This window comes from Lutra lutra, chromosome 4 (assembly GCF_902655055.1).
Source record: "Lutra lutra chromosome 4, mLutLut1.2, whole genome shotgun sequence".
Lineage (NCBI taxonomy): Eukaryota > Metazoa > Chordata > Mammalia > Carnivora > Mustelidae > Lutra > Lutra lutra.
The window spans coordinates 35,109,872-35,181,960 of record NC_062281.1 but is presented as its reverse complement, the minus strand read 5'-3'; the positions used below and the strand labels follow the sequence as shown (position 1 = coordinate 35,181,960).

The 72,089-nt window shown below is 40.3% G+C and overlaps 1 protein-coding gene and 1 long non-coding RNA gene across 2 annotated transcripts; one reads left to right on the top strand and one right to left on the bottom strand.

The window, feature by feature from the left end:
• Window positions 1–28,370: 28,370 nt before the first annotated feature.
• Window positions 28,371–70,568, top strand: ATP6V1C1 (ATPase H+ transporting V1 subunit C1). Its single transcript, XM_047726463.1, has 13 exons — window positions 28,371–28,562; window positions 44,963–45,133; window positions 46,119–46,186; window positions 52,795–52,880; window positions 53,507–53,601; window positions 55,432–55,523; window positions 56,757–56,855; window positions 58,630–58,698; window positions 65,558–65,650; window positions 65,741–65,834; window positions 67,238–67,335; window positions 68,146–68,272; window positions 69,664–70,568. Exons 2-13 carry the CDS (start codon window positions 45,002–45,004, stop codon window positions 69,757–69,759), a joined length of 1,149 nt encoding a protein of 382 aa, XP_047582419.1. The 5' UTR covers window positions 28,371–28,562; window positions 44,963–45,001; the 3' UTR covers window positions 69,760–70,568.
• LOC125098061 (uncharacterized) lies at window positions 49,099–63,313 on the bottom strand. Its single transcript, XR_007126698.1, has 3 exons — window positions 63,189–63,313; window positions 56,727–56,730; window positions 49,099–49,144 (listed from the first exon to the last, which is right to left on the bottom strand). It is a non-coding gene; the product is annotated as an uncharacterized LOC125098061 (long non-coding RNA).
• Window positions 70,569–72,089: the final 1,521 nt, after the last annotated feature.

Sequence of the window (72,089 nt, the reverse complement as noted above, 5' to 3'; positions counted from 1 at the left end):
AGCACTACACCAAAAACTAATGATGTACTACATGTTGTCTAAATAAAAATTTTTAAAAAATCTCCCCATCCTTCTGGCAAGACATATGAAAGAATTAGTGAACAAAATACAGTGCCAAATGAATTACAGTAGAAGAGCTTTTGATTACTCTTCACTTACTGCACTTGCCAAACGAATGAACACTTTCCCTCAGTACCACCCTGCCCACAGCACTCTGAGTACCTCTCCAGAGCAGGACCCTTGGGTCCTGTGTTAGTACCAATGGAAGTGACAGCAAATTACCACAGACCTAATGGCTTAAAACAACATTCTTCTGTTATCTTACAGCTCTGGGGGTCAGAAGTCTGAAATCAGTCTCATTGGGCTCAGAATAAGGTGTTGAACAGGCTGCTTCCCTTGGAAGTTCTGTAGGGCAAATCTGCTCTCTTGCCTTTTTCAGCTTCTAGAAAGCTTCTGTATTCTGGTTCATGGCCCCTTCCTCATGTCACTCCAACCTCTTGCTTTTATAGTTACACAGTATACCACCAACTCTGACCCTCCTGCCTCACTCTTATAAGGACCCTTATAAGAGATTATGTTGGGCTTATCCAGATAATCCAGGATCATCTCCCCATCTCAAAATCCTTCTCTTAATCACATCTGCAAAATCCTATTTGCCATGTTGACAGGGACAGTAAAACAGCCAGTTATAAGCAAAATGGGCTTATTTGAGAATAGCAAAGAACTTGCAATTCAGAACAAGCAAGCTATAGCAAAAGCCATAGGCAAATCCAGAGAACAAAGGAGAGGAATGCTCTTTTACAGAGGAAAGGGGGGAAGTTGGGAAGGCTTTTATAAACAAAAAGTCCATTGGAATAAACTGGGAGTTCAAACTGTACTGGCTTTCCATAGGCTGAGTTGTGACCGTCTATCATTGTCTGGGCTGTTGCCATGCAAAGAGAAAAATCTTCCTTTCTCTTGCTGGAGTAGTAAAGTAGTATCAACTAGCAACATGCCTCTCTTTCTGTTGAGGTCCTTAACCGAGGATTCTTCCTGTTGGGGTCTGTCATTGATACCAAGTGGTAGTGCCTGAGGGCTCCCCCTTCTGGCCTCCGGAGTCCATGTTCAGTGAGGTTTCCCTTTATGAATTTTCATAGCCATATAAGGTAACATTCATAGGTTCCTGGGATTAGGAGAGGGGCAACGTTGGCAGGTCTCTCCCACCCCCAACTTCCTCTCTCACAGATGAATCATACTTTTAGCAACAGTTGGTTGTGGTTGTTTCCAGCCCTGTTTGGGGACTTGTTCTTGTAACTACCTAATTTAACTTAAATATTAGGAAGCCAAGTGAAATCTGGGGGCAAAAAGAACGAATTGCAGTGTCTGTGGAACAAATTAAATAAACGAAGGCAAGTCCTTTTAAAAATGTGGTCAAATTAGATGTGGCCAGAAGTCTGTGCAAATATGAGAAAAAAATATCAGACCCAGAAGAATTAAACCATGTATAACTGGGATGGCTGAGTAAGAAAGCTGAGGCAGAGCACTTCTCAGTGGAGAACGACTTAAACAGCCCTCACGTAATGAAACAAAACAAAACAAAAAATTGGTCAACACTTGTATTGAGATATTTTTATTAAAAGTTTAAAGCAGAGATATTTAAATTATATTCCCACTTTAACTAAGTGTTTAGGTTAACTATCCGATCTTTCTCCAGTCTTATTAAATTTGATTCAAGGCTTCAGAGATGATATTAATTATTTAGGGCTGCACAAATTGGGGAAGAAGCTTTTATCAAGAGTGGGGCTTAAACTACTCCTTGAAAGTTACGTAGGACCCAAGTCGATGATTGGGGGGGTCAAGGAAGGCACATGGGATAAAACAACATATTCACAACTATTGGGTAGAAATAAGTAGGAATGATCTTTTTAAAAATTTTTAAAAGATTTTATTTATTTATTTGACAAACAGAGATTACAAGTAGGCAGAGAGGCAGGCAGAGAGAGAGGAGGAAGCAGGCTCCCTGCTGAGCAGAGAGCCAGATGTGGGGCTCGATCCCAGGACTCTGAGATCATGACCTGAGCCAAAGGCAGAGGCTTTAACCCACTGAGCCACCCAGGCACCCCAGGAATGATCTTTTTTAAAAATAGTAATCTCTACACCCAATGTAGGGCTCAAAGTCATGACCTTGAGATTAAGAGTCACATGCTCTGACATGGTATTGATCAAATATCTGACCTGAAATGAAATGGAAAAAAAAAAAAGGAAAATAAGAGGGGGCAAAAGATTCGCACACTTTTCAGACTGAGCGCCAGCCAGTTGCTCTAGGAATGATTATAACCCCTGAGGCAGAACCTTGATAGTTCCAGGGGATTTCTTCCCCGCAGTATCAGCAACATCAGGAAGCTGGCTAGAAATTTGGACTGTCAGGCTTCACCCCAGACCCACTGACTCAGAATCTACAATTCAACAAAATCCCCAGGTATTTTATTTGCACTTAACCTGTGACAAGGGCTACTTTAGAGAGAGCAGGAATCTTCTTAAACTGAACCCAAGAGTCAATATGGTACACCAAGACAGAATGGCAGCTGAGTTTATTAAGTACCTACTATGAGCCAGGCAAACTACCAAATGCTTTGCAAAGCCTGTCTTACTTAATTCTCAACTGTCTGTCTTGTGAAATAGAGGTTATCTTTATTCTCAATAACAAAACAATCTTCTCTGCTCTCTGCTATCCCTTTGGTTGAACTTGGTAGAGAGATTACTTTAGTGTCTTGGGGCACCTGGGTGGCTCGGTCGATTAAGCATCTGCCTTCAGCTCAGGTCGAGATCCCAGGGTCCTGAGATCAAGTCCCATGTCCAGGTCCCTGCTCAGTGGGGAAACTGCTTCTCGCTCTCCTCCCTGCTCATGCTCTCTCTCACTCTCTCTCTCAAATGAATAAATAAAATCTTTAAAAAAAGAATACATTAGTGTCTCAAAACCCCAAATAACTGCTTTTTAAAATTCAATATGTAAAATATTTTGACATAGTATTTTTTGCTCCCTTTGTTCCTTGGGTTGCAAACTCTTGTGGTTGGGATGATCTCAGATACCTTGATAATTTCAACCTATTAGAAATGAGAAGCAACTCAAACGCATTCTGGTTAGAACAGGGTTTAAAAAAAGAAGTAAGAAATACATACTGTTAAGTGGCCTTTAGGAATGATAAATTAGGTTGAGCCAGATCTTAGAGCCGATAGTAGCCGATTCTGGGTACTCTTGTTCAGACTAGGGAAAGATAAAATTGTTTTTCCTTTTTCTTGCTTCTCCCTGAGCTCAGGGCTCAGTCCCACTGAACAGGATAGAAGAAGTACAGTCAGGGGGTGGCAGACAGAGGATCCCTATGACCACCCCAAGTGCTGAGTGGCAGGCTCACTGCCACTGGGCTTAACCCCGGAACTAAACCTCATTGTGATGGGGGTGTGGAGGCACTGAGTGGCGGGCAGGGTTGGGGAGTAAGGGGCATCCCTCTGCCTCAGATTTCCAGGGAGCATACACTGTATTCCAGAATCAGAAATCTGAGTATGGGAAGAAGAGGCTTAGCCCTGGAGAAGGGGAAATGAGGATCCTGGGTCTGGAAGTTAAAAAGATCAGGCTGTGCTTACTTACAGACCCTAATTCAATGAGCTCTTTCTTTGCCAGCTCCCAATAGAGCCACTCAAGATTTCTGAGTCGAAGAAAAATTCCTGCAAAGCAAGGGATCCTCCTTGCCTTTACACTCTACCACCTGAAGCCTTCCAGGGAGTATACTGTGTATCTAATCAGTCTATTTAAAAATACTTAAAAAGCTTGGGGCACCTGGCTGGCTCAGTCGGAAGAGCATGGGAGTCTTGATCTCGGGGTTGTGAGTTCTAAGCTCCCACACTGGATGTTGAGATTAGTAAAAAATAAATAAATAAACAAACTTAAAAGAACTAGAAATACTTTCGGGGCGCCTGGGTGGCTCAGTGGGTTAAGCCGCTGCCTTCGGCTCAGGTCATGATCCCAGGTCCTGGGTTCGAGCCCCGCATCGGGCTTTCTGCTCAGCAGGGAGCCTGCTTCCTCCTCTCTCTCTCTGCCTGCCTCTCTGCCTACTTGTGATTTCTCTCTGTCGAATAAATAAATAAAATCTTAAAAAAAAAAGAACTAGAAATACTTTAAAAGTTCTATATATGTATTGTTTAGTATTGTTTTTATATTATTTAAAAAATTTACTTAAGTGATATAATACATATATTCTGAAATTTTTCATTCAGTGACTCAATATTCAGAGTTTATATTGAGATTGATGTATTTTATAAATTATGTATTGTATTTCATCTGTTTTAACTAACTATATGGTGTTATAATTTATGAATATATCACATTTTATTTATCTATTTCCCTACTGAGGGGCATTTAGTTTGCTCCCACCTTTCACTATTTTTTTAAAGAATTTTTATTTATTTATGGGACAGAGAGAGAGAGATCACAAGTAGGCAGAGCAGCAGGCAGAGGTGGGGGGGGGCGGAGAAGCAGACTCCCTGAGATCCCAGGACCCTGAGATCATGACCTGAGCCAAAGGCAGAGGCTTAACCCACTGAGCCACACAGGCACCCCACATTTCACTATTTCAATTGTTCAGTTAGATGAATAACCTTGTATTTTCTCCTTAGGCACAAGTGGGGAATTTTCTCTGGGATTTACACCCAGACATTCTGCAGTTTTTCTTAATTTTTTTTTTCTTAAAAGAGAGACTATAAGTATCTGCTTAGTGCGTGGAATGGCTCTTTGGAACGAGTAACCCTGTAAATATAAAAATGCTTTGTATATTGTGACATATCATATAAATAAACAGCATTATCATTCACAACTTAGTATAGTGATCTCTGCAATCTGGCTTACTGGAGATCTTATATTTGGGGGACTGAGAGCTTACTTCCAATGACAAAATCTTCACCATCACAGAATAAACTTTTTAAAAAACATCACATTACTTCTAAAATAAAGTTGAAATATGAAAATTACATTACCCCTCTTCCCGTAGCTGGGCTGCACCTCTGTCCTTCCTTGAAGGGAGGCCCTGGGCTGTGTATTTCCACGTCCTCCATCTCCTTATGCTGCTTGGATCCGTTCTCCATGTGTATTGAGAAAGCAGGTTTTTCAGGATTCCAGTGGCCTCTCTTCTTAAGGTACACTTTTGGAGAAACAAATTTTGTCCCCATCACTACAGTTGGTCTTGGGCCACAATTGATCTGCATCATTTTCTTCCTTCACTATCTATTCTAGATCCCCCTCACCCTTGGTTACCTCCTCTTCTGGCCTTGGAGACTCACCTGGGGGTTTGAACTAGACTGTCATCAGTGAGGGGCCTGAGCCCTGGTCCCCAATTCCTTCTCAGGTCAGGTTCCTGTACCTGTCCATTTACAGTCATGATTGGGCACATAGTTCACCCTGCCCCATTGTTCAATAGTAGCCTTACCCAATCCTCATGATCAGGGTCAGTTATCCCTGCCAAAATGGTGACTTCTCTTCTTGCCTGCTGGTCCCTGGACACAAGAGGTGCAAAGTGTTTGGGCAACAGCTGTAGTTTACGATTCCATGCACTTATTCTGGGTTCCCTGGCAAAACTGAGTCCTCTTTGGGGCCAAGGACCTCGAATCCTGCAAAACCCTGCAATGTGGAGACAGGAAACTCAAAGTCCCTCGAAAGTCGGTCAATGAGAATGATGGTAAATAGGGCCAACTGGGTTTATTTATTCTTCCTGTTGGGGACACAAAGCTACCTGAAGATGTTGGTTTGATGCACATGCTGCACTCTCCAGGATGCGTCCTCACAGAGTAAAGTCTCTAGCTGGGACTTCAGCTCTGTCTTTTGCAGGGTGTTCTAACCCCACCGGGCTGGCAGTGTCTTGGGGGATAGGATCAGTGGATCCCATAGTCATGGCCTGTTTCCACCACTCCTCTCTGGTTAAGTTGGTTCCCTTGTCTGACACAATGTGGGATCTGGTTCTTGTGAGTCAAACACTGTGTAAGTCCTCAGATAGTGGTGCTAGATGAGGCTGTACAGGTAGGAGAGGAAAGCTCATCCCAGAATATGGTCCTGTGGGAACAAAGTGTTGGCCCTTCCAAAATGGAAGGGGCCTAATGTGGCCAACTTGCCATCAAGTGGCCAGTTGGCCTGATTGAGGAATGAGGGCCTCAGTACTGATCTCTGCTGAAGATAAATTGGCCATTGGACAGTAGCCTCGCTAGACCAGTCTTGGCAAGTGTTGGAAGTACAGTGAATCCTTGCTTTGCATGGTTCTAATATGCACAAACTTCAGCTGAATGACACCAGTCCCCCAACAACTGTGGTTCAAATTTCAGTTTTAACAGTATGTTAACTGTGCATAGAGTACAAACCCAACATTAGTTCTTTAGTCCACAAATCACTATGTAAATAGAAGATGCATGTCATGATCGGTACTGATCACGTCACTTCTTTTAAAGTCATTGGGCAATTGTTCACTGTCCTTCTTTGCTCAGTTCACACACAGGCAGCCAAGCATCTAGTTGTGTTGCCTGTTTCCCCTGGAGAAACCCATGGTACAGTTGACAATAATGGATGCTCGAAAGAGGGAATTGGCCAACAAAGATGAAAGCGCAGCAGGAAATTCCAAAAGGGATAATGCTGGAAGTGCAATTCGAGTCAAAGGAACTACAGAAGAAAGAACTGACTGTGGGAGCACGTGCCCAGCTGCCCTGGGGGAGAGAGGGCTCTAGATAGATGTACAGCAGAGGAACTTAGTGAAGGCCAAAGGTAGCAACAGGACTGAGAAAGTGGGAGGAGCTGGGGCGCCTGAGTGGCTCAGTGGGTTAAAGCCTCTTCAGGTTATGATCCCAGGGTCCTGAGATTGAGCCCCACATCAGGAAGCTTGCTTTACCCTCTCTCTCTCTGCCTCCTCTCTGCCTACTTGTGATCTCTGTCTGTCAAACAAACAAACAAATAAATAAATAAAGTGGGAGGAGTGAGAGGATGGAGCTGTCCCAGAGGAAGTGGACCTGGCAAACACTTCATGCTGAAACAACTCTTCGAAATTTTTCATGCAATTCAATTTCAATTTCATTAGAACCGCAAAGTGTTAACTGTGGAAAGCTGATCCAGACCTAGAAAAGAATATAACAGTTCTCCACAGAGGCAGAAAAAGATGCTCTCTCCATGTCGAAAAGTATGCAAGAACATAAACACTGTCCAAACTATTCCTGCTAACTTTACTTACACAGGAATAAACTGCTAACTTCCAGGCTTTCTCATGTTTCAAGTTACAGTTTACTAAATATATATTAGCTGTACTATTGTTTTTCAGTTCCCTATACATTTATAACCAATAGTAACACAGTTTTTAATATTTTGACAAAACCTTATTTTAAAATCTGATTTTTATTCTTTTTTTTATTCATTTTTTTTTTGAGGACAGAAGTTTTAAAAGTTGGAGTACAATCATAATTTTTCCCGTTGATTGTTAACACTGCTTTGTGTGGTTTTGGGGTGCATGGTCTTTTTTTTTTTTTTTAAGATTTACTTATTTATTTGAGAGAGAGAGAGAGATTGCATGCACAGGCTGGGGGCAGGGGCAGAGGGAAAGAGAGTCTCAAGCAGACTTTGAGCTGAGCACAGAGCCTGATGCGGGGCTTGATCTCATGATCGGAGATCACGACCTTAGCCGAATTCAAGAGTTGGACACTTAACCACCTACACCACCTAGATGCCCCTGGGTGCATGGTCATTTTTACCACCCTGCATTACTGTACAAGGCGAAAACCACCTTTATGTGTTCTTGGAAATATTCTACGCCTCCGTCTTTGTCACCATGGCCTCTCTACTCACGAGCCCATCGTGCCAGTCCTACGGCGGCCAATGGCTTAGGAAGACCAGACTCTGAGATGTCAAAATCTTTGGAGACGTCCACCAAAACGTCTCATTCCATCTGTTCAGATTAAAGGATTTTCTAACCTAGGCCCTGATCTTGACACAGACCTGCCTTCATTTTTTTATGAATCCAATCTCTTAGCTGAAGAAGTCCAACACTTCTCTTGTCCCAACTCTGTTGGACTGAAGGAGCATCTTCGAATATCCATGAGCCTTCTGGCTTTCATACCTCGATCTCAAACTTGGTTTTCACTTCAGCGGCTCCTCAACATTGTGTAACTGTCAGTGAGACTTGGCTGTAGCCTCCCAATCCCATTACCCTTGTCTCTACCTTTTCCTTTCAAGTCTCAAATAACTTATCCATTGCACTCACTAGTGTACTTGCTCCTCCTGGTACCCATGCCCAAATCATCTCCCACCCCGCCCACCATGGCAGAAATAACAGCTGAATGGCCACTGGTATTAGCGGCCACCAGTGATGGGTGGGGTCCTCATGGCCAGCCTGGTGGTGTGGGATCCACTTCTGAACCCTCACTTTATTGCCTGCTTTTGGGGACCACCCCCAGCACCAACTGTTACAGCTTAGAGTCTGTGGGGGTTTGGGTAGAAGATGTTTAACAGGGACTAACACCTGTAAAAGGATGTGAGAGGAAGCAGGACAGCTTTGAGGAAGAAGTTAGCTGCCACACCCACCCAACAAAGCCTTTAGCAACGCAACAGAAAAATCTGGAGCATGCATTTATTGTCATCATTTCCCCAGTTAGGCCAAAACTGTTATATTTTAATATCCCCACTTTTCTCAGTCACCAGACTCAGGCTTTCCCGGGCAGGGCATGACCTTGGATGGAGCAGTTTAAGCAGCTGAGGCCCCACCTTGAAGGAGCTGACCCAGCTGGGTAGTGCATCCCTCCTTGAAGGGGGATCTGCCACACCTCTGTGTCTGCCCCTCCGGGGAGAGACCTTCCTCACTCCCAACTCTGCCTCACCTAACAGCATTGACGATGTTCATTCCAGTTGTAAACCTTTCGTAGAATACCACAGAACTGGAGTACAGTCTAAGAGCATAAATCCCATCCCGAGAATGGAAAACAAAAGTCATTTATTCATACATTTTGGAGAAAAAGCCACTTTTGGTTATTTCTTTATCACAACATGGATACTAGCAAAGAAAATAGGCATTTATATTTTCCTCTTTTAAGTCTCCAAGAACAAAAATCTTGAATGATTTTTCCTTGGAAGAGCAGAGTCATCTAGTAAACCCTGTTGCTAATATGCAATCAAACTGTACAAAATTAAACACATCTCATATGACTGTCACGGGGCCCTCTGAAGAGCTGAATCACATACACAAAAGAAAACTCCTCTAGAAGAATAACAGAAACATGGAAACCGAGAGGAAGTCTCCCTGTTAAAGACCCAGCAGGAAGGGAGCTTGGAGGTTAGCCACGACCTAAATTCCTACGGTGCTGAAAGGACACAATTTTAGTCAACCAACCGATGTTTACTTGGCATCTCCATTGTTGCCTCTGAGGTTGTGCGGGGTCCTGAGGGGAAGCTGAGGGCCACCAAGACTGACCGGCTCCTCCAGGGTCCCCCCAGGGTCATGCTGCTGCCCAAACCAGGGCTGAACCCCAGGCCTCCCAACTGCGAGAACAATGCACCTTACCCTCTTCAGGTTGCTTTCGCTTCTTCAGGGAGTGATGAGTTTGGTATCCATGTGGAAATAAAACAGCAAAATCAGAGCTATCTCTTCTTTTCTTTCATAATGCTGCTCCTTTTTTGAGATGCCTTCAACGGATGCCAGCAGAGGGCACTGACTCTGGGTATGCTTTCCACCATCAGCCACACCTTCTCGGCCACAGCCAGCCTTACCTGTGCTCCAGGGAACCGGATTTCCCTGGTGATCCTCTCCGCACCGCCCCTCCCCCCCACCAACCAGGGCAGCCCTTAATCTATGACTGGCAGGTATGGGTTATACCTGTTCCTATCCCTGTCCTCTGATGGGACAACCCTTGAGGTGTGATTTACCCCTCCCCAAGTCACCTCTGTTTCGTGTCACTCCCTTACATGGTCCTCTTTTCTCCCCTGCCCCACTTCCTTATTCTCCTAATGATTTTTCCTGGGAACACTCCCTGATACATCATTTTCCTATGAATTTTCCTGGTCCCAGAATCTGTTTCCAGGGAATACAAGTGAAAAACCACCAACTCTGAAATAATATTATTGTATCAAGACTTATTAATAAGATAATAATATAATACTATTATTATTAGTATTAGTATTAGTATTAGTATTCTCAATTTAGGACATGTTATTGAGCCTCTCATATCTAAATTCCCTCCTGTGTAAATGTGGAAACTTCTCTCTTTCTACCCTCCATCCCCTTCCTCCCTCCCTCCTCACCCCCCATCCCAACTGCCTGTTTTTATGTGGGTGTGAATTGGGGGCTTGGCACTCAATTAGAGAAGCTGGCCAGGTCAGTGCTTTGGTGTGCAGTGAGACTACAGCCAGATAACTTGCTGACGTGTCTGTCACTAATGCCTATGACTAAAGGGTGAAAAAAATGTTTTCCAAATCTGGTGGATCAGTGGGCCAAGAGAAATGATATTTTTTCATACCCCTCATGGGACTAGACAACTGAAGGGTTTTATAAGCACTGGTAGGCAGACTGGAAAACACAGCCAGGTAACTCTCAGAGGGGACAGGAGCTATGCAGGGGACAGGGTGGATAGTAGTAGCTAAAGGGGAGGGAGTGGAAGAGTCAGAGGCTGGAGCATGGAGTTGGACCTGGGGCGAGGACAGGGGCCCTGGTCCAGTGAGGCCCTGGGAGCCTAGAGAGATGGGATGGGATGGGATGGGATGAGAGTGGGATGGGATGGTGGTAGGAAGGCCTGCGGGCATCACTAGAAAAGGTGAAACTGCAAGGGGACACAGGACAAATAAATATCCAGGGAAGAGAAACTTCCAAAACATTTGTGATCCCTTACTAACTGCCAGGCAATATGGTGGGTAACTGTCAGAGACTTACAGCTAAAAAACTCTAACCCATCCTATTTGTGTAAGAAGAGCCTGTACTGGCCAACCATGGTGATTGGAATTTCCACAATTAATCAAGCCATTTGATTAAGGCAATATTTCCCAACCTGAACCCAAGGCACAAGGACCTTGAATTCAGGGGGAGTCCATGATCTTGCACGAAGAAAAAAATTTTATCTTTATATTCATTCTCATCAAACTGAAAGCTTAATTATGAATGTAGTCAACAAACCTTAACACTGCCTGAGACTTTGTCATCAATAGAAATTGTAGATATTTTCAAGTTGCTATTGCTTATACTCCCTATACTTTAAAATTAAGAAAACAACTAAACATGCCTCTAGATTTTGTTTTCTAGTATATTAATAAAGAAGAACACGTGACTCTTGCACCTTTTAGAATATATCTGAGAGCAGTATTTCAATACAATTGGTTTCCTTTTTATTTTATGAATTTAAAACCATTATTCTGAAAAGGAATCCATGGAAGGGAAAAAAAAGTAATGAAGGCATTGAAAGTCACAGATAAAGGCTCACATGAGTAATTGCTACTGGTTTCCTCTTACAGTCATTGGAAGAGCTTCATCCCCTCCCCCACCCCCCAAGCAAAGATACAACAGAAAAGGTGAATATTGATGAAGGGAAAAAGAGGAGAAAGACCTCCTTCAGAGGAAAGAGCTGGATGTTAGCCCCACACCTGGGGAATCTTCAGCACGCTGGGAGAACATGCTTCACAAAACAGAAAGCCTGAAGATCTGTTACCACAACAAACAAACAAACTTCTTTGCAAAGTGATGTGGGTTGAAGGATGGGTCAGCCAAAACGTGGGTGTTTGTTAAAAATATAGATTTTCAGGCCCTGAGTTGAGCATTAGGAATCTGTATTTTTAACAAGCACCCTAGGAGATTTGGGGATAAAACCTAATCCGGGAGTCTTGACTATATAAGAATGTTGGGATAGAAGAGAATGCTGTAGCTTTCCAGGGAACAGCTCAGCTGTCCTTGACCTGCTAATTTATACCTGACTTCCCAAGAGATGGAGATTGCATCCCTGTGTGTTATAATCCAGGCCCCTACAGGGGCAAGTGGATCTTCCCCCTCCAGGATTTTTGAATCCTGTGTCATTCATGAATGTGTGGTGCCAAATTTTTCAAAGCACCAGGTCGATAGGGCTTTCCTTGGACTAAATGAATCTTTTTAAGCAGCTCTAAATTCTAACTATGCTTCCTATCTCAGTTTTATAAAGGGTGAAATATTTACTTATTATCAAATCCTGATTATGTAAATCATAACGTCCTAACCTTGGTGTGACTGAATGCAGTTTGGGATTTTGGGGGAAGTTCTGAGGAGTAAATCCACAGTATGTTTTGGAGTGAGATTTAAATTGCTAATTTCTTCCCTAGAGTTGGAATGTGAGTAAGGATTGTCCCAGACTTAGCATGCAAACCACGTAGTTAACATTCCTATGTAGCAATGGGTCTCTTAAGTTGTGTTTTGGTTTGAGAAACAGCAAGAGTATATACAGTACGAGGGGAAAACTTTGTCGTTTATTTTAAAAGGGATAAAAATTTATGAGGAGCTCTTGCCCACCAGAAAAGAGCTTTCTCTTTAGTCTCCCGCATGATTTTATTCCTCTAATCATCTTGGAAAGAACTTTTTCCCTAATGCTATTTGACTTCTGCATTTTGGTGCCTAGAACAAGGAAGTGAAGAGCTATCTCTCTCTCTCTCTCTTACTCTCTCTCTCTCTCTCTCTCACACACACACACACACATACACGAAACATAAAGAACAAGCATATCACTGCATATATGTGATTTGGAACAATGACACAATTATTTGTCTAAGACTCAGAAAGTTGTGCTGCGGACGCTATAAGAACCAGAACTGGGTCTCTCCTTTCCCAAACCCAGTGGTAATCTTAGGCACTCTCCCCACATTCATTCTGTTTTGAGGAGACAAGACATGGCATTTTGACCGGAAGCAAAACCTCATTGCGACATTTCATGGTGTAATTAGTGACATTTCAGCTGATTTGTATTGGGCACCTTCCGCACATATACCAGGGTCTAGGCCCAGCCTCATATGTACATCTGCTCGTGGACTCCTCATAGGAACTCCATTAAGTAGATTTTACCATCCACATTTTATAAGTGGCTGACACAGAGTAAGCACTCATTGAAGAGTACTTACTGTTTTATTTATTTTTATTTTTTAAAAGATTTTATTTATCCATTTGACAGAGAGAGACACAGCGAGAGAGGGAACACAAGCAGGGGGAACGGGAGAAGGAGAAGCAGGCCTCCTGCTGAGCACGGCGAGGGGGGGGGAGTGCTTGATCCCAGGACCCCCGGGGATTAAGACCTGAGCTGAAGGCAGACGCTTAACAACTGAGCCACCCAGGAGCCCCTGAAGAGTACTTACTGTTTTAAATCATCATTATTACTTTCATGAATAACTTCCATATGAGGTAACCACAACACTTCCAGACTCTTACTTGGGCCTTGGTTAATTTAGGCCCAGTTTTGCTCGCAGGAGACAGGGAGGAGGCAAAGGGGAGTCTAGTGTACACCCAAGGCTGAGGGAAGGAAAATGTACGTACATTTTCCACATACAAGGAATACATGGAAATTGAGGAGCACATTTGCTTGTCTGGATTGAAGAGTTTGGAGAGAGGCATGTTTGGAGCCATGCCTGGAAAGATAACTTGGGTCTCCTTTTGAAACCTTCCTAGGCCTGGGAGTTTGGACATGAATTTAAAGGCAGTGGGAACTCACTGAAGGTTTCTGATTTGGGAAGCTGTTTTGGAGTATGTGGGAAGGACTGGGGGCCAGTCGGGGGGAAGGCGCAGAGAGGAGTACATTTTAGAGATATTGCAGTATTCCAGGTCTGAAGAGATAAAGTCAGAGCCTGAACCAGGGTAGTGGCTGTAAGAACAGAAGAAAGGGGTGTGTGTAAGAGAAATTATGCAAGAGGGCTTGTTAGGACTCGGAGCCAGATGAAGATTGTGGGGAAGATGGAGAGATCAAAGAGGATCATAATCAAGATCTTAATCTTGGAAGAGCTACAGTATCATTTCCAGATAAAGGAGATGGTGTTCAGATATAAATTGGTAGGTCTGACTTCAAACACACTGATTTTGATTAGAGTGTAATATCCAGGAGAAATTGTCTGCCAAGAAGCCACAAACTCTAGTAAGATGGGAGAAATGGAGAATGGAGAATCCATTCTTTATTTTTTTTTAAACATTTTATGTATTTATTTGACAGACAGAGATCACAAGCAGGCAGCGAGGCAGGCAGAGAGAGAGGGAAGCAGGCTCCCTGCTGAGCGGAGAGCCCCATGCGGAGCTGGATCCCAGAACACTGGGATCATGACCTGAATGGAAGGCAGAGGCTTAACCCACTGAGCCACCCAGGCGCCCCGAGTCCATTCTTTAGAAGGACTCATCTTTCTTCTTTTTAAAGATTTTATTTATTTATTTGAGAGAGAGAGCAGTGAACAGGCACCAGCAGTGGGGAGAGGCAGAGGGGGAAGCAGGCTCCCCGCTGGACAGAGACCCTGATGTGGGGCTCAGTCTCACAACCCTGAGATCACGACCTGAGCTGAAGGCAGCTGCCTAACCGACTGAGCCACCCAGGCATCTCTGGAAAGATTCATCTTTCGTGAGTAATGGAGGAAGGAAGCCATTGAAGGAGAGGGAGAACAGTTTGATATGTAAGGAAGAAAAGTGATATAGTCAACAAGTGTCAGGTAAGCCAAGCGAGGAGACAGATTCAGCTGGGGATGGTGGTGGCCAAAGAGAACAGTGGTGGCCACTAGACATTTGTGTGAGCCACTCACCTTCTCCTGACCTTCCTGCATCTGAAAGGCATACATGGAGGTTATAGGGGCTTAGGAGAGAGAGGGTAGCTCTGTGGAGTAAAGACTGTAAGTCTTACATTGATGTTTTTATTACCAGCCCCACAAATAAACATCACTTGTGGTCAGTAGCACCATCTGTGAATATGGCAAGTCTATCGTTTTATTTTTCCCAGTCATTGTCAACAACATCTTGAACCATCCGGATGCAGTGGCTGCAAATACAGAAACACAGACTCAAACTGGTGTTGACAATGAATCAGAAGTGCTGAGGTAGAGTAGACATTGCCTTTGGTTGATTAGAGGCTCAACAAAGTAATTAAGGACCCAAGTATTTCCCCATTTCTCCTCTCTGCTGTCCCCAGTGGAAACTTCTTCCTTAGAGAAGTAGCCAGATGGTTGCTACAGATATCACAGAATCATAACTACTTGGAGGAAGGAGACCACCTTTTCCTGTACCACCCTTGGAGGAGGCAGGAAACTTGCCAAAGCTTCGCAGCAGACTTCCCCTCATGCCTTATTGGCCAGAAATAGGTCATCATGCAAATACCTGACACAATCTTGGTAAGGGTAATGGCATTACCTTCAGAGGAATCAGATCTATTCCTGATAATTTCCTCTGAAATACTTGGCTCTACTGATGGGTCTCTGGACAAAACTAGGATTCTGTTAGAAAGGAAGGAGGAGTGAATGGATCCCAAGTAGGCAACTCTTAACTGGAGGTTACATTATCAGTCTCTAGGATTACAAAGAAATGTTTGCTTAGGGTCCCTCTCTGAAAGGGCCTTTTAATGTAGTTGGTGGTAGACACTCCAAAAAATGACAGCAGATTTTTTAGTACAGTTTTGACACACAGCAGGCACTTATGAATATTTGTTGGGTGCACAAATACTACACTCTAAATGCTACATGAATAATAAAACCATGCACAGAGAATCACATCTGTTATTGAACTGGTTCTAGTGCAAAGATTTAACAATTTAGTGAAGTTCTATTAAAATACACATACACAAAGGGCACCTGGGTGGCTCAGTCAGTGAAGTATCTGACTCTTGGCTTCATCTCAGGTCATGATCTCAGGGTCTCTGTGTCTGGTGTGAAGTCTGCTTGAGATTCTCTCTCTACCTCTGCCTCTACCCCTCCCCATGCTCGTGCTCACTCACTCTCTCAAAATAAATCAATAAAATCTTAAAACATAAAATAAAGTGCAGACAACCAAGCCACAGTCCCCCAGAATTCAAAGTCAGCTTTTTTTTTTAGGCTCCACTAACATGTCTTTTTAGCAAGAAGCTTTAGGGTTTCTAGTACAAGTTCTGTGGGTGATAGGGAGGGTAGATGGATGGGTGCGGTTGGGGTAGGTAGGCATAATTTCTTAAAAAAGCATTTAATGAATCATCAAATTAAACAGCTAGTGATTAACTTTCTGATATTTGTAAAGTGGTTGCAAGGATTTACAAAATAGTATTTTACACTTCTTATCAAAGAACCATAGGTATGAAGGGGACTTATTGTGCGACTCCTCCTTTCTGGGCCCAAACTTATTGGCTGCTGAGGAAAAGGTGAATTAAACAGTGTCTCCAGGGGCGCCTGGGTGACTCAGTGGGTTAAGCCTCTGCCTTCGGCTCAGGTCATGGTCTTAGGGTCCTGGGATCGAGCCCCACATCGGGCTCTCTGCTCAGCAGAGAGCCTGCTTCCCTTCCTCTCTCTCTCTGCCTGCCTCTCTGCCTACTTGTGATCTCTGTCTGTCAAATAACTAAATAAAATCTTTAAAAAAATAAAATAAAAAAAATAAACAGTGTCTCCAAATTCCAAATTTGGAGTATTTGTTTTATTTTAGAATACAATCACATATAATTATCAGGCTGCTTATTAATAATGGATTGAAGGTATTTGCTCATATTTATCCTTTCCCAAAACCAGTCAACCAATCCCAACCCCCCACCCAACGATTTCTTTATAATTTATCAGGCTCCAGAAACTTACAGGTGGAGGGAGAGACTATTCTTTTCATCTGGAATGCAAATTTTACATTTATTGGGAGAAAACCTTAGCTTGTTACAGCTCTTATTTAATGGTCTAAAGTGAAGAAATAGAGCCTATATTCCAACCAGCAGGTTCTCTCCTGCTTGCTTTCCTGTTGCTGATGTCATTTTCACTTATATCTGGTTAGTATTTACCTCCTTTTCTTAATTCACCCTTTTACTTCTGCATTGTACTCATTCCGTTTTCTGATGTGTGTGTGTCTGTGTGTGTGTGTGTGTGTGTGTGTGTGTGTGTGTGTGTTTGTAAAGCCTGGTTGGAGAATGTATATAATAATTCTAAATATAATGCAAATTATATAGCAAGTATGATTTCAAAGCACTCTCACTTCCATTATCTCAAACTTCCAAACTTATGAGGTGCTAATATTCATATCATGTAACAGGTTAGGAATTTAAAATTGATCCAGGATCATACAGCTAGTAAACAATGCAGCCAGGAAAAAAAAAAATTATATGCTATAGTGGATTTGGTAGTGTCATGGATTTAATTTTATAGGATTTAATTTTGTAGGATTATTTTTTAAACCCAAAAGATCATCTTATGTGCTTTTACACAGCAATAGCTATATTTGGATGCTCTTGCAGGGGTTACAAATGAGAAAACTGAGATTCAGACACAATAGCAAGTGGCAGAGCCAGCGCTACCTTTCCTGCTGCATTGAGTCCCTGCCTAACACACTGTCTGAGATCGTGCTTACAGCCCCCCTCCCCCTTATCTAGCCCATGCTTACTCTTGATAAATCACAAAACTTTCATGTTCTCCAATCAGTTACCAAGAATATTTTGTCAGATGTTAATTTGTGTTCAACATACTGTTTTCCTCCTCCACACAGTGCTATTAATTGTACTTTTCTTTTCTAAAGATTTTATTTATTTGTTTGTCAGAGAGAGAGAGATCACAAGTAGGCAGAGAGGCAGGTAGAGAGAGAGGGGGGGAAGCAGGCTCCCTGCTGAGCAGAGAGCCCGATTCGGGGCTTGATCCCAGGACCCTGAGATCATGACCTGAGCTGAAGGCAGAGGCTTAACCCACTGAGCCACCCAGGCACCCCTAATTGTACTTTTCAAAGTCCATCCTCACTGTTTGAGGATCCCTACTTTGGAATCCAGCTCCCACATCATGGGTGCCTTTTGCTGCTATAAAGTTCAGGACTAGAGTCCTGTTGCTGAACTTCAGGGGTGATGTGGGCAGACCCAGGTGGGTGTCTGGACACACAGTGGGTTGCATCACAGAAGAGGACACTGAGTTTAGGACACCCAAATCTTTCATACTGGATGGAATAAAAGCTTACTTAGACAAATGTACCATACTAATATAGAATGATAATAGTGCAAACTGAGTGTTACTGGAAACTCTGCTGTCTTCACAACGTTTCTATAAATCTGAAACTATTCTAAAATAAATATTTGGGTTTTTTAAAAGTTTTTTAATTAATTTATTTGACAGAGAAAGACAGCAGGAAAGGGAATACAAGTCGGGGGAGTGGGAGAGGGAGAAGCAGGCTTCCCACTGAGCGGGGAGCCTAATGCAGGGCTCTGCCCCAGGACCCCAGGATCATGACCTGAGCCAAAAGCAGATGTTTAACAACTGAGTTACCCAGGCACCCCAAATATTTATTTTTAAAGTTGCTTATCAAGGGGCTTCTGGGTGGCTCAGTTGGTTAAGTGCCCAACTCTTGGTTTCAGCTCAGGTCATGATCTCAGGGTCAGGAGATCAAGCCCTGTGGGGCTCTGCTTGAGATTCTCTCTCCCTCTTCCTCTTCCTCCTCCTCTGCCCCTCCCCTTGCTCGCACGTGCTTTTTCTCTCTCAAATTAACAAATAAATAAAATCTTTTAAAGATGCTTTAAATATCTTCCCCCCTTCTATAGTTTGTATTTTGCTTTCTTTTTTTTTTTAAGATTTTATTTATTTATTTGACAGAGAGAGCGACAGATCACAAGTAGGCAGAGAGGCAGGCAGAGAGAGCGGGGGAAGCAGGCTCCCTGCCAAGCAGAGAGCCCAACTCGGGGCTCGATCCCATGATCCTGAGATCATGACCTGAACCGAAGGCAGAGGCTTAACCCACTAAGTTACCCAGGGGCCCCTGTATTTTTTTTTCTTTTTTTTTTTTTAAAGATTTTATTTATTTGTCAGAGAGAGAGGGAGAGAGAGCGAGCACAGGCAGACAGAATGGCAGGCAGAGGCAGAGGGAGAAGCAGGCTCCTGCTGAGCAGGGAGCCCGATGCGGGACTCGATCCCAGGACGCTGGGATCATGACCTGAGCCCAAGGCAGCTGCTTAACCAACTGAGCCACCCAGGCGTCCCTGTACTTTTTTTTCTTGATAGTGTCTTTTGAAAGAGTAAAGGTTTTAATTTTGAAAAAAAAAAAAATGCTTACCAGAACTTTGCTCTAGAGGGAGATGATATCTCTATCTTCCAATACTGTTTGTTACACAAACATCCTTAATAAGAGAGTCCAAGCAGGATGGTTGCCGTGGAGGTCAGAATCTGCTAAAAAGTGTATAACAACTTACCTGCTGAATCAACTGGACCTGAAAATGGAGGGACAAAAAAAAGGAGAGTCCAGAACTAAGGTAGAAATGCAAGAAACCCATGAAGCATTATCTCCCAGTGATATCTACCCCTCCTTTCTACACCGTCTTGATTTCTTGTGAATTTTTTCATAAATATGTCTGCCATTCCCTTGGCCATTCTGATTAACCTAACTGACAGGGGCTGGGGCCAAATATGTTCAATATGTCTCATATAGCATCTTATTAAAGCCACTATGAACAGCAATCCCAACGAGAGGAGACAGCCATCCTACAGCAATGGCCTCAGTTATTATCCCAGGATCTTAGAATCAACCCACCGAAAGATCCCATAAACACCAGGGTCTAACTTAAGAGAAGTCCAGAGACTCTCCCAAGTTTCTCCACTGGTCTTTTCCCTTGGCCCAAGGCATTATTGTAGGTATAATAGGATGTATTAACGACCATATAGACTCTGCCTTGGTCCATGAGGAAGAAGTTTAAAGCAATTCCCCCATCAATAATGTCCCTGGCCAGTTAGTTGAGGCTGAGCTGATTGCTTTCCAGGGCCAAGTTGGTGTCACCGGCCACTTCAGTTAAACTCAGGGACAAATTTCGTACTGCTTTTTCTAATTGAATGCCTTTCATTGTAGCAGTAACCAAACACCAACTGTGCATAAAAAATCAGCCTGTTATCCTTTTGGGAGGCTCTTCCAGGTAATCAAAGTCTTGATTTTGAACTTCATTTTGGGTTCATAGGCATTTGAGGGCTACTACTAGTCATGTTTCCTTAAACCCTTGACTGCCTCATGATCATTCCCAAGGTGCAAATCACCGTGTTTCTGGAAGTAAGTCAAGATAATGCCTGGAAGCCAGGCAAGCAATGCAGTCCTGGGGGTGTACATGGTAGCCCTGGAAAGAAAGTGTTGTTCACAATTGTGAGTGCCCCCCCACCAACTTAAACCTACTTTATTCAGTGGGCATAGCTCAATAGTACTTCTAACATGGCCGCCCACCAGCTGTTGATTCTTAGAGTTCTCAGATCACTTTGAATAATTGAGTTTAGTCCTGTTTAAGAAGGAGCTGCCTGAGGGAAGTCAGACTAAAATTGTCTGTCCATGTCACCAGGCAGGTGGCATTTATCCACCCCATGGAATGCCTGAGCAATGACTATAGGAATGGGGCTGGGGAAGACATCTAGACCTGTTGACAGGAGCTTTGTGTGGAACATGTGGGACCTGGGACCATTCCTTGCTATTTCAGATAAACATGCTGGTAAGATTAAGGGAAATGCTGATCAAACCGCAGTCTGTTTTCAGAGCCATCTTGCAGGAGAAGACAGTGGATTACATTGAAAGTGCTTATAACAGTTTAGGAGAATCACAATAAAATGTTCTCCTGCCTAAAGAAGGCTCCAGGGATGATCTACAGGACAAAGATCCTCAAGGCCCTTCCTCCTCCACACCTGCTAAGGTCTGGGGTATTACCTGCTCAGGAGCTGGGTTTTTCTCCTTCCTGCATCACAAAATCAGTGTGTCCCATTCCAGCAGCTACCCCTTCGACTTTTCCCCAGTCATTCCCTCTCTCACCCAGACCTTCCATCTGCAAGAACCACGCAAGAAGGACAAGACATTTTTATAAACTTATAGTGATTTATTATGCCCCCACTCTAAGGAGACTTCGTGAGTGGTGTACTCAACCTAGCGGTCATTATCCTTATGATCTCTGTAACTGTTCTTTGATTGGTGGTGGTGGGGGTGACCTTCTGCTCACCCAGGACAAGTATGAGGACTAGCCATTATAAAAGTCTAGTCCTTTTATTATAAAAGGACCTGAGGCCGGGTGCCAGAATGGTGAGGAAGGGTCTCTGCCTGGAGAAGAGCTAGCAGCATAGCAACCATAGCCCTATCTGGAGTTTTTGAGACTGCACGACTAGCAACTCCTCCTCAAATCTTCCTCTGTAACAGCCTATAAAACAGACAATCATTTACTGCTCAGCAGACATACAATTTAGTCTACAACTGATTCCTGGGAACCGTACAATTGGGCTTATTATCTATTTTCATGGTCATATTGTAAATTCCATTAATCAGCCCATGAGATCTTTATCCTTCCCCTTCCAGAAAACTGTGTCTCTGATGTATTATTTCCTGTCACAAACCCTATCAAGAACTGGGGAGTGTCCGAGATTTAACCCTACAAGGTAGCCTGGACTGTCAGAGTTTCATGGATGCTAGCTGCAGACACAAGACTCCTGGGTCAGAGACAGAAGACTTTTACTCACAGCATGGTACATGACAGGAGTATCAGCATATTTGCATTATTTCCCCCAATCCCCGCGGCGGGGTCATGGATGGGCCTGGATGGATGTGGGGACACACAGTTGATTTCATTACGGGAGAGTAACCCTTTAATGGGCAGGGAACCCACATCTTTTTTACTGTCCAGTGAGCATGGCTGTCCAGTACTTCAGAGGGAGACATTACCTTTATGTTCCAATGCTGTGTGCTATACAAACATCCTTGCAAAGAAGTATGGGAGAAAGGCATTTAGTGGGGTGCCTGGGTGGCTCAGTGGGTTAAAGCCTCTGCCTTCCGCTCAGGTCATAATCCCAGGGTCCTGGGATCAGGCCCCACATCAGGCTCTCTGCTCAGTGGGGATCCTGCTTCCCTTTCTCTCTCTTTGCCTGCCTCTCTGCCTACTTGTGATCTCTGTCTGTCAAATAAATAAAGACTTTTAAAAAAAAAAGGCATTTAGTGCCTCTACTAACAAGGCATGCAACAATGTGAGAGATTCGTCAAGAATTATTTGCTTACAGGAGTAAATCAATACATTTAATAAAATAGTAAGGGCTGAGATGAAAGTATTGAAAGGGTACTTAAAATGAGTGTTCATTATTTGTTTTTAAACACATTTTCACTTCAGTAAATCAATTGTATTATTGACTGTTTTGAAAGATGTATGTTGGTGAATTGAGGAATTAGATGTAACAAACAATAAGTGGGCAACTAAAGAAAACATGCTTATAATTATTATCAGTTGTATTTTGCATGTTTTTTCCGTCTTTTCTTTGACAGATTGGCTCCTTGTAACTACTGAATGCTAACTTCTTGCGCTATTACTTTTAGATTATTGGTGTAAGTAAGATGAAAATTGAACAGATTTTGTCTGTAGCCAGCCACTTCTTAGTACAGAACAGTAGTTGTTCAAAACTCTCCTTATATGTTATTTAAAGTAAAAATGAGCAAATTAGAAATTTATAATAAAGTGAACAAAATCTTGAAATACAGGTGAAAGGGCAGAACTCCCTTTTAAAAAAAAACATATTTTATCTTTTGACTTCTATGAATATAATTTGCTGCTCCCAAGAAGGTTCCATAACATTTCCAAGGAGATAATGACAAAGATGATAATTTCTATTAGTTCAGGGACCAATAACGCAGGGAACAGAAGAAAGGAACTGACAGATTTAATTACTCAGTGACCTCTTCCCTGCCCCTCTGTTATTAAATGTTTGAAAATCCAACCTTTCCTTTAATTGTAGAATCTATTTAATCATCTATTGGATGCTTACTGTGTACACTGCACATTCAAGACTGAGTAAAAGGTGGTCTTGGTAAAACTGATAAATTGTAATGCAAGTGAAATTAGCTAAATGCCATAAGAATGCCATGAGAATTCAGAGTGTAAAAGAAATACATCTAAGAGACAATGCAAGAGGCTTTATGTTGCAGAGGTTAAGAGCATGGACTCATAAGCCAGACAGCTTGGGTTCAGAACTCAGATCTGCTCCTTACTAATTAGCAAAATTACATTATCACCTCATGCCTCAGTTTCCTCATATGTAAAAATGGGTTAATAATATTTGCATCAAAGGGTTGTTTTGAGGTTTAAATGAATTAATCTATGCAAAGCACACAGAACAGTGCTGGGCACAAAACTAAGCGCTTTAGAAGCCCAGCTTTAATTGCTATTGTTATATGCACGATTATGGGGCTCAGAAAAAACTTTATGCATGAGGAAGTATTACAGGTGATCCTGGTTAACAGCAGGGAAGGAATGGAGACAATGTCAGACATCCTTCAGCTGACAGCGCAGCTGAGGCACCAGGAGAATGGATGTCCTAGACTCTTGCTCTGGGGATGATCAGACACAGACATTCCCCACTTGCTATTCTGAATCTACGCCAAAGGTTGCATATGTGCACACATCTGAATTGAAATATTCTTGAAGGATGTACCAAATTGATTTTCTCTGCTTTGTGGAATGATGGGTGATGTTCATTTTCTTCTTTTTGCTTACCTATACTTTCTAATTATGAAAAATAATTAAGATCTACTAATTATTATAATAGGAATAAACATAAATCTATTTTTAGAAAGCCATTACTCATTAAATAGTTGGCATTTATTGATTAAAAAATACCTTTCTGTTTCTATTCTTCTCAAGCACAAGGCATGGTATATAGAAAATTGTCACTGTGACAAGTCCAGAATTCACTATGAGGCTGGCATATAGGAACCAATTTCTTAGCTGGTGAGTGAGCCTGGTTGATAACCCAAAGTGGCAATGTGACTATAATTTACTACATGATTCCATTTGATTCTTTTTTTTTTTAAGATTTTATTTATTTATTTGACAGACAGAGATCACAAGTATGCAGAGAGGCAGGCAGAGAGAGAGATGGGGAAGCAGGCTCCCCACTGAGCAGAGAGCCCGAGAACCTGAGATCATGACCCAAGCCGAAGGCAGAGGCCTTAACCCACTGAGCCACCCAGGCACCCCAGATTCTTATGACAACAGTAGAGGTAGATATTAAAGTCGCAAAAAACCGAGAATATTATGTATCAAAAAGACAAAAAACCGAGAATATTATGTATCATGTTGGTAATCAAGAATTATTGATTAATTAAGTATTAATCAAGTATTGTGTTTCAAAAAGACAAAAAGACAAAAAACTGAGAGTATTATGTATCATGTTGGTAATCAAGAATTTGGGAATCTCATTGGATGCCTGGCTGGCTTATTCAGTAGAACGTGTGACTCTCAATCTCAGGGTCATGTGTTTGAACCCTCCATTGGGCATAGAGATTACTTAAAAAAATAAAAGTTAAAAAAAACTTTGGGGGGGGTGCTTGGGTGGTGGCATCAGTTAAGCATCCAACACTTGGTTTTGGCTCAGGTTGTGATCTCAGGGTCACGGGATTGAGCATGGTGTGAGCCTCCGCACTCAGCATGGAGTCTGCTAAAATTCCTCTCTCCCTCTCTCTTTGCCCCTCCTCCCATGCCCTCTATCTTTCTCTCTCTAACATCAGTCAATCAATCAATCAATCTTTAAAAAAATAAAAGCCTTTGGAATCTGAGAATATCATGGGTCTAGTACCAGTGTTCTCACTCCTTAGCACTATTGACATTTTGGATCAGATAATTCTTTGCTGTGGGGCTTGTCCTGTGCACTGTACGATGTTTAGCAACATTCCTAGTTTCTACTTACTAAATACCTGTAATATCCCTTTCCTCACAGGTTGTGACAAGCAAAAATGTCTCCAGATATGGCCAAATATCCTCTGATTGAGAACCACTGGTTTAGTGTCTTCTATTCATTAATTAAGAATATTAAACTCCAAACATTCAAGATGTAAACCTCAAACCATGTTCAACACTTCACTGTCATAGGGGACTTAGGTCTTCGACTAAGTCTTTAATTGATGTTGTTGTTGATGAAAATAGACTTTATGATATAATGAACATATTTTGCATAAATATTTTACTATCTTGTGAATTACTTCCAACCTAATGTAGAGCAAATACATGAATATTTTTAAACCTTCACCTTCAAATTAGGTCAAATTACTGACTGTAAAAGTTGTACCAGTTTACGTTTCCGCTAGCAGTATGAGTCTATCTCACCGCATTTTCAGCAGCATTGGCTATTATGTATATACTTCTATCTTTGCTAATAAAGGTTCTCCTTTATATATATTATTTTTGTAGATACTTATACTGTCATATATATATATATATATATATATGACTTATTTATTGAGAGAGAAAGCACACATGCACATGCGCACATAGAAGGGAAGGGCAGGAGGAGAGGGAGAGAGAAACTCTAAGTAGACTCCATGCTGAGCGCAGAGCTCCACGTAGGGCTCAATCTCAGGACATGGAGATCATGACCTGAGCTGAAACCAGGAGTCAGGCGCTCAACCAACTGCACCCAGGCACCCTTGTCTTATATATATTTTTGAACACTAATAAGGGTGAATATTTTCCTGTATGTTTTAGCCAGTGGTTTCTTCTTTTCCTAATTGTTTGTGTCTTTCTTCGTTTGTGTGTTGGGATCTTACTGATTGTTCTTTTTCATTTGTCTGAGCTCTTTATGTAATGTAACTTGATGGCAGAAATTTCGACAAAATAAAAGCTTATATGAAGCATTTGAACTTAGACTTTATCAAAAATTTGGGCAGATGGCAGAAGATTTACATGCCAGCAATCTCAAATGGAGTTCTCAGCAATCCTGCTTTTGGAAGCCCTTTACCATGTTGCTTCCTTTCTCTTCTCTCTTCCCTTCACTTCCCTATGCTTTCCTCCCACCTCTTCACCCCAATTCTGTTTCTTTCCAATCTGGAAACTAGTTTAGTTATGTCTTGGTTTGTCTCCATTTACCCAAGCTCAGTTTATCTTCCATTTTGCTAGTTTATCAAAGTGTTTTCCGAAGCAAGAACATCTCCTTTCCCAGGGGAATACCAGTACCAACTTTCGAGATATTTTTAATATTATAGGAGGGCGAAGTTATTTTGATTTCTGTTGTGCTGTTAGTTTCAAATACTTTCCCCACTTTGTTTAATAAAAACACTTGTCTTTTTCCCTTGAAGAAATTGTGAGGAAAAATAGATGTTCTCTATGCAGTTTTTTGGTGACTTTAAGCTTAAAAAGTACTTCCTGGTGGGGAGTATATAGATAGTTGGAAATGGAGTGAAAAGTATGGCATGTCTGCTATACACACTGACAAACTTAGCATGCTCCTATGTACAGTATAGAAAAGTGAGCTTCTTCTCTTTCTGTAAAACACATTCTCTTACTATTAGAAGCCATTAGAAAGCAATCATACCCTGCTTATATTAAATATGCTTGCTAATTTTGGAATGAGATATGCTAGATCTAGTAATATTTAGAGCTGACTACATTACACTGTCTCTTAAGTATAGCATGGTGTTTAAAACATTGGAAAGTGTCAGGAGGTCAGAAGTGGATGCACTTGAATTTAAAATTTAAAAAACTGAGATGCGAATTCTGCTTCAGGGCCACAAACAAACAAAAAACCCCAAAAGATTTCAAATGCAGACCCTAAAATTGCACTATCCAAAGCAGTTACTACTAACCTTCCGTGTGTAATTAAATTTCATTAAAGTGAAATAAAATTTAAAATTCAGTTTTTTAAAAGATTTTATTTATTTATTTGACAAAGAGAGATCACAAGTAGACCGGCAGGCAGAGAGAGGGAAGCAGGCTCCCTGCTGAGCAGAGAGCTGGATGCGGGACTCGATCCCAGGACCCTGAGATCATGACTCGAGCTGAAAGTAGCGGCTTAACCCACTGAGCCACCCAGGCGCCCCTAAAATTCAGTTTGGGTCACACTAACCACATTTCAAGGGCTCAGTAGCCACCTAAGGATATTACCATATCCATAGCACAGAATAACACTTCTATCATGGACGAAAATTTTATTGGACAGTACAGTACCAACAAAATACTGCCTTTAGGCCCATTTTTGTGATCACAGATAAAGCTTTTGGAATTCCTGACAAGTGTCCAAAGCTGTGTTACAGAACTGGTTGTCAGAATTGCCTGAACTTCATCCAGAATTGGTAAAAAAAAAAAAAAAAGAAAAAAAAGAAAAATTAGGTTGTGGATAGCTTTGTTTGCTGTTACTTTCTGCCCAATTTAATACTGAGGTTTTAAGAAATTTCGGGGTGAATTTCTACAGGGACACACGAGCAGGAAAGGTATGGGATAGCTCAGAAAACCTAGGTCCCATAATGTACAGTAATCCTGGTGATCATTTACTGGGTGTTTTCTGTGTGCCAGCTACTGTGCTAAATGCATACTTCCTTCAATCCTCACAATACCTCTAAAAGGTGTGTATCATTACCACCATTTCACAGGGGAAGAAGCTGAACTTTAGAGGCCTAAGGTCACACAGATAGTAGTAGAACGAGGATTTAAAACGAGGCATGTTTATGCTTTCGTGCTAAACAGCTCTGTGACCTCTGGTTCTTCACTTTCCTCATCTGTAAATCTTAAAGGACTAAATTAGAAAATTCCAAAGTTCTCTACCGTTTCTAAATCTATGTTCTAAATTAGAATAATACCCCCTTATTTTCCCAAGCCAATGAAATATGCAGGGTTCAGAAGAGCGGCTTGCTACCGCTTTCTCCCAAAGAACATGCTTTTTCCCTGTCCATACCTTTGTTCTGAAACCTTTTTTGGTTTCTCATTATGTAATATGGTTTCAACTATTATGATATTCACCACGCGCCACACACAGTCCTGAACTAGATAACGTGCCCTCTCATGGCAAGGAGTGATTCGCTCTGGTAGATAAATCCTAAAAAAATTTAACGGAATGCCTAGTGCACAGTATGTTCCAAGAACATTTACGGAATTAACTGGAATGGACTGGAAGGAAAATGTGAATAAGCTAAAGTAAACTGTGAAGGGTATTACTCAGAAAACAGGACTGCCTGGAGAAAACCCCGAGTGGAGCAGCCTGTGTAGGGGGCTGGAGACAAAGTCTGACCCACAGAAACCCTAAAAAGTGGGATAACGTTAGGGAGGGTGGCGATGACGTTCACAGGAGGCGGACCAGACGGCGTCAGGACACTAGCAGAGGCGGCAAAGCCCACCCAACCCGGAACCACAGCCACCAGCTTTCCCGGGTCTCCCGGGCTCCCGGGAGAACCTCCCGGCCCCGCCCCTCCGGGGAGGTCGCCACTGCGACGGCAGCTGCGGCTGCGCAGTGGCGCGCGCGTAGGCGAAGCGGCGCGCGCCGCGGTCAGCTGACTGCTCCGGCTGGCACGTGACTTGCTCCGTAGGCGCTGGGGTCGAGAAAGCCGTGAGGCCGGAGCTTAGGTTCCGGCAGGGATGGAGCGCTGAGCCGTTAACGTCTGCAAGGCTGACCGCCTCCGTACCTGTTAGTGCAGCCACTTCGTCGTTTGACACCTTCCTGGGTCAGTGAGTGATGGTTACCCCGGATGGCCAGGCCGAACCTTGCGCTGCGGTCGCCGTCTGGGAAGGATGGGGGTGGGTGCAGGGGCCGAGGCTGTGGCGTTGGAGCTGGCGGCATCGTTGTGTCTGGTTTCTCGGCGTTGGTTCGTTGAAACCTTGGGCGTGGGTTCTGTTTCTAAGGAAGAGGAAGAAGGGAAAAAGAAATGGCCCTAGGGGGTACTGAATAGCCGAGACAGGAAGGAGAAACACTGCGGGTCTGGGACATTTCTCCTTGGAAGGGGTGAGGGGAGCGAATCCACGCCCCTTGATTTAGAGGGATGAAATGTGACAGAGTGGCCCAGATGAGGATCTGGGGTGGTGTGTGTGAGGTCACAGAGAGTTCAAGAGTCTTCACTGGGCATACGCGCTTGTGAGTAGGGCGATGGCAGTTTAAAGGGCCTAGCAACCCTTCACTACAGGCTGGGGACTCTCCCAGAGGATGCAGGGCCTTTGTAGGCAGGGGAAAGAACGAGAATCCAGAAAACTCAAACTGTTTTTTATTAGATGGGGGAAAGATAGGCAGGAAACTCCTGGAAAGGAACTTGAGGGGGGAATCACATAAGGCGAATTGAATCACCTGAGAAACGGGTAAAGAGAAGCAGATACTCTTTTCAGAGGAAAATTCTGGTACGATAGGGAAAAATCAAATGTTTCAGCGAGAACTCAGTACTTAGCACTACTCTGGGAGTGCAAGAACGGGGCTGTAAACAGTCCAGCCTTAGGAGTTCGAACCAATGTTGGGGAGATAAGTCACACACACATGACACATTGAAGTACAATGAGGCTGTATATAATTGTCAAAAAAAATGCTAAGTGCTTTGGAATTGTGGAGCAGGGACAGAGGTATGAACTGACACTGTCCCGAAATATCCTGGAGGAAAGGCAACTGGGGTTGGATCTCTGCAAGCCAGTGGGATTTGAACGGGTGGAGAGAAGTGAGAACTTTCTAGGCAGGGAAAGCCATCTAGGCAGGATTTGAACGCCTGAAGATGAAAAGAAAGAGTGGTTCTAGGGGAGTCCAGGTTTGTGGTGATTTTGAATTTCAGAGAAGTGAGAAAGTGGGGTCAGATACTGAAGACTTTGATATTTACTCATTCATTCTACTGATATATATTGAGCTATATACCCAGTGCTATGCTGGTAGGAAGGTTTAGAAGATTTAGAAAACACTCTCATAGAGTTTCCAGTCGAGTGGAGAAGATGGGTCTTAATAATTATGTAAGTGTGAATTGTGTTTGGGAGGAATAACAGTGGTGTGAAAGAGTTTGTAAAGGACATGGCCTTTAGAGGAAGTTCAAAGGAGGCTTTTTGGAGCATCTGACTTTCAAACTGACATCTGAAAAGAGGCTAAAAAGGGTGTGAAAGTGTGAGTAAAAAACGTTCAAAACAGAAGGAACAGCGTATGTCAGTACCCTGAGATGTGAAGAGGAATAAAGCTTTTGAGAAATAGAAGGACTAGCAGGGTCGAATCCGGAGAGAAATGTGTGAGAGAGGCAGGTTGGGGAAGGCTGGGATCGGGCCCAGCAGGGCTTTTTATCCTAAAAGCAAAGGAAAGCCAGTGAGGATGATAGGCAGTAGAGTGAGTTAGACGTGGTTTTTAAAAATAACATTTAGTGAGAATGTGGAGGGTTCAAAACTGAATGAGGGGGAAACCACTTCAGGAGGACATTGTTGTAATTCCAAGAGATGGTAAGGCAATTTAGTAGTTTATCCTCCTGAAGGAAATGGAGAGCCACGGAAGGATTTGAAGGTGGGATACCTTCTCTTTTTACCAAGGAATTAAGGAGAAGGTTTAACCATATTCACTTTTAGAGGAGCTAAGGAGTTGGGGAAGGGAAAGAGTGATTAGATTCTATTTTGATCCTTCACTGAAGGTAGTTATAACTACCCCCTAAGCAGTCCTGAGGACAGGGAAGGCTGGATCATTTGGGGGTTGACTGAAGGTTCCTTTGCAAAAATCTGTTTTGGCCTTCCTGACTTACCCTTTGGTAATGTTACTCCTCCAGAATACCTTTTATTGAATAGTAGTAACAGGGTAGACTCAGTTACCTTTCATGTTTATTTTGTCCTGACAGGTCTTTGAGAGAGAATAGATGAAAATGCATTTCATTTTATAGATAGGAACCTATCCAGACCCTTGAAACTAGAAACAGATTTGTCTCAGTCTGGCAGAACTTTCAACAGGGTGCTGACTGCCGGTGTACTTTTCCTGCTGAGTACCTACATAATACTTAACCACAGCCATATCTAGAGAGGATGAATTTCCTGATTCAGCACGTTAGCACTTTTGGTGAACTTTTTCTCGTAGGACACCTTCAAGGGATTTGGCATTGGTGGTCAGTGCTTTCAAAACTGCTTTTCTGTAAGCTTGGGTCAAGCTAGTCAGTTTACAGTTGCGCTGGAGGAGATAAAGAGCAGCAGAGTGGAGCTCACGGCCTTCAGGTTGTCAATCACAGTTCTTTGGCAACAAGCAAGTCTCGAATGGTGCTGAAGACCGAGCCTTGGGGTTGTGTCTCCGAACTCCGGGATCTTTTTCTCTTTTGGTGTATCTTGCAGGGACTAGATAAAATCTAAAGAAACAGTACTCGGGATCTGACAGAAGCAAATGCCGAGAGGTAGGTAGGTAGTGTAATTCTGCTTTTAGAACTGGGCAGGAGATGCTTGCTTTTAATTTTTGGCATATCAGTTTTAGGGAACCTCATTGACATTGGCTTTTACAACCAAAAAGAAAATTTAGGGCTTCAAAAATACTATTCTGTGATTATTTCCATAACTTGTGAAATAATTCCATTGGCCAAAGAGCAAAACTGGAATGCCAAAATAAACCTTTGCAGAGGGATCTCCTTGTAGTCCACCAGTTCCAAAGCATCTTCCTATTGAACTTGAGTCTGTTTAGGGGTAGGTACAGTTTTGACTTAGTATTTCCTAGTTAAATTTTGTTCTTGTACATATTTTGATCTGTCTGCAGAAGTAAATCTTTTTCACCCTTTGGATGTGGAATTATATGCTATTTCAGATGTAAACTAATTCATGTTAGATTCCCATTTCAACAACACTTTTAAGACGTAGTAGAAATAGAAACTATTAATATAGTGCCCTTGGAAAGATAGCTCGGGTCAGGACCCATGGCATTCTAAAATTTCTTATTGACACGAGTGAGCCTTGGAACAAGAAATTTCAAACTATGTTCTTGATAATGAAGCACAATTATTTTCTAGTGGTAATCTACTTCTAATGTTATATCACAGTGTAAATCTGTTGTACATTTATTGAGTTCCAAAAGGAGCCAGGTGAGCCATGGAAGAGAAGTGCTTTGGCTATATCGGTGGGTAAAAGAGCATTAGCTCTTTGTCTAAAATGGGGTGTGTGTATATTTGAAAATAAAATGCCAGGTAAGTGCAAAAAACAGTGTTTTATAAAAAGAAGCTGGTGTAGTTTTAAAGATACTGGAAGCAAGCTATCAGTGAATAGGAAGTTATTTGTAAATTAAGCTGATAAACAGGTGGATTAACTTTACCATGAAGGTTTTCTTTATGAACCAGGCTATAGCTTAATGTTTCTGTACGGGTGTTACTGGCATTTTGGACAGGACAGTCTGTTGTTTGGTCCCCATCCACTAAATGCAGTTAGTAGCCTCCACGTTGGGACCACCTAAAATGTTCCCATACATTTCTCCTGGAAGAGAGACGTCCCATTTGGTCACGAAACACTTGCCTGTGGTGCTACCATTTATTTGTTGACAGACATTTGAGTGCTTGTTAAGTGACAGATATTCTGTTAGATGTTGAGGGTATAGAAGTTAAGAGTAGTAGTTTAATAAACTAGCTGTAAAATATGTATAGTCTCTAGTCATGTGATCTTGGACAGATGATTTCATTAACTGTTCTTCCATCTACAGCTGGGGGTGAAATAACATCTTTGAAGAAGTTAAATGCAAAATTGCATAGCATATTGACGTGCTTATCACATAGTGCATATTCAGTAAGTGGTTGTCGCTATCAAACAGAATCTCAAGCTTACTGGAGTGATGAATTGGGAAAAACTAACTTGAAAATCTGTAACTTGGTGAGTTTCAGGCTACATTGTGTTAGAGATAAAAGCACCTTCTGGTGGAATGTGGTATTGTGGTCCAATCAGTGTTACAAAATACCAGCCCAAAATGAAAGGGAAGTAACACTTTGGGAGCCATGAGTGTAGATTCAGGGATTCCCCTCGCATGGAAGGAATTGTTCGTTCCTTGGGTCATTGCTGAGTTGCCTGTGGCAGAGAGGAAGTCTCTGGGAGCTCAGAAGGTCCTGATGATTACTTTCAGTAATAGGTATACAGTGTCCTCCTGCCATGTCTACCAATTCACCTAGCTTTACCAGAAATTGCAAGAAATTTGCCCTAACATGCCCGAACACAATCCACCATCCCACCCCCCAACCTTTCAGTTTTTATAAGTGATATTTATGAAAAGTTAAGGCTTGGCTTTTACAAATTTATTTTTAGCCAACTGTGAAATAAGAACATGGTAGTTTAGGGGCACCTGGGTGGTTCAGTCAGTTAAGCTTCCAACTCTTTTATTTATTTATTTATTTATTTGACAGAGAGAAATCACAAGTAGGCAGAGAGGCAGGCAGAGACAGAGAGGAGGAAGTAGGCTCCCCGCCAAGCAGAGAGTCCGATGCGGGACTCGATCCCAGGACCCTGAGACCATGACCTGAGCCAAAGGCAGAGGCTTAACCCACTGAGCCACCAGGTGTCCTAAGCTTCCAACTCTTGATTTCAGCTCAGGTGGTGATCTGGTGGGTCTTGGGATTGAGTCCTGCTTTGGGTTCTGCTTTCAGCTGGGAGTCTGCTTGAAATTCTCTCCCTCTGCCTGCTCGCCCCCACCCCAACCCCAGGGCTCCCCTGCTCATGCACTCCCCTGCTCATGCTTGTGGTATTTGCTTATATCAAAAAAGATGGTAGTTTATAAAATATGTCTGTTAAAGATAAAATTGTCTTCCATCTTTAAATGTATATTTTTTTAAGATTTTATTTATTTATTTGACAGCGAGAGAGATCACAAGTAGGCAGAGAGGCAGGCAGAGAGAGCGGGGAGGAAGCAGGCTCCCTGCGGAGCAGAGAGCCTGATGTGGGGCTCGATCCCAGGACCCTGGGACCATGACCTGAGCCGAAGGCGGCAGAGGCTTTAACCCACTCAGCCACCCAGGCGCCCCTTTAAATGTATTTTTGGCATGAAATTCAGGTAATCTGTAATGGGATTATAGAGCAATTTAAAATATTGCAGTTGAAAACAAAAAGTCAGAGATTAAGATTTATTTGAAGAAGGTATATGTTCTGACAATTTCTAAGTTTTGTTCTGTATGAATCATGAAACTACTCCTTGAAAAGTAAAATTCTCCTTTTAGCTATTGGAAACTTTTAAACAAGTTTTATTACCAGTAAGCCCTTCCCACAATCTCAGTTAAGATGCTTCTGTTTTGAAGGGTAGAATTTCAACATTCAAAGAGGAAACAGTTGTTCTTACTTTTTATTTTTATGGTGTTAACAGTTTCTGGGGTAGGATGTGGCACCTTTTTTTAAATGAATGGATGGTGGTAAATCTTTTGCACTGATGAATTCTCTTAAAGGTTGATGTGTCACAGTTGGAAGGCTGTGTGATATTTTGCTGACATCTGAGGTGTTTCTTCTTGCACTTGTCGTAAACAATAGGCCACTTAGTAAACTTGGTATTTTCAAGGACTGAAAAGGAGGTTGTTTTGCATGTAAACCACCTTCAGTCTTAAGTTGTTGAGAAATTTTATTTACTGTGGAAAGTGGTTGCATTTCAGAGACTATTGGTTTGTTGAAAGCATTGAAATCAGTTAAGTATTGGAACACTTACTGGGGTGCTGTACTGTTTTCTGTGGTTTCCCCTGTGTTGGGTCAGGGTCACACCTTCAAAAAGACATGACAGCAGGTCTCTCTTTGACCTTATTATCTTAATCTTTTATGTTGTTGTGATAGTTTCTGCTTTACTGTTTTTTTATATTGAGATCAGTTATGGTAGGAAAATAATCTACAGCCTTCAAATTCCCAGTAGTGGGTTGACACAGTAAATAAACGATCTCAGAGCTTTGTACCCAGGCTTTCCTTTTTCTTTTGTGTTTCTCCTTTTCTCCAATGTATTTTTCTTTTTTTAAGATTTTATTTATTATTAGAGAGAAAGTGCAGGTGTACACAAGCAGCGGGGCGGGGTAGGGGGAGAGGGAGCGAATCGCAATCAGGCTTTGCCCTGAGCGTGGAGCCTGCCTCGGAGCCTGACTTGGGGCTTGATCTACGTGCCCTGAGATCATGACCTGAGCTGAAATCGAGAGTTAGATACTTAACAGACTGAGCCACTCAGGCAACCTTCCAACGTATCCTGCCTTGATTTTTCTTTTTTGTCTTGTCACTTGCGTTAAGTTTTCCTTCTACCTCTAATGGCACACACAGACCTATCTGCTCATATAGACCTGTGTGCACATGATTGTAAGTTCCTTCAAGAGAGGGAGTGCATTTCATTTGTTTTGCTTCTTAGATCCTATCACAATTCTGAAAACTTAAGCACTCACAACATTTTGTGACATGAATGATATGGCCCTGAAAACAGTTAAACTCAACAAGAGATATGAGACAAAACACCAAAAGGTGTCTGCTTTATTTAATGTGGTTAATTACATGGGTTTAAATGGGTTGGGGGGAACATACTGAGGGGAACATACTGGTTTGGGATTATAATAGTGGATTTAGTGCACGGTTAGGCTTAGTTGGGAAAGTCTTTTTGTTAAGGGAAGTTTGAGTTGGTTTAGACAAGAAGAGAAGTTTTGTGCAAAATGGACTGTCTGAGGAAGAGAACTAAAGGCAGGCAGGCCTGAGGTCAAGGTTGATAGAGGTCAGGAAGATTGTGAAGGTAAGGCAGAAAAACTAAGAGAAATACACTAGTGGTGATGACAGTGAGGACAGGCAGATTTGAGTCTTACTTCTAAGAAAGAAGCAAACTAGGAGTGTACATTTATGTGAGTTGTTAAGCCTTCTATTACCAATATTTTTAGAGCTGCAAATTTTCAAGGGGATGTTTTGGGAATGAATCAGAACTCTATACACTGTGGTCACAAAGCCACCTGCTATGTTTATGTTGGGTATTTAAAATCCTCTGTATTCTGTCCTTCAAAAAATAAGAATTTGCATTTCTTGAGCACAGCAAGAGTTCACTCATTTTGTTTTGTTCTGTACCTGATTTCATATTTCATACTGCTTTTCACATTTTAAGTTTATAACCTGCCATAAAAAGCATGTGAAAAAGTGGGTTGATACATGTTTCTCAGTGCCACGGAACAAAAATCATTTGTGTATTATAGAACTAGCATTAATAATGGCAAATTATGTCTTTTTAATGCTTTAAAATGAATTTGTATTTTATCCGTCATGTAACCATGCCATATATTTCTAAATTAATGACACATGTGTGAATGTGTGGGGCATTTATTCAGGCTCTATCTGTTCTTTTTTTTTTTTTTTTTTTTAAATAAAAGTGAACAGTTGTCCCCTTATTACCAAAGAAATACATTTTCGTTGTTGTGCTCACAGTATTACTACAGTCAAGCCCAGCTTTGAAGCCTACTTTAAAAGAAAAAATGGAACTTAAAAAGCTGAAAAATACATCTAAAGTGAAAAATTCACTTTGTGGGACGAATAGCAGAATACTGTAAAGAAGAATTCAGCAGTCTGGAAGAGGGAGCCAGAAGTACCCAAACTGAAGCCTTGAAAAGCAACTGAAAAAATGGATAGAAGCTTTTTGACCTGTGCGACAGTATTGGGTAGTTTTACATGTGAATTTTGTCTCAAAAAAAGGGAAAGGGAAGCTGAAAAACAACCTAAAAATGATAATGGATGAAATTTTTTCAAATTTGATGAAAACTAATCATAGATTCAAGAAACTCAGTGTGGTTCAAGCTGTAGAGTAGGCAAATTTTTCTTAGACCACAGCAAATATTATAAAAGAAGAAATTGGTAAATTCGCAGAATTGAGCTTCCCAGCAGTAAGTGTTGGTAAGCCCGTATAACAGCTGGAACTTGCATACTTTGTTAACGTATCTACTTTGGAAAACAGTTAGGCAGCTTCTTATGAAGTTAAATATATGCTAATCAACTCAGGAATTCCATTTCTTGATGTTTATCAAGAGAAGTGAAAATCCATTTTCACAGGAAGCTTTGTAGTGCAATGTTCATAGCACCTCTATTGTCAAACGCCCCAAACCAGAAAGTCTAAGTGTCCATCACCAGACAAATAAATAAGCAAACTGTAGTACATTCATGTAATGAAGCATAAGCAATGAAACGGTGTACTTCTACTCATCATATAACATGGCTTAACGTCAAAGATTTGTGAGCAAAAGGAGTCAGATGCAAAGAATATATAATATAGTTTCTATTTACAATGATTTCTAGACAGTCAAAACTATAGTGTGACAGCAGATCACCATCTGTCCAGGCTGGCAGTGCAATAGGAATTGACTGGGACTGGGTGCAAGGAAAGGCTTTGGGATCACAGAAATGTTTTTTTGTTTTTTTGTTTTTTTATTTTTTCAGCATAACAGTATTCATTATTTTTGCACCACACCCAGTGCTCCATGCAATCCGTGCCCTCTACAATACCCACCACCTGGTGCCCCCAACCTCCCACCCCCCACCCCTTCAAAATTCTCAGATCGTTTTTCAGAGTCCATAGTCTCTCATGGTTCACCTCCCCTTCCAATTTCCCTCAACTCCCTTCTCCTCTCCATCTCCCCTTGTCCTCCATGCTATTTGTTATGCTCCACAAATAAGCGAAACCATATGATAATTGACTCTCTCTGCTTGACTTATTTCACTCAGCACACAGAAATGTTTTTAATCTTGGTTGTGGTGGTGGCTACACAAGCGTGTACGTTTGTCAGCTCATTAAACAGTACCTTTATAATGAGTGCATTTTATTGTATATGAAGTATATTTCAATAAAGTTGATTTAAAGTGAAGGGAGTTAACCAGTGATAAACCAGATACTTTAAAGTACCTGATAAACCAGGTACTTTAACTGTATTATTTAATCCGCATAGTGATTTATTCATTCAAGAATATTCAGGAGCTCCTACGTGGCCCAGTCGTTTAAGCATCTGACTTTGGCTCAGGTCATGGTCTCAGGGCTCGAGATCAAGCCCTGTGTGGGGCTCCCTGCTTTTCGGGGTGTCTGCTTGTCCCTCTCTCTCTGCCCCTCCCCCCACTCATGAGTGCATGTGTGCGCACTTTCTCTCTCAGAGAAATAAAATCTTTAAAAAAAGAGAATATTTGCCAGATACTTTTTGAGGTTCTACATACTGACCTCTGTGCTAGGTACGGAGGATACTGAGTTGTGAGCAAAAACTACCACCTACCCGAAGGGGCAGTTTATTTGGAAGAAAGACATTAATAAAAAGTTTTCCTCAGGGAAATACTGAAAAGAAGGTGCTATGAAAACATAAAATACATTTCATTCTTAGCATTTAATGATATGATACCATCTTAGCAAATCATGATACATATTATATGATTTATCTCCTAATGTATGAGGCACTTTCTGTGCCTTTGTTTCTTCATTTTTAACTACTACCTATGTGATAAGTTTGTTTGAAATGAGTTCGTATGTATGGAGGGTTTCGACTAGTGCTAGTAAATGGGAAGTGGCCAATAGGTATTGGCTGTTACCTTGATGACATTGATAATTCTAATTGTCTAATGTTGCAGGGGTACACCTGACTGACTCAGGGAACACTGGAGTAGGACATGGTTTTGGGGAAGAGATTATGAGTTTTGACTAGAAATGTTGGGTTTTTGGTGCTTTTGAGACATCCAAGTGGAGACATCTTGTACTTAGTTGAGGAGGCTTGTTGGGTATAGCTCTCAAGGCAATGGAGGGCCTGGGCTGGAGATAAAAATTTGGGAGAATGTTTAGCATCTAGCCTGGAATTCCCATGAGTATAGATAACATCTTCAAGAGCAAAACTATACACACATTTAAAAAGCATTTTTTTTTAAATATTAGAAAACATTATTTTCGAGAGAGAACATGCAAGCAGAATTTGGGGCAGAGAAAGAAAAGTGGACTCCCAGCTGAGCGTGGAGCCCATTGCAGGGCTTGATCCCACGACACTGAGATCATGACCTGAGCTGAAATCAAGAGTCAAACGCTTAAGTGACTGAGCCACCCAGGCACCCTGTATACACACATTTATACCCACATAGAGCAGAAGGACTTAGACCCAGATCTTATTTTTGAGGAGCTCAACATTTGATTGGAGTGCCTTTTAATTTTCTCTTTTGTTTAACATACAATTTGTATATATGCCTGACTTCCAGTATATTCAGTGACATAAAGGGAAATTATTAGGAATAAAAACAGAAGTCATCTGAAGCATACAGAGGAGGTGGAAGTGTCTGTGTTGTGATGAGAAGATAACCAGTGGACACCCAGTTTTGACTGTTTCCATGCAGCTGAGATAAAAGGGAAAAGGTGTTTAGCAATATGGATTTCATTTGCTGATCTAAAAAGCATGTACGAATATTTGTCTGCAAAGATAAATTTTATTTGGAACTGAGCCTAAAGTTTCTTAAATTTCAAGTTTTTGTTTGTTTGTTTGTTTGTTTTTAAATTAAGTAAACTCTACACTCAGCATGGGACTTGAACTCAGTGACCGCAAGATGTAGTGTCACATCTCTACCAAGTGAACCAGCCAGGTGCCCCTCAAGTAGAAATTTTTTAAAAGATTTTATTTATTTATTTGATATAGAGAGAGAGATCACAAGTAAGCAGAGAGGCAGGCAGAGAGAGAGGGAGAAGCAGGCTCCCTGCTGAGCAGAGAGCCTGATGCAGGGCTCCATCCCAGGACCGTAAGATCGTGACCTGAGCTGAAGGCAGAGGCTTAACCCACTAAACCATCCAGGCACCCAAGGAGAATTTTTTTTATGTGACTTGTGTCCACAGGATAACAGTGGACATTGTTCAGAAACAGAGAAAAGAGGATTTTGCAAGAGACTTACTGATGCTGTTTTCATGAGCATTTCTTACATTCATCATTTTGTTGACTCCTTCCAGCAGCTCTGTGAAGAGATTTGTAGTATTGCACAGATGAGGAAACTAATGAGAATGGATAAAGTTAAGATTGTAACTATTATGGACTTCAGAGTTTGTGACTTTTTCTTTCTGAAATCCAGGTCTCTTTTTAAATTTAATTTAAATTCTATCTCTAGGTCTTTTGAATATTTTCTTTTATTTTATTTTACTTTACTTTTCTGTTTGGAGATACCATGTTTCTTCCAGCAGCTAGGATAGTTTGGGATGCTGGGTGTTGCTGTTTTTGAAATTGTGATGATCCTGCTGAAACGAAAAGGGAAAGGAAGCTCAAATCAGGTCCCTTTATCTAGCAGAATTCCTTGGGCCTACAGGTTGCTGGGAGCCTGGAAGGAAACAGGACGAAGGGGTTTAAGGTTACAAGTGGATCTCTCCAAATAGGAGAGCTCAGGTGGGTCTGAGTGCAGAACATTTTCTTCTAGCATGACCCAATAGAAAGAACATAGCCTTTACAGTCCAACACAGTGAGATTTGAACCCCATTTGCCACTTGTGTAACCTTGGTAAATTAGTAACCTTTCCAAGTATTATTGCCTAGCTCATAGGGCTGTCTTGAGAATTAAATGAGATAGTATAGGAGATGTGTATAACAGAGTACCAAACAGAGGACACCTCTTCCTCCCCATCGCCAAAACGATCCTGGAGAGGTCTCTAGTTGAAAAATGGAATTAGAGGGCGCCTGGGTGGCTCAGTGGGTTAAGCCTCTGCCTTTGGCTCAGGTCATGATCTCAGGGTCCTGGGATCGAGGCCCACATCCGACTCTCTGCTCAGCAGGGAGTCTGCTTCTCCCTCTCTCTCTCTCTGCCTGCCTCTCTGCCTACTTGTGATCTCTCTCTCTCTGTGTCAAATAAATAAATAAAATTTAAAAAAAAAGAATGGAATGGAATTAGAATACTTTCTGTAAGTTCCCTAGACATTTTTTTAATGTGGTTTTTTTTTCTTTTTTTCTTTAGTAATCTCAGGTGGGGCTCAAACTCAGGTACCCCTTTCCTAGACAATACTGGACTCTACTTTGGCTTAGAATTATCATGACATTATTTCATTTGATCCTGATAAAAGCTCAGTGAAATAGGGCAGGACAGGTATTTATAAATAAGAAATGGGGCTCTTTTTTTTTTTTAATTTCTTGAAATACTTTGGAAACCTATTGGGTGAAAGATTTTCTAGAACTCTAAATGGTATGATAGTGACATCTACTGTAATAGCTCATATTATTACAGTCTTTGAAGAAGCTGCAGTTTGGATAATTTTAAAAATCTCAGGAAGAATTTAATCACCTGCTATTTCGAGGGGAGAAGACGTATAAAATGTCATCAGATATAATTTAACTGAATCATTTGTATAAATAATTACAATAAAACCTCAAATTTCCAAAAGCCACTGTTAATAATCTGAATTATTAAAAGAGGTTGAAAGATGTTATTGGATTTTCTAATAAACCAAGAATTTTAAAATTCAAGGTAGTCCTGTAATTGGTGTTTGGGCTAAAAAAGCTAGATTTGATAAATATAAGAATATTAAATGGAGGAGATAGGGAAAAGCCAATGCTGAAGTGGCCAAAGACAAGTGAAAAGATAGCAAGGTTTGGAGCAGCTTAGGTGAGGTGACCCAGGATTTTAGGCAGTGGAGGACAGGATTAGGCAATGACAGGAAAGCAGGAGATTGACCCATAACATTTCATCAGGAATTTAATTTAAAAAGCAACTTAACTGAAATGGATCCTGTAGTTAATATAGGTGTAGCCCAAGCTCTTACCTTACAACCTTATGTGATTAGAGTTGCTGAATATGTCGACCCTAAAATATTTTTTTTAAAAGATTTCATTTATTTATTTATTTGACAGACAGAGATCACAAGTAAGCAGAGAGGCAGGCAGAGAGAGAGAGGAGGAAGCAGGCTCCCCGCCAAGCAAAGAGCCCGATGTGGGGCTCAATCCGGACCCTGGGATCATGACCTGAGCCGAAGGCTGAGGCTTTAACCCACTGAGCTACCCAGGTGCCCCGACCCTAAAATATTTTTTAAAAATTCCAGAACATCATAAAGGTTTCTGCTCAGTATATTATTATGCTTGGTCATAACATAAACAGGTTAGAAAGCGTCTACTAGTATTAAGACAAAATTGTGGTCAGAGGATTAACATAGTAATAAGACTACTTTATTCTTCTGGATATTCCATTTGAAAGTTTAATAAAATTTAATTTTTATAAATTTGCTAGGTATTGTTTTATTTTATCATAAGGTAATTATGTTCTTATAACAGTTAAAATGCTTAATTTTGAAATATTTCAATTATTTAGAAAAGCTCAACTATTTCACATCAGCAGACATCCATGTACCCACTACTCAGATTTTTAACAGGTATTAACATTTTGCCATATTTGCCCCAGATATTTTTTTAAAGAAATCTTAGATACATAGCTGATGTACCTTTCTCCTATACATGTTTCTTTATTTTCCTGTAAATATCTATTTATGAACAATGTATACAGTTGTGTGGGAACTTCATTTGGTAACTGCTTCGGAGAACGGTTTGACAGTACCCAGCAAAGTTGATGATGGTTTGTCCATTATCTCCTGATATGTAACAAACCACCCCAAACTTCAGTGGCTTAAAACAGTGATTTCTTATTTCCCCTGATTCTTTGGGTTTTCTCAGTGCTTTTTCTGATTGTTCCATTTGGGCTTGATAGGGCTGCATTCAGCTGGAACATTCACTGCTGGAAGTTTCAAGAAACTCAGCTGTTTCACAGCGTATGCTGGTTGTCAGCCCTAGTGTTGCTGGTTCTCTGCCTTGTGGCCTCTTATTTTCCCGTAGACTAGACTACATGCTTCCTTCCATGGTGATCTGGGGACCTTCCAAGAAACAGAAGTGGAAGTTGCAAGGCCTCTTGAGGCCTGGGCCCTAAACTCACATAGTGTGGCTTCCTTGAGTTTTGTTGGTCAGAGCAAGTCACAAGACCAGCCCAGATTGTAGGTGAGAAGAAATAGAATCCACCTTTTGATGGGAGGAGTGGCAGTCACATTGTATTGAAGCATGGAAAGACTTGTCACCTCCATATTTGGAGATGGTCTACCATATTATCATACTCAATTCAGCTGTTTTACTTCTCTCTGTTCTGGAGAAACTCTTTCACAAAAACAGACATGCACAAGGTTGTTCACTGCAAATTGTTTATAATAGCCAAAAAAGTAAAATGTAACTATCCTTCCAGAAGAAAATGTATAATAAATATTATATTATTCATAAAATACCTTATAGCACTTAAAATGAATGAACTACAATATATGGATCACCACGAATAATCCCAGAAAACAGGTTGAATGAAAAAATTAAGTTGGAAAAGAATATGGGTAGAATGGTATTTATATAATAGCTTTAAAATTTAACATTTGAAGTTTCTCAGGTATTCTAGAAATGGTTTTGTTTTCAAGTCAAAGCTTACCTCTGAATGGCTTCTTTAGAAGTTGGTGCTCTGAGTGGCTTCCTTCCATGGATGGCCAGTTAATCTGTACTGTTTTCTGACCAGACCAAATGCTTTGTCAGGGCTTGCCATCACGAACAAGTCTTGTGTTTATTTTGTTGATCATTTGATAGAGTGTAGCTTTTAAATGCATCTTTATCATTAATGTTGGAAAAATCATTTTAGAGTAAAATTTCTGAGGTAGTAACGTAATACCACCATCTATATTTATACCAGTTTAACCTGTCTGAATTTCTTATCTATAAGTGGGGAGGATGATATGTATCTCAGAGGTGTTGGGAAGATCGAGATAATAATGTATAAAACATTTACAATAGTACCTAGTATATAATAGATACAGAAGTTGGAAAAAGATAAATATATAGAATGCACTTTCAGTTGTATAATAATTGCATGGGATTACTTCAGTTATAAATCTAAAAATAGGTTGAGTGAAATTATGAAATTGATAAAAGTCCATTATGATTAGCTGTAATACTTTGCATTTTAAAGGAAATTTAAATTTATAGAGTCTTTCCACATTTTTGTTATCAGGACAATGTTGTAAGGTAGTTATTTTCTATTCAGGAGAGCCTCAACAATCACTGGTAGTCGGAAAATTTATGGTGGTTCTAATGAAGATATATTAAAATGGAAATAATGACATGGTAACATTTTCATTTTTAGGAGTTTGGTACTTTACCTACTTAGATTCTGAATAGATTTGACTCTAGACTTTTATTTTTCTGTGTGAGGGAGTGAGGAAGGGAGGGAAGTTGTAGAAGAGGGTGGTTGTGTCTTTATTTTTTTAAGATTTAATTAATTTATTTATTTGACAGAGAGCACAAGCAGGGGGAGCAGCAGGTTGAGGGAGAGGCCACTTCTTTGCTGAGCAGGAAGCCCAGTGTGGGACTTGATCCAAGGACCCTGAGATCATGACGTGAGCCGAAGGCAAAAGCTTAACTGACTAAGCCACCCAGGCACCCGAGGGTTCATTGTGTCTTAATGGAATTTTTGGAAGGGGATCCACAGCCTCTCACTCAGATCCAGTGGTGGTGTGTCACCCCACCCCACCCCCATCGTATTTTTTATGTGTGAGGCAATTGGCAAGATTTTTTTTGCAAATTTATAAATGTTTGATGGCTACTAAAGTATATGCCAGGGATTTGAAGAGGTTCCTTTAGGTTGAATATGGATTAAATTTAACAACCAATTTGGTAACTTTGTAGGAGTTGCTAAGCCAGATGTGACAAATTTATTTAGTGGGTACTGTTCAAATGAAGTGATTCAGTTCCTTCTCAGAGGAGTTACCTACCTTGAGTTACCTTCTCAAAGGTAAAAGTTACACATGTTTTTAAATTTCCTATTTTGGTTTTACATCTTAAAAGTTTTTAAAATAAACCTATAAATTTGTGACTCTTCTACTTCTTTAGTGTGATGAAACTGTTGGTAGCTGGTATTTTCAGTTTCACTTCTTTGAGTAATTCCCATTTTAGATGTTCTGTAATTAAAAAAAAATAGATATTTCATGTGTAAAGTCTGTCATTTTTTTTTTTCTAGTATCGTAAATAAATCCCCTTCTACCATATATATGGATTTACTTCCAGGTAAGTAAATTTGACTTTGCTTGGGATCATCTGCCAGTGTTGGATTAATTTTGAAACAGGTTAATATTTATCTTATCCTGTGACTCTGAAATACTTTAGAAACAAATGGTATTGAAGGTATTTTTTGTTTTGTTTACCTTTCAGAGTCACTCTTGGTTTTGGAAAAAATACTTAGTAACAAATATGACTGAGTTCTGGCTTATATCTGCTCCTGGAGAGAAAACATGTCAGCAAACTTGGGAGAAACTGCACGCGGCAACTACAAAGAACAACAATCTTGCTCTTGCTTCAAAGTTTAACATTCCTGACTTAAAGGTAAAATTGCGTGGTGCAGAATAGCATATGAGTTCATCACAAAGAGGCCTCTGCTTACCTTTGAAAAGAAATGAGATATCGGGGTTCCTTCAAAAAAAAAGCTCATTTCTAGCTGTTGGCATAATTGAAAACTTGTCACTTTGATCTTCAGTTTTAAATAATGAGGAAATTGAGATTTTAGAAGTAAACTATCAAAATGAGAGGACATTTTTTAAGACTTTTGTGCTTTTCTAAATTGTAATTGTGATGTGAAATCTTATGAAAATATTTGATACATTACATTTACAAATATGATCTTCAGAAGTGAAAAGTCTTAGTAATATATATTAAATTTCACAGTGAACCCAATGTTTTGTTAATTGAATTCATATAATATTCAGTAATGTGTTTTAACACTGTACCTCTTTAATCATACTTGGCAAATCTCACCTAGTAATTTAATGTAGTTAATTTATTTAACATTTCTTGAAGGTCTATAACTTAACAGCCTCAAAGGGAAGCAGGCTCTCAGTAATTTTACAGAATGGAAAAAATCATATTTTTATTTTGCTGGTTAACTTAGCAGGCAATTTATACATCATATTCATTTAAGAAATACTTAAAACTGCTGGTTCTTAATATTTGGAGAGATATAAGTTCCTTTGGGACACTGATAGTCATGGACCCCTATTTAAGTGCTGCTGTTGTAACCATGACCTCAGGTGAGGCACTTGTCACTGGGCAGTACAGGCAGAGGCATAGGCCTCCCATTATGGAATCCGCACATCTTAAATAGTGGTTGTACCCATGAATTAGAGGATTATCTTATACATATAAATAGCTTTGAAACATCTGACAAACATTTTTTAACCACACTTGCACATGATGAAATTAAGATATGGAAAACTTAAGATTTGTGGTCTCTAAATCAAGATGTTGTATCTCCTTGTAAAACAAAAGTGGGGGGATGAAATCTGGGTAGTAAAATGGTATATTTCCCTTCTAGGTTGGCACACTGGATGTCTTGGTTGGTTTGTCGGATGAACTGGCTAAACTGGACGCCTTTGTAGAAGGGTAATGTACTTGTATGCGTAGACTGGAGCCACATGAGGGTCACTGTTATCAGGCTACCTGGACATTGGGTTTATTATCACATGTAATACTTCGCTTATTGGAATGGTTTTGGAAAATAAGGACTTATTTTCTTTGTAAATCTTCTTTATGAAGGTATAGTTGTTTTTTTTTAATGGAGATTCTTTTTAGATTTTTAAAAATTTTTTACTTTTCAAGATCTTATTTATTTGAGAGAAAGAGAGAGAGCATGCACACAGTAGCAGGGGCAGAGGAAGAGGGAGAAGCAGGCTCCCTTGCTGAGCAAGGAGCCCAATGTTGGTCTTGATCCCAGGACATGGGATCATGAGCTGAGCTGAAGGCAGATGCTTAACTGACTGAGCCACCCAGGCACCCCATGAAGGTACAATTTATGTACAATAAAATACAGCTGTTTGAAGTATGAAAATGGTGACTGTCTTTTTAATATTGATACTGAGATATAACTTATGTGCCATGCAATTCACATGTACAGTGTATAGTGATTTGTTTTTTTAAGATTTTATTTATTTGACAGACAGAGATCACAAGTAGGCAGAGAGGCAGACAGGCTCCCCGCTGTGAAGAGATGTGGGGCTTGATCCCAGGACCCTGAGATCATGACCTGAGCTGAAGGCAGAGGCTTTAACCCACTGAGCCACCCAGGCGCTCCTGTACAGTGATTTTTAGTTAAAGTCAAAGAGTTGTGCAGCCATTGCCACAGTCAGTACAGTACATTTTCATCACTCTCCCACTGCCACCATCACAAACCTCTTGTTTCTTGTCCCCCTTATTCCCTGTCTGCTATTTTATTTTCTGACATATGTATAAGATTTGCTTATTCTGGACATTTCATATAAATGGAATCATACAATATGTGGCCTCTTAATGACTGGCTTCTTTTCCTTGGCATAGTGTTTCAAGGTTTATCCATGTTGTAGCATGTGTCGATAATTCTTTTTACTACCAAAGGATATTCCATTGCACAGACATACTGTATTTTTTTAATCCATTTATCAGTTGGTGGACATTTAGGTTGTTTATTTCCATTTTTTGGCTAATAAGATTAATGCTGGTATGAATATTTGTGTACAGATTTTTTTTTAAAGATTTTATTTATTTATTCGACAGAGATCACAAGTAGGCAGAGAGGCAGGTGGGGCGGGGGGAAGCAGGCTCCCCGCTGAGCAGAGAGCCCGATGTGGAGCTTGATCCCAGGACCCTGGGATCATGACCTGAGCCGAAGGCAGAGGTTTTAATCCACTGAGCCACCCAGGTGCCCCTTGTGTACAAATTTTTGTGTAATTCCTATGTTTTCATTTCTCTTGGGTATGTGCCTAGGCGTGGGGTTACTGGGTCATATGGTAGCTCTATTTTTAACATTTTGAGGAACTGCCAAATTTTTCCTAAGTGGCTGCACCATTTTATAGTCCCACTAACAGTGTATAGAGGTTCTAATTGCTCCACATTATTGACAGACTTTTTACCAGTCATCTTTTTTATTATAGCCATTCTAGTGGATATGATGTAGTATTATTTCATTGCATTTCCTGTTTGCATTTCCCCAATGATTAGTGATGTGTGGAGCATCTTTTCATGCATTTGCACTGGCCATTTGTGTTTCTTCTTTTGAGAAATGTCTATTGGACCCTTTGCCCATTTTTTAATTGTCTTATTATCATTGAATTGTAAGAATTCTTTATATATTCTAGAGACAAATCACTTATCAGATGTGAATTGCACATATTTTCTTCCATTTTGTGGGTTGTCTTCACTGTCTTGATAGTGTTTTTCAAGGCACAATTTTTTTATTTTTTAAAATTTATTTACTTATTTTAAAGGGAGAGAGAGAGTGCACGCATGAGAACAGGGGAAGGAGCAAAGGGAGAGGGATAGAATCTCAAGGACACTCCCTGCTGACCACAGAGCCTGATATGGGGCTCCATAGACCCTGAGATCATGGCCTGAGCTAAAATCAAGAGTTGGATGCTTACCCTATTGAGCCACCCAGGTGCCTCCCCAAATTTTTTTAAAAGATTTTATTTTTAAGTAATCTCTATACCCAGTGTAGGGCTCAAACTCAAAATCCCAAGATCAAGACTCGATGCTCCACTGACTGAGCCAGCAACTTGCCCCTGAATCATAAAATTTTTAATTTTTATGTGCAATGTATCTGGTTTTTGTGGCTTGTGTTTTTGATGCCATGTCTGAGAAACCATTGCCTAATTCAAAGTGACACAGTTTTATAGCTTTATTTTCTTCCATGAGTTTTATAGTTTCAGCTTTTACATTAGGTCTTACATCCCCCCCCTTTTTTTCTTTAAGATTTTATTTATTTAGAGAGAGAGTGTGTGTGTGCGAGCAGGGGAAGTAGCAGGGGGAGAGAGAGAATCTCAAGCAGACAGCACTGAGCATGGAGCCCGCTGGAGGGCTCCATCCCACAAACCTGAGATCATGACCTAAGCCAAAATCAGCAGTTGGACACTTAACTGACTGAACCACCCAGGTGCCACAGGTCTTATTACATCCTTTTAAATTTTGGTGTATGATGTGAGGTGGGAGTCCCAAATTTGTTGTTTTGTTTTGTTTTTTTATGTGGGTATCTAGTTGTCCTAGCACCATTTGTTGAAAAGACTTTTTTCTCCATTGAATTGTCCTGGCCCCCTTCTGAAAACCAACTAAACATAAATGTTTAGTGATGGTCTCTCAGTTTTATTTTACATTTCTTTCTAATCCTTATTTCTGTCTTTTTTTTTTTTTAAAGATTTTATTTATTTATTTGACAGACTGAGATCACAAGTAGACAGAGAGGCAGGCAGAGAGACAGGAGGAAGCAGGCTCCCTGCTGAGCAGAGAGCCCGATGTGGGACTCGATCCCAGGACCCTGAGATCATGACCTGAGCTGAAGGCAGCGGCTTAACCCACTGAGCCACCCAGGCGCCCCTTATTTCTGTCTTTATGCCAGCACCACATTGTCTTTATTATTGCAGTTTTGTAGTAAGTTTTGAAATCAGGAAGTGTGAATTCTCTGTTTTTCTTAAACTGTTATTAACTCCTGTTAAGAACTGTTCTTAAAGGTGGTTCTTTTTTTTTTTTTTTTTTTTAAAGATTTTATTTATTTGTCAGAGAGGAGAGCGAGCGAGCACAGGCAGACAGAATGGCAGGCAGAGGCAGAGGGAGAAGCAGGCTCCCCGCCAAGCAAGGAGCCCGATGTGGGACTCGATCCCAGGACGCTGGGATCATGACCTGAGCCGAAGGCAGCTGCTTAACCAACTGAGCCACCCAGGCGTCCCTTAAAGGCGGTTCTTAAACTCCTTTCATTTTCGTATGAATTTTAGGATCATGTCAAATTATTGGGAGGAAGTCAGATGGAATTTTGATGGAGATTGTGTTGAATCTGTAGGTCAGTTTGGGGAGTATTGGCATCCTAACAATTTTAAGTCTTTGACCCAATAAAATGTTATGCCATTTATTTTAAAGACAAGAGAGATACTCTTGTCTTTAAAATTCAGTTATAGTAAAAGAGTTTTTCTAAACTACCGTTTTAGTCACTCCTGATACCTTCTTGCTCTTTATTTCAGCTGAAGATGGAAATGGGATCCTTGATCACTTTTTGCATTTTGATTGATGGGCCTTTGTCTGCAATCCCTTTGACTCTTGGGATAGGGAGCATTTAAATACTTAGGGATTGAGTAAAAAAGTACAGTTTTGTAAGATATGGAATTTTGGAGAGTCTTAGAAATGTATATTTGATTGGCGCTCTAAGGGAACTTATTCTTGAGTCTGCTTGGAAGGGTTTCCTATGTTTGCTATTAGGCTTTTCTGATAGAACCACCATAATGTGACATCTCTGGGTAATAGAGGCTGATGTGGCAAAGAGACCTTTGAACATAGCAGTGTGTAGTAAGTAGACCTAAAGATGTACTGATGGTCTTTAATATCAGAGGCAAAAAAGCTAGTTAGGAGACAGGTGTACAGTGGATTAAGCAGGAGATATTATAATATATATTATTATAAAAGCCTTAAATAAGACAAGGGACTTGGCAAGAAGAATGAGTGAAAGGATGAAAGAAAAAGTAACTTTGCAGTTGGTGAGTCCATGCATTCATTGTAGGGCAAATCTGGAAATAATTGATGGTGTGAACATTCTTGGTTTCTTGATGAAACATTTTTAGTTGAGGAAACCCTTTGTAGTTGTCATCTCTGAGCTGATGAGCTTCCCTACAGTCCCATCCCCTCATCACAGTGAGGAAGGGAGGTCCCTGAGAACATAATTATTTGGAACCTTATTAATCACCTCAGTGGCGCTCTAGGTCTTTAAGTCACCATTGCAGTATCCTGAATAGAGTGTAAGGTTTGCTCACATTTTTAAGGGAAGGAATCTGGAAAGTTTTTAGGTTAAATGTAGCTCATTTGGTTGTGGAATTAAAAGTTACCTATGCAGTTTGTCCACTTTTCTTTTCTGCACTGTTATGCAATCTTGTCTTTGTCAGTTTTTCTGAAACGTATGAGGAATTTAAAAATCCTGTAGTTGTTAGACCTTGGTAAAATTGACAGATGGTAGCTAAATGACTTAAATGTTCCAGTTTTTAAAATCTGAACACTGTGATATGTGGAGTAAATTCCAGTTTTTACTTATCAAGTAATCTAACCATCAGAGTAGTTTTCGAGGCAACCATGTGTACTTTGACATAGATACTCTTGTAGAGATGCACAGGGAAATTGGGACGTTCTGAATTACACACTCAGTTTATAAATTTGACACAAGGCAATTCTACACTCTGAACTATTTCTGTGGTAAACATATGACCATTTTTGCATGTTCATAGCAAATGGTTCTGTTTAAAAGACGCTTGTGAAGTTACATGGGAATAATGGTTTGTCTCCTCTAAAGGGATAAATGAATTTTGGAGACACAGCCAAGTGTATGTACAAATCCCAAGTTAAATGTGTTGAAGACTTAGCAGCTTACATAATTTTTTCTGTAGTTGTACTTGATTAGGTTTGAGTTCATTTAGCATAGGATTTTTTCTGGCCCTTATTGGTTCATGTTACAGGAGTTTCTTTTTCTTTTCTCTTTTTTTCCCCTAAAGATTTATTTATTTATTTGAGAGGGAGTGAGGGCGCATGTGTGCGAGTTCGGGGAGGGGCAGAGGGAGAGAATCTCAAGCAGACTCCCCACTGAGCACAGAGCCAGACACGGGACTCGTCCCCAGGACCCATGAGACCATGACCTCAACCGAAACCAAGAGTCGGATGCTCAACTGACTGAGCCACGAGGCGCCCTTTCCCTTGCAGGAGTTTAATTTGTCTACCCTCCCTGCCATTGAACTTGTGGTCCTCAGATTAAAGCCCTGTTTTGACCATGTTACACTTCTCTCTGAAGTCTGACATCAGAGGCTAACTATCTGCAGTCCTGCTCCAGGCGTCCTTGCCAGCCTAACTTCCCTTCTCAACACAGCACTCTGGGCAGTTCTGGATCCCTTGTCATCCTCTGAATGCCTTTTCTTTTCTTTTCCTCCTGATCTTGACTCAGAGGATGCCCTGCAGCAAAAATATACTTTCTTCCCATCTGATCACCTTTTCAAAACCATTCCTGTCCTTTATTGCCCTGCTCATGAGTCATTATGCTTTTCTTGATTACAGTAGTTGGAAGTGGTCCCTTTTTCCTTTATGCTTCTCTCTCTGTAATCTGGTATTCTCAGCTGGCACTTAACCATAGATTGCTTTGTATTTAGTCATTTGTGTCTTTGGTATCTCTCCATTTTGATTTAAGCAGTAATTAACTGGTGGGGGGTTTTGTGTGTGTGTTTGTGTGGTTTTTTTGTTTGTTTGTTTTTTGTCTTGTTTACTTTTGTATCCCAACCAGGGCTAGAGGCAGACATGGAACTGGAGAAAGAACACCAAAGTCCAGACAGCATGTTTCTACTCCCAGCTCTGCCATTAGCTGGTTTTGTGACTTTGTGATTTTTTTGTGATTAAGTCATTTGTACTCTTTATATCTTGGCATCTTTACTTACATAAAATGAAGGGATTGACAAGGTGTTATCTAGGTGCCTCAGTAGTCAGGGCATTAACATTGTTCCTTGTACATAGTAGATGCTCAATAAATATTTAAAGAATAAATAATACAGCAACTCATCATTACTGTTGCTTGTATTCTGTTGCCTGTCAGATCTCTTTTGTCCTAAGTGAAAACACGTTAAGTGGTGAATGCTAGCTCCCACCACCGTCCTTTGTTGTTGGTCCTTGCAGTCAGATTCATTGACCCATTTTTGTCATATAATGTATTTTTCTCACTAGTTTGTCATTACTTTCTTTCTAGACTTAATAAACATACCGCATGTAGTCTCTTTAAAATTCTACAGTTACTCAGTTGATCTTCACATATATAACAAAATCTTTGTCACTTTTATCCTTAAAACCTTTTTATAGAAGTAATGACTCATTTGTTCTGTATTATACAGATAGGTATAATGGGAACATACATAGTCAGATTCATGTGTATATGAGATATGTTCATTGTATAGCATGGAATTTAGGTCTTTTTCCTGAAAATGGTTGTTGATTTTTTTTTCCTTTCTCCTCCCAAGGGTGGTTAAAAAAGTGGCTCAGTACATGGCTGATGTATTGGAGGATAGTAAAGATAAAGTTCAAGAGAATCTGTTGGCCAATGGAGGTAAGCTAATATTTCAGGATTTGATACTGACTTACATAAGGTGAATGAATGACTTAGCTACAAAAACAGGGAATAGTTGTTGAGTGTCTCTTTGACTCTGCATTTTTTATTTTTTTCATTTGAATGTGGAAGGGTTTGTGTTTTGAAGATTATTGAAGTTTGGACTCCTAGAAACAATTATCACCTGGTTTTAAAAGATTTAGTTTCATTTGGAGTAAGTTGGCAAAGAAAGAACATACTTTTGTCAAATTCTACTTGTTGAGGAGATAGTTTGCAGTAGTTTCTTTGTGTCTCTTTCTCCTACATATGAGACATATCATGGGTATATGCATTTTCTGTTTTTTAAGCCCTCAGATTAGAAGGAGCACTAATATGCACATACACGTATATATATAAAAATACAGAATTTTGAGTAAGAAGAGATTCAGTCAGATTACAAGATAAAAATGTTGATTAATCCATGTTACTTAATACAGTTCCACGTTTTTAAAATCAGGACTCTCCAGCGATGATGACATCTTTACTGATTTTCTCAAAGCATATTTCAGCATTAGAAAGTTACTGCTGTGTTGGAAACTATAAACAGTCTCTTGCTTCTTGGTAATTAATTTATTTCCTTATTTCAGTTGACTTGGTTACTTATATAACAAGGTTTCAGTGGGACATGGCTAAGTATCCAATCAAGCAGTCCCTGAAAAATATTTCTGAAATAATTGCCAAGGTAAGATTAAAAAATGACACGGGGGGACGCCTGGGTGGCTCAGTTGGTTGGATGACTGCCTTTGGCTCAGGTCATGATCCTGGAGTTCCAGGATCAAGTCCCGTATCAGGCTCCCAGCTCCAAGGGGAGTCTGCTTCTCCCTCTGACCTTCTCCTTGCTCATGCTCTCTCTCACTGTCTCTCTCTCAAATAAATAAATAAAATCTTTAAAAAAAAAATGACACGGGTAGGACACATTGATTTATAATGGCTTTATTTATTTTGTAAGTATTTAGCTGGAAAATACTCTTTAGGCTTTGACAAAGCAGCTAAATGATACATGATTGATGCAAATGGGAGCTACCCTTAGTACAGCTTTACCAAAAAAGGAAGATGTTAAAATATAACACTTTTGCTGTGTACATTATCCAAGTTGTGGTTACTTTCAGTTAACCACTTACTTAAGTGGTTAACTTAAATATTGTATTCAACGGTGTTTAAGTAAGAAAGTAAAATTCTGTGTTTATTGTTTATACAAATTTAAGGGTAATTGAGATTGTGTAGAACAGGAAATTGGAATCGAAGATTTAGTAGTCATTCAGGTAGATGACAATGATTACTTTAGCAGGGTTATGTATAGTCTGAATTAGACATTAAACTTTATGGGTTCTCTGACCCCTTTTGACATTCACTATATCAGTCCTCTACCCGCCCCCCCCAAAATGCATGTATTCGCATACACATGATTTTATGTACAGTTTCAGGGCGTGCGCAGATCTGTAAAGCTCATCCATGAACTCACCAAGTTAAGAGTTCCTTTTATATTCTAGTCCTTGAACTTGAGAGAAAACGTAAAAGTCTTACCTGAAGCTATAAACAGGGCAAATAGTGCCCTTTTAATTGTCAACATTGTTATAATCTGGGTGAAAACTATGGTTTAAATCACTTGGACAGATTTGTTTCCTGGCTCCCAATGACTATTTGAACAGTATGCTCTAGAGTTAAACATATAAATGAGTAGATTATTAAATTTTAAAACTGAAGTCATCATTTTAATTTAATGAAAATGAGTAGTTTGATTATATAATATGGTGCTCTTAGTATGACTGAGCCTTATTTTCTTTTGATCCTTATCAAGGATCTAATCATTATCTGATACTAGTATATATGAGGAAAGTAGCTCGTACAGGTGAATTGACTTACCCCAGTGCCACCCAGCTAATAACAGTAGAGCTGAGTTGAAACTAGTTCTTCACATGTTAAATCTGCGATTTGTACTTTCTTCCTAAATTGTTAGTAGCTTTAGAAATGGCCTCTTTTTGAAAAATCAGCTTCTGTAACATTTATAAATATATTCATCCACAATTGTAATTTAATTGCAAATATAGTTTGTGTAAGAATACTGGTGTTGTGAACAACAAAACTGTGTGGTTTATTACTTTTGGGAAATTCATCCTTCAGCCTTGTGAAGTTAAAGCCTTTTAATCAATAATTTCTGTACCCAATGGCCTAGATTCCATTTACGTGTTTTAAGAGGTAATGTCATAACAGTAATTAAAATATATGTGGACTAAAACTTTATCTTTGGTAGAAAAGATTCATATGGAAATTATCAGGGTTATTAAAAATGAAGTAGATTATTTTTTAAATGGAAAAAATTTCATCTTTTAAAAATGAAGTAGGTTATATTTTAAAATGACCTTTTAAAGTTGTGCTTTTAAAATAATAGTTCTTACATCAGCAACCAGTGATGGTGTTTTTTAAAGTAAATATTGAGGTACGGCTACTTTATTTGTGTTAGTATAGGCAGATTTAGGAAAATTTTGCCTATTTTTCTTTTTCATTTTTAAAGGGAGTGACTCAAATTGACAATGACCTGAAATCTAGAGCATCCGCATATAATAACTTGAAAGGAAATCTTCAGAATTTGGAACGGAAGAATGCGTAAGCATATCAAGTATATGTTAATATTAAGAATTGGGGAAGCACTCTAGCATGCACTGAACGAGCTGTTGTTGGGGTTTAGTGAATTCCAGTTTATGCTGTTTCTGTAATCAGAATGGTGTTTGTTTACTTCTGGAGAAAAGTTTATTAACTCAGGCTAGTCAAAACAGATGTGAGGCTGATTTATTGTACTTGATTAGTTTATCCCTTTATGCATTTGAGTTTTTACCGAAAAACTGTCTGAAATTGTTTTAAATTAAATCATAGTTTAATTGCATAACAATTACCTGCTGCTTAAAAGAATTCTACCAAAGAATCCTTTTACAGTGTAATTTATGTGCTTTTCTGTTTTGCAGATTCAGCTTTTTTACATGTTAGGTTTTTAAAAACTAGAACATGTTTTCATGATCTCATTGTACTATGACTACTGCAAATGTAGCTTTAAGCATTTAACTGTTCAAGTTACATGTTCATATTCCAGAGGGAAAATTGGTTGGATACCATCAGTGGTACAAACAGGGCAAGTCATTTTCATTATGAAATGTACTGGGAGACCAAATGAAGACTGATTTAAAAGAGTTGATTATTGGGGCACCTGGGTGGCTCAGTGGGTTAAGGCCTCTGCCTTCAGCTCAGGTCATGATCCCAGGGTCCTGGGATCAAGCCCCACATCGGGCTGTCTGCTCAGCAGGGAGCCTGCTTCCTCCTCTCTCTCTGCCTGCCTCTCTGCCTACTTGTGATCTCTGTCTGTCAAATAAATAAATAAAATCTTTAAAAAAAAAAAAAAAGAAAGAAAGAGTTGATTATTGGGTTAACTCACCAAAATTGCCTAGTATCAGATGATACCCAGGGAGAGGGAGGAAAATCAGAGGTTGTCCTTAGATGATATAATTTTGTAATTATCGTGAAATAGACTTTAATTGACATATAATGAATAACACTGCCCAGTCGAGGTATTATATATGTAATCAAGAGAAGAGCTGAGTTATAATAATTAAAGCAAACACAAAGGGAGATACTAGAGGCAAATTTTGATAAATGTTGACATTTCTTTAATAGTGGGGGTGGGAAATAGTTAAATTTTGACTTCTTACAAAGTAAAGACATAAATAAGATTAATCCATTTCATAAGATGTATATATAATATATATATGTGAATGTAATTAGCCTGCTCTTTCTTTACTTGTGTTATGGAGGCATTACCAACCTGATTATTTTTTTCTTATTCCTCAGAGGAAGTTTGCTAACTAGAAGTTTAGCGGAAATTGTGAAGAAGGACGACTTTGTTCTTGATTCAGAGTATCTCGTCACGTTACTGGTTGTAGTTCCCAAGTATGTCCTTTAATTACAAAAGTTTTTACTTGTTAAAATATAAGAAAAATGTTAGTATCTAATACTGGAATTTGAAGTGTCCACTAGAACCCAGTGGTAAAGGGACTGTTACATTGTCCTTCATTCTGTGAACCAACATGTATTCCTATGGCAAATGTAGTAGAATTGAGTTCATAATCTGGTAATGGAGACATCAGTTACAAATTGTGATTCTAATCCAAGTTAGCAGATTAGTAGAGTGGGCTTATTTAAAAATTAAATAATGCTAAATTATTGGATTTTTTTAAAAAAAATACAGATTTTAGATTTTTCAAAGTAAGAAGCTCTTTGTATTTGTTTTTCTGAAAAATCTTCATGATTGGTTAGGATGAATTAAACCCTTTAAGAAGCAAAGGATGCATTAGGCCAGGGGTTAGCAAATTTATTTTTTAAAGGGCCATATAGTCAATATTTTACATTTTGCAAGCCAAAGGGTCTCAATAGCTGTTCAACCCTGCCATGTCAACTCTCTGGTTGTAGCTGAAAGCAGCCGTACACAGGACCTACAGAATGGATGTGGCTCTGTTTCCGGAAAACTGTCTTTACGAAAACAGGCATAGTCTCTGGGCATGGTTTGCCAGGTTAGAGAACCCTTTGAAATCTTCAGATTAGGTCTTCTGTGTTAGTCTTTGATCATAGTTAATCTTGGTAAAATGAGACCTTTGGACACTCGTAGGAAGGATTAGAACTCTGTGCACATTGCACGTGTGTGTATGAGAGAGAAACACTATTAATGGTTTCATTTCTGACTTGGACTAAAGTCTCACTGTCAGGAAATCTTTGGAGGATCCGAACTGAGGTGAGAGATTTGGGGGTTCTTCATAGTTTCATTGCACAAATTCATCCTTTGCTTTGCTCTGCATTTTTTATCTGGTTAGGAAACTGGGAATATTGGGAAAAAGCACCTGCATTGAATTTACCGTGTCTGCAATATTATCTGACATCAGCTTTTCTCCCTTTACTGCAGAATACTAGAGCACTGATTATTTATAATAAACTTCTGTATATCTGTGTCTTTATACTGTGTAGGAAAATAACGTTCCTTGGGTGAAAGATTTGCTGCAATCTTTATTGAAAGTTTGTGTTTAAGATCAGAAATTTTTAGTTTTCTGTACATTGTAATTGACACATAGGACCTAGGATACCTTACGTGTTGAATTATTCCCTCTGTGACCTACAAATACTGAAGTTCATTAAATTGCAAACATAACTGTCTTTCTGCACACACCCAAAACCATTGGTCTCTATGGAGGATTGTTGCACAATGTTCTGCACAGCATGGTTTGCTGTCACCTAATTTACTCAATCCTTCCTGGTACGCTGTGCTTTTAGTAAATACAGTTTGATCCAGCGAGTGAGTAGACATGATAGAGATTTCAATAGGGCCTTTAAATTAATTTATTTTTAATAAGGTAATGCATATTAACTCTGAAGTTTGAAAGTCATTTAAAATCTGTACTTTGCTTACTTCCTTTCCAAACTTAGTTCTAGGATGTGCCTCTTTTGCAATAGTTACTGGATGTAAGAGTGGTGAACTATAGTTCCTGCTTCACCACTCACTGTGTTTGAAATTCATTCTCAGTATAAAACTCAAAAAAATGGTTTTTTTGTTTTTGGTTACATAGATTTGAGGTATACTTAGTTGAATTTCCTGTTTGTCCCATATTTTTTTCTCTTTCTGGATGTGGCAGGGATTGTTTCTTCTTTTCCGCTACTTACTGTATTTTTTCTGCAGGTTAAACCACAATGACTGGATTAAGCAGTACGAAACACTAGCTGAAATGGTAGTTCCAAGGTCTAGCAAGTAAGTAGTAGTCTTTGTAAAACCCGTTTCTTTCCTAGAATTCCTTTTTATAATTGGAATGTTGGGTTAGGAAATAGCTTTATCTTTTCTTGGTAAATTTGTGGTTTCAGGATCATCTTTTTCACCTTATAAAGTTAACTTTAGTTATCACAGTTACCTCTGGAAGGGACCTTGTACAGTCTGATCTGTACTGTCTCATGTTTATAGATGGAGAAGTTTGAGGCCACAGCAGTGAAGGGGTTTGCCCAGAGTCACACATCTCATTAATGGCAGGGCTAGAATTAGAACCCAGGTCACTGGTGTGGTACTTTTTCTGCCATGCTGTGCCACCTTCTGAAAATTCTTTGTTTGATATTTATTGTATATCTACTCCGTGTCTATAATTCTTCATTTCTCTTGCAAAGGAAGTGTATCAAAATGGCTGCTAGAGTATCATGTTGCTCTCACTTTCCAGTGAGTGTGGATTCTACCTAATTTATTTTGCATTAAAAAAAAACTTGTACTAAGTGTTTAAATTTATGGCTTGATATACATTGTCTAATTTGATATTTACAATTCTGTGAAGAGTTGGGTCAGTTATTCTTGTGGATAAAGAAGTAAAAATACAGAAGAATTCAATAGTTGGCCCAAGGCATTTGACTGCATTGGCTGTGCCAATGTCCAATGACAAATTAGGACTGAAAGTCAGGTTTTTTAATGTTGGGTCTTGTACTGTGAGATGTTCTTTGAGAAAGTATTAAATACAGTGTATATGCAGCCCCCCATGGTTCTTCTGTATGGCTGTGCCTCAAGAGGTGGCAACTTGTGGGGAGAAAAAGGTATAGCACATAGTAAAGAGGTGGTATTAGTAAGGTTAGGCCCATGCAATATTTTCTTTTCCAGTTTCATTGTGTCATATGGGAGGTAGCTTAGTATAATGGAAAGAGTGCTGGATCCAGGGATTTGAGTTCTGTTGCGGGTTCTGCTACCAACTTGCTGTGTGACTTGGGGTAAGTCTTTTACCTTCTCTGGGCCTCATTTTTCTTTGTCTGTAAAATGCACATAGCACCTTCCCAGTACACACGATGAGACTATTTTAAGGCTTGATAAGTTATACAAAATATAAGGTAATATGATTGTTGTAGTTTCACAAATGTTGATTTTTGTTTGAGAACTAAACCACAAACCTCTGCCCATCGCAATCCCCGCCCCCCCAGTTTGGGGAATACCTTCAGTTCACACCAGCTGAAGACCCAAGGGAAAGCCTTAATCTTCATATTAGTTTCCCACTGAAGCTGTTTATCTTGACAGATGACAACTTCTTATACCTTTGTACTCTGTAGAACATTAAAGCCATAGAGGTTGACTTTATGTCTGAGAGGCAGTGAGGGAGGAGACCCAAGGACCCAGTGTTTACAGAATGTCCTCACAGGTTGTATATATGCCAGACCCAAAGTCCAGGGGAGTGGTGTGTAGATAAGTTTCAGATTTACTCTGAAAGAAGGACTTTAAATATATTACTTCAGAGATTTGCATCTCTTGAACATTACTCTAGTAGCTTAAAGGAAAGAAATCCCAACCAGTAAGAGTTCAGTATAGACAGCACCTATCTTCTAAATGACGAGTAAGTGCTCCCTGACCACTGGTCCATGAGAACCTCTGTTTTGCTTGCGTCTCCATTCAGAAGACACTTGGAACCACTGACATGGAAGTTCAGCTGTTTAAATTTAGTCCACAAGAACAGCAGCAGCTCCCCTAGCCCTGTGACAGGCTGGTTCACTCATGTGGGGCAGACAGGCTGGGGTGGCTTAATTTGGAATTTTGTCCACTGTTCAGGAAGCATCTCTAAGATTTGATGCTGGATTTTTAGCTTATCATAATAACTAACAATTTTGAGTTGCTTCTATATGCTAGTAATTGTTCAAAGTGCTTTATTTTTAAGTCACTTGTAAGTAGTAGTACTTTCAAGTAAGTAGTACTTTTACTTGTTGCTTTTTGGCACTTGAGTCCTTACTCTTGGGAGCAGTGAAGATGAAAGTGAAATTGCGAGATAGAAGAATGAATTGAAAAATACGGTCTTCAAATCTGAAGGAGATAATTTCACTTAAAAAATGCTTAGAATCCAGCTATTTGTAAAATATTCTACTTAAGTCTTAAAATCATTGGACACTTTTGAACTCCCAGCATTGTTGTATGGAGAAGCGCGGAGCCGTGTGTCAGTGCTGTGCACAGTTATGGCCAAGGAAGTGGAGGCTGGGCTGCTTTTCTGCTTCTTGTTGGAAAAACTGTTCAGAGACAGTTGTTTTTCACTTGTACTCAGGATTGCCACTTTTCTTTTTGTCTGCTTTTCCTTGTGAAGGTATTCTGACCAGGTCTGATCACTAGTTAACTTTGGCCTTTTCTGTGTTATTGGAAACAGTACCACAGACGCATTGGTGTCCCCCAGAGGTTTTTGGTGAGGGAACTAGAGGAACCTACAAAAGCCTAGGAAAACCTGTACTTGCCATTGTGCAGAGAAAAGTTTTCCCTGTGTTTTCAGAGCAGGGATTGCAAAGATAACTTTTATGAAGAAAGGCAGGAGAGATGCCTTGGCAGTGACATAGAAAGATTAATTAAGGGACAGAGAAGATGACAGTTCTGAGTTTTAGGACCAAGCTAAGAAGTCCGAAGCAGCAGGCAGAGCGCTGAGCTCCAGAAGCATGGCTACCCACATGGGTGATTGAAAATGCCGTGAAATGTCTAGAAGACATGGCCGTTTCCTTCAGGTCTGGTTATACCTGTGTGAGGTTGGTGCTCCTACTGTAAAACAGCAGAACTAAAGGAAGCAGTGCGTTTGGATAATTTATTTGAACCTAGTAGGACTGGTGCAGCCTGGGTTAAGCTCAACTAAGCTCCCTTCCAGGCATAGTCCAAGATGCAAAGATGGCACTCTCTTAACTCTTTCCTCTCCTTCTGGCTTTCATTTTGTTTCTGTGCCTTGATTTCATAATGTCACTTAAGGTCATGCTGGTTTTGGCTTGATTTGAAATGCCTCCAGCTTCTGGCTTCTCATCTCCCCGATCCCTGCAGCTCACAAATCATCACCTCCACTTGAGTTTTGTGTTGTCATTGTTTATTTATTTGTTATTTTTAAAAAAGATTGATTTATTTATTTGTCAGAGAGAGCACACAAGCAGGGGAAATAGCAGGCAGAGGGAGAAGCAGGTTTCCCGCTGAGCAAGGAGCCTGACGTGTGGGACTCAGTCCCAGGACCCAGGGATCATGACCTGAGACCTCTTTCCATCTTTTCTACTGTTCTAGAACCTGTTCTTTGACCTTGTCCACATCTCTAGTCCCTATCCCTTTGCTCTGACATTGTTGATTTCCTCCAGCCATGTTTCCTCTCCCGCTGAGCCTGGACTCTCGAGTGATCACTTTAGCTATTGCCTTGCCTGCACCATCATCTCTACCCCTGTGACCTCCTGCACATTCCCTCCCTGAATTAATCTGTAATGCAACCTGCGGGCTTTTACGCCTGAATTGCATGAGTGAGCTCAAGAGAATCTGGTAGCCCTGAGTATTGGCAAGTCTAGACGTGGACTCTTCTGTGTTAGTGGGACAGCCTCTTCTTCTGTCAGCACCTTTTCAGCCACACCCAGGGCTCTGACCGTTGCCTGCAGCTTTGGGACTCTGAAGTCTCTATTCGTAGCCTGGCTAACCCCATAGTTTCAGACTCTCACACCTGGGTTCCTCCTGGGCACTATACGTGTCTGCGCCACAGGTAACTATGAATAGGACATTATCCCCCCGAATCTCAGCCTCACTCGCCCCCTCCCTTGTAGTGTGTGGCAGCAGCATGTGCCTAGTTACCAAACCAGACCCTGGTAGTCAGTCATTTTGGACTCGTACCTCTCCCTCCCCACCTGCCCTCCCACGACCCGGTCTAACAGCCTTGTTATTTCTACCTTCAGTAGCATTTGGTTGACTCATACAAAATTGCTGTTTTGTAGGTTAAAAATGGTCAGATACCAACAACCTCTTATGGTTCAACTGACTTTAACTCCCCCCACCCGTCCCCAGCTACAGCTGCTGCTTCTCCATCTCTTGCCTGGACTGTTGGAATTGCCGTTAGCTGGTCTCCTTTATCTCCGCTCTTCTCTTCCCTCTCATCAGTCTCCTGCGTTGCTGCCATTTTCACTTTTGTGGTGTACCAGTCTATTACTGGCACACAAGCGTGCGCACACACCCATCCCTGTACTCTGTTTAGCTGTGGCTATTTCTGGCAGAGCCCCAAATGCATGGTTTGTTTTTTATAATGTTTTAAGGAATATCTTTTCTGGGGGTAGAAGGAAAAGCAAATGGTTTCATTTATTTTTTCTTAATAAGGTAGCACAGCAGGATTTAGTCCCAAGACTGAATTTTTAATCTTGGCTTCTTCACCATAAGGATTTTGAATAAGCCAAACAACTTTGCTGTGACCCAGGCCTCTACATGATAGACATGCTGCTCATTGTCACAGAGCTGTGTCAGACATCAGATGCTTTTCAAATGGTCTTTAAAACGGCAAAGTACTTTGTGAATTTAGAAGGTAACTATGATAGTGGAGGAATATTGTTAGGGGTCTGCACTCACCTGTCAGATTGGATTTGGATTTTTTGGATCACAGTGTGCATTTTACAGAGGTAAGCCTGGGAGACCTGAAGATCATGAAAGATTTGTTACTGAGTTTTGTCAGCTGGGTAGCTGCCTTGCCTTGGATTTGATAGGCACCGGGAGCAAGAACTAAGGGTAACAGTTTTGAGAGAGCACCTTTTATTTATTGATTGATTTATTTATTTAATTTAGTTTAATTTTTTTTTTTAAAGATTTTATTTGAGGGGCGCCTGGGTGGCTCAGTGGGTTAAAGCCTCTGCCTTCGGCTCAAGTCATGATCCCAGGGTCCTGGGATCGAGCCCCACATCGGGCTCCACATCGGGCTCTCTGCTCAGCAGGGAGCCTGCTTCCTCCTCTCTCTCTCTGCCTGCCTCTCTGCCTACTTGTGATCTTTGTCTGTCAAATAAAGAAATAAAAAATCTTAAAAAAAAAAAGATTTTATTTGAGTGAGTGAGTGAGAGAGAGCACTAGCAGGGGAAGCAGCAGGCAGAGACAGGGGGAGAAACAGACTTCCTGTTGAGCAGGGAGCCTGACACTTGACTCGATTCCAGGATCCCAGGGTCACGACGTGAGCTGAAGGCAGACGCATAACTAACTGAGCCACGCAGGCACCCTAATTCTTAAGTTTTTAAAATAATTTATTTTTAAATACTCTCCACACCCAGTGTGCGGCTTGAACTCACAAGATCCAGAGTCACACACTCTAGCTTTACTGACAGAGCCAGCCAGAGAGGACACCTTTTTTTTTTTTTTTTAAATAAGAGAGGGATGGGGGGAGTGGCAGAGGAAGAGAGAGAAGGGACCCAGACACTCCTAAGCAGGCTCCACTCGCAGCTCAGAGCCCAGTAGGGGGCTTGTTCTTGGCAATCCTGAGATTGTGACCTGAGCCGAAATCAGGAGTTGGATGCTTAACTGACTGAGCCACACGGGTGCCCCAAGAAGGCACCTCTTTGAAAAGGAAGTTTTAATGTTCCGGATCCAGAGTAGCTGAGTTTCTCTCTGTCGGCGATGCCAGCGATCAGTCCTCCCTGAGGCATGTGCCGGTCCTGCCGCTGGAGAGGTAGACCCAGAGCCGGGTCGCCTCCGTTCTTACAGCCGTTCTGCTGTCAAGTATTGTCACCGCCTCCTGAATTTACCCGAATTGACTGCTAACCAGGCAGTTCTTAGACTTCTTGGAAAAACTAAACTTGCTTTTTTTTTTTTCTCCCTCATATTTAGTAAAGTATCTTTGAATTCCACAAGCACTCAGGTTTGTAAAATATTATTTTTGGGGATTTCAGAAGTACCACAATTGTAAATAAAAACTAAACAAACAAAAAAACCTAATACTTGGAAAGTAGAAGGGAAAAGAGACCCCTCCATACAAAATTAAGTGATGATCCTGCCCCAGCCTCATCACTGTTGAGCAAAGCAGTGTATGGCTTTGTAGACCCCGCCTGTGGGATTCTCTACATGAGTAGCTGTAGGTAACTTGAGAGCCAAGCGAGAGTCCTCGTATGCACGAACAGTACGGTTTGCCTTTCCAAGCGGCTTTTCCCCATAGGAATTTATATGACAGTTAAAATTTCCCTACAGTTATGCCTGGGAAAGTATTTCCAATGATGTCCGCGAGACCCATGACTGGATAGAAGTTCTCACCTCGCTGGGATTCTTCTAGAGCCTAGGAGGAAGCCCTGAGATGTAGAAAAGTGTTTTGTCAAAGAATATTTAGACCATTGCCTTTGTCTGTTTTTGAGTTAGGATGTTTGGGGCAGCGGGGAAAGAAGGGTCCGAGGTAGGAGGTATTGGCAGTGCAGAGAGGGTGAGCCAGGCCTTCGTGGGCTGGGCAGGGCTGGGCTGGAGAGAGGTAGAGAGAATTTGGTTTCCAGAAGAGAAGAAGGTGCTTATTAGCGAGGAAGCAGGGAGCCTCTGGAATAAAGTAGTTACTGATTTTGCCTCAGCGGACCTGGCACTGATAGATGGGAAAGCATGGTTCTTAGAGTTTGAACATTTTACTTGATTAAATGTTGGATTTCATTGGGTTAGGAAGAGGGCATAGGGCTGTTAAGGCATTGTAAAGTAACACATCATAAACATGGAGCGCCCACAGTGTCTGAGGCAGTACAGGTGGTTCGCCTGGAGGTGGTGTGGGAAGGGCTGCCACACCCAACTGTTCCTCCTCCTCCTGTTTGTGAATTCTGCCCTCAGTGTGAAAGAGAGCAATCAATATAAAGCTTTAAATGGACGTTTTTGGGTTTTTTCCCCATAGTGTTCTCTCCGAGGACCAAGACAGTTATCTTTGTAATGTCACCTTGTTCAGGAAGGCAGTTGATGACTTCAGACATAAAGCCAGGGAGAACAAGTAAGATTATTATTTTTTGTCTTTTAATTTGTTGGACCTCCTATATACACAGTGTAGACAATTTTGTTTCTCCCCCACTCCCAAATTCAGATTCATCGTTCGTGACTTCCAGTATAATGAAGAGGAGATGAAAGCAGATAAAGAAGAAATGAACAGGCTTTCTACCGACAAGAAAAAGCAGTTTGTATGTGTTCTTAATATTTAGTATTATCAGTGTTAAGCAGAAGAAAAGACAGTATTGCTTTTTCCTTTTTATTTAAAAGAAAAAACTGATAATTACTTTAAGACATTTGATTTTAGTTTTTCTGTTAACCAAAATGAATTTTCTCTAAGCAGACTTAGATCTTGAAAATCCATGCCTTAAAGTTAATTACTCCATCCAAATCTGTATCAGGAATTAATTTTAAATGCAATGTAGTGAGGTATTATTTTAACTGAGTAATAGTTCTTTCAGGAAGAATTTTCATTTCCCTGTGGCAAATTTTTTTAATGCTTCAATATTATACTGAAGCAATTTCTTTTTAAACCACTGGAGAGTTCGTATGTTTGAGGCAAAATTGGGAAAGGGGGTGGAAAAGTGACAAGGGAAGATGGTGTCAACTTCCTTGTCATCTTTGAGTGCTGGATTACTGTGAAGACTAGAAGCTTGCATGAAAGGGGTGATGAGTGAAAATTTATTTCTCTTGTAATGCAAGAGAAAATAAAAGCAAATCCCATTTAAAATTATTCCTAAGTACTTATAAACCATATCATCTCCATTGGGAGAAAACTAATCCTAACCAAGTAATGCCCAGTAGAACCAACTTATTAAGAAGGTCCGGAGCCTTTTTAAAGAACAGATACTTTAACCAAAGATTTTCACATTGTCTTGTCCTTTTTGCTTAAATTAATTTGTTGGTACATCAAATGAACCTAGTGATGTTCACTAAATAATTCAGCTGAACTGATCACGTATGTCTTTTATGTACTGAAAGGCAGTATTAAGTTATTTTAAAATCTGTTTAAAGGAGTGTTTTTATTTAGTACTGGAAATTATACCAAATATTTTAAGTTCAAAGAGAAGTTATCCTACATAATAGAATCATTAAAAATTCCGAATGTGAAGAGGTTTAAGGGATCTAGATCAACATGCTTGATATTTTATGAAAATTAAGACCTAGAGATATGTATTAAATAACTTAATACGTAACTGTTTATCCTGTTCCTGAGAAGTTGTTTATAAGTTGAATTCTATTTTAAATGTCTGATATGGATTGCATACTAAGTTTTTTATATTTTGGTTTTCAAATCTAGGGCATATCTATATTGTATATCAGTTTAAACTGCTTTCATTATTACGCCTTTTTCTGTGTAGTGAAATAGGTTCCATGAATTTTGGTGTCTACTGAGGTTATAGTGTAGTGGCTAACCTTTTAATCTTACTTAAGATGAAGTGTATGAAATGTTTTTAAAGTGAATTATTATGTGATTTAATTCTCCTGTAAATTCTTACTGGATAGTCACTCCTTTAAAAATATTTGATTTATTTATTTCTAATTGCCATTTTCAAGACCAAATTTGTGGTGATTTTCTTTTTCCTTTTTATAGGGACCACTTGTACGGTGGCTGAAAGTGAATTTCAGTGAGGCGTTTATTGCGTGGATTCATGTGAAAGCATTGAGGGTTTTTGTTGAGTCCGTTCTAAGGTAAAGAAAGTTGATCAAGAAACGTGGAAATGAAGGGTTTATGGATCCCTTTACATTAGACCTCTTTGTTACAACAGCCATAATAGGAAATTGATGCGAAGAAACCAAAAGGACAACCATGAGAGAGAGATTGTCAGTATCCTGCCTTCATATTAGTCTTGCCCTTGATGCCAGGTTTGGAAAAAGCGATCCATACTGCTGTACTCCCTGGTTTGTTGCTGGTGTAAGGTTAAGAGTAGATTATAAAGTAGTTAGCTAATATTTGTTTAAAAGAAGATCTTTCACATACTTTACTTGTAGTTTGGTACATGGTATACTGATGGTTTATTTGAAATCGCTGTTTCGCATTAACCTAAAGTAATTTATCATTTTGAGATACTTAAAAATCTCAATCATCTTGTGATCCTCTGTATATTTTGCTCATATTAAAAGTAGTTCAAGATACTTACCTGTAGCTGTGTTTGCCATTTGTAAATTTCATTGACTTTTCAAGATGTATTATTTCCTTATCATGAAGGTGACTCCTAAGCGTACATATTATTGCTGAGGGTATTCATAGATTCAAAATTGAAGAGTAATTAAAAGTAAATCCTAATAGGCAGTGGGCTCTCATTTTAAGGTAAGATTTCTAGTGGACAGTGAGGACCAGAGAAGATCAGAGTTTCTCTGTATATGAGTTGAACTTGTCCTTAAAATGAGGTACCCTCTCTATTAACTGATTAAAGAAGACTACGAGAATATTTGCTTTGAAAAGAAAATCTCTTTATATGTTTACTTGTGTTACATACTGAACATTTGCTTCCTGAAAAGGTATGGCTTGCCGGTGAACTTCCAAGCAATGCTCCTTCAGCCCAATAAGAAAACAGTGAAGAAACTAAGAGAAGTATTACACGAACTGTACAAACACCTAGACAGCAGCGCGGCGGCCATTATTGATGTAAGCACTTATTTAGGTGCCTTGGAGGAGCAGGAACTGGAATGAATTTCAGAAAAAAATTATTGGAAGGAGATAAATGGAAAAGGGATAGTAAATATTGTTTATTTAATCTATTTTTTTTTATTACTTTGAGGTCCTCAGTTAATTTGTTAGATAAACACAGCAGGTAATTGACATTGTTTACCATGTTTTATACTAGTTAGAGCAGTGCTTTTGCTTCTACGCCAGTCATTGTCTTGCTATAGATCAGATGTTTATAGCTGTAGAAGTAAAGAAGCAAGCAGCCATACTATCCTACTTGTTTACCGAAGTTACTAAATTTCAGAGAAGAAGATTGTAAGTAGTTAATTCAGTTGTATTTGGGACAAGTAGTGAAGTCAGTATAGGAGTATTTTAAAGGGTATTTTAAAGTATTTTCTAAACTGGTATGTTTCTTATTTCAGACAGTGGGTGTAAGCAAAGTGTGTTTTCACAGTGTAAGCAAGCTCTTGCTGGTGTTTAAAACTATAGTGGGTTTTTATTTCAAATAATCTTGATTTTTTTCCTTTTTAGGATGGTAGTACCTTACATTTACATTAATTAGAACCCATGACACACCAGTTTTTCTTGATAGAAGAAAATGCAGGAAATTACTTTCTACATTTTCATGTAATTGTCAAGAAAATACATAAGGTTCAACTATCTGATACGTAATTTCCTACCAGTATATTCTTTTTTCATTTAAGATTTTATTTATTTGAGAGAGGGGGAGAGAGCATGAGTGGAGGAAAGAGGTACAGGAAAGGGAGAAGCAGACTTCCCACTGATCAGGGAGCCAACTTGGGGCTCGATCCCAGGACCCCGAGATCGCAACCCAAGCCAAAGGCAGACGCCCAGCCAACCAAGTCACCCAGGCACCCCTCCCACCAGTATATATATATATTTTTTTAAAGATTTTATTTATTTATTTGACAGAGAGAGATCACAAGTAGACAGAGACCACCAGTATATTCTTAAAACATTCATAAATAGTAAGTGATATCATTAAAATCGTACTTGGTTTTCTTCTTTTCAACATTTTAAGAAGCCACATGCCCCGTAAACTGAAGACCCCAAGCCTGAGATTTAAAAAGTAATTTTACACATTAAGCATAAAAAAGGATCATAGGGTCATGGTTAAACACATACAGGGTTTGGAGTCTGTGAGGGCTTCAATCTGGCTTTACTACCCACTGTGTTTCCTCATTGGCAAAATAGGAGTAATAATGCCCAAGTCGGATTCAGTTAGCATAAACATCTACACCTAGCGCCAGTGTAGGTGTTCAATCAGAAGGTAAATGGTAATACTTAATTTTTTCTTCCCTTTGATTTCTGTCAGTACTCATTTGGATAACTTTCCTGTTTTTCTCTAGGCTCCTATGGATATTCCTGGCTTAAACTTGAGTCAACAGGAATACTACCCCTATGTGTACTACAAGATTGATTGCAACTTGCTGGAATTCAAGTAAAAATGAGCTCCTTCCCAGACAATCCTGTCCTTGTGTTGGTGTAATCTAACAGAACTAGGCTGCAGTATGACAGTACTTTTAACTCCCTGTTGTCCTTTGCTTGCTTCTGACCGCTTTTCCTAGTGAGTTCTTCATACTGGTCCATCTCTCAATACTTTCTTCTTAAATGTCTTATTTCTTTTTATTGATCAGGTCTGTAAATGTGTACTAAAAAAAAAAAATCAGAGTTTATTTATAAACAGAATAGTTTATTTAAAGAGAAGGTCTTTCTCCATTGATATTGTGGTATGCATTAATTCCATTTGTTACTGTTGTGCACAAAAGCCTTGTTTACAAGGGAATGGTAAACGTTTGTACCATTTTGTTCACTGTATTTAGTAGACATAACTGTTCAGTAGTTACTGAATCATGAAGTAACGAAATGTGATGATATTCAGGTATGTGCTTTCTGAATGTTTGAAATTCCAACCTGTGAGCACTGTTGACACCCACAGGAGAGAATAAAATTACCTGTGCAAAGGTGTATTGTGGTGTGTGTAACTTCACAAGATAACGGTCCGGGTTGAGAGGTTATAAAAGAGAGCAGAGCGTACTTACTGGGCCACTTCCAGACTTCTGCTCCGTACCGGGGGCCGACCATTCGTGTCTGCCTCGCGTAGGATGTCAGTTTGCCATTTCTGGGTCACAGCACAAATGTAAAGATTATTTTTCAATACATGATGGATATTTACGTCTGGACACTAGATTCTGAGTTCCCTTGAATAATTAGGAAGTAGGGCCGACTTTGAATAAAGTGTAGTGAAACCTTGCGGCTTCAGTCATTTGTTCTGTGTAAGTTCTGATTTTACATGTTTCCTTCCTAGGATTTTTTAACTAGACAAGCCTTTGTTTGGACCTGTATGTCATTTATGACATCGTCTGAAAGGAGGCATTGTTTGCTGTAAAGATCTTTGAACTGGACGACTGAAGGAGATTTTCCAGGAGGTTCTGTGACCGTGCTCCCTTTCCTGTGCACTCCCAGGCCTGCGGATGGGAGAAGGGAGTTTCTGTGTTAAGGGCATTTCTGAGCTATTCTATTCCTTCTAGAAATTAGCCTCCCAAATCCTTTTTACTTCACAAATTTATGTTGTTATTTCAAAAGAAATTAACTTCAAACATATTCAGACTTCTAGAAGGTAAAAACTGAGAGATGATCCTGCCTGCCTGCCCACCCCCCTCGATTTCTTCTCAAGGGAGCTGATGTATTCTTCCAGGCCTTTTTCTATGTATATATCACACACGTGCAAACCTAGTTTATTTTTAAATAAATGTAGGATCAGACTGCATATATTCTATCACTTGCTGTTTTGCTTGCTAGTATGTCCAGAATCGCTAGATGGCAGTCTGTCTAGAGCGTCGTCCTTTTCCCCCCACTGGCTGCATGGTTTTCCATCGTGTATTTCCGCCATAAGATAGCTGACTGGCTGGATATTCGCATTATTTTTTGTTTTTGCTCTTGACAAACACTGCTGCAGTAGACCTCCTTCTTCAGGTATCTTTAGTATGGAAATGTGTTAGTATTTCTGTAAGAGGGACCCTGGAAGCGGGCTTCATAGGTCGTAGGGTATGCATATTTAAAGTTTTGACACATACTGCCAAGTTCCCTGTCAGAATTCTAAATTTAAGACATTTTGAGGATACAGGTTTTATTTTCAATTTTCCTTTGGATAAGAGGTAGCTGAAGATTTTTGGTTTTGCTGTCAGAAAATTGTAGTTTTCTGTCTTTTTTTTTGCAAGTATATTTTGCATCTTCGTCTCTGGATAGTGGGCATAATCTGGGCTGGAGGCTGTGTTTTTGGCATTGAAGAGCAAGCTGGTGGGCTGCGTGGTGACTTCTGGGTTTTACCTGGATGGTAATGTTGTTCCAATGTGGGTAAGTAGGGTCACTTCAAGTTTAAAATCCCAGTGTGTCAGGACTTTCACTTTAGTATCTCAGGGACACAGAGTGGCTGAGATGTAGCTGTCCAGCTCTTGTGGAGCCCAAGCCCAGTTCTGCTGCTAACGAGCCCTGTGATCTCCACGCCCCAGCCCTGCTTCATAGAATGGGGGTAACTAGAGTGCCCGCCCAACAGGGCTGCTGTGCTGAGCGAAAGAGATCCCACCTGCACGTGTTGTGCTTTGAAATGGTGCCCGGTGAGCGCTTGAGGCATGTACTCAGAATCCTAGATGAGTGCCTCCAGCTTCTTTTCACCATCAAGATTCATGACATTGTGGAGTTTGAAGGTTAGAAGGAAGTAATGTGTGCATAGAGTAGACTTTGTGGATGTAGCATAATGTTAAAGCAGCTTGAG

What these genes read in the sequence shown, in the direction of transcription:
- ATP6V1C1 (XM_047726463.1), top strand. Translation starts at nt 45,002, where the DNA reads ATGACTGAGTTCTGGCTTATATCTGCTCCTGGAGAGAAAACATGTCAG. An exon ending in CTGGACGCCTTTGTAGAAGG is followed by an intron (nt 46,187 to 52,794) that starts GTAATGTACTTG and finishes TCTCCTCCCAAG; the next exon opens with GGTGGTTAAAAAAGTGGCTC. An exon ending in GCGCGGCGGCCATTATTGAT is followed by an intron (nt 68,273 to 69,663) that starts GTAAGCACTTAT and finishes GTTTTTCTCTAG; the next exon opens with GCTCCTATGGATATTCCTGG.